Consider the following 72,089-nt stretch of genomic DNA (forward strand, 5'->3'; position numbering starts at 1 on the left):
GCGGTGTCTACTGTCTGTCTGTATGTGTGGTGTCTACTGTCTGTCTGTATGTGTGGTGTCTACTGTCTGTCTGTATGTGCGGTGTCTACTGTCTGTCTGTATGTGTGGTGTCTACTGTCTGTCTGTATGTGTGGTGTCTACTGTCTGTCTGTATGTACGGTGTCTACTGTCTGTCTGTATGTGTGGTGTCTACTGTCTGTCTGTATGTGTGGTGTCTACTGTCTGTCTGTATGTGTGGTGTCTACTGTCTGTCTGTATGTGTGGTGTCTACTGTCTGTCTGTATGTGTGGTGTCTACTGTCTGTCTGTATGTGTGGTGTCTACTGTCTGTCTGTATGTGTGGTGTCTACTGTCTGTCTGTACGTGTGGTGTCTACTGTCTGTCTGTATGTGTGGTGTCTACTGTCTGTCTGTGTGTGTGGTGTCTACTGTCTGTCTGTATGTGTGGTGTCTACTGTCTGTCTGTATGTGCGGTGTCTACTGTCTGTCTGTATGTGTGGTGTCTACTGTCTGTCTGTATGTGTGGTGTCTACTGTCTGTCTGTATGTGTGGTGTCTACTGTCTAACATTCTGTCCAGGGGCTGTACTTGTACATCAAAGCAACATCAAGCTGTCTCACGCTATAGAAACAGAGGCTCCTGCCCTCTGGCTCCTTCTGGTTCGGACCAGGCTAACTGGCTGGGTCATACATTCCACCAGGCTGAGGTTGAGGCTGTGCAGCTGTGGGAGCAGAGCCATCAGTTCTCCCTGTCGCTGTATCCCCTCACCAGCAGTCCTGTCTGGGCAACACGCTGCCCTGCTGTAATGGGTCCCCTCCCTCCACTGTGTAACATGGGTCCTGTCTGTGTTCTGGGTCCCCTCCCTCCCTCCCTCCCTCCCTCCCTCCCTCCCTCCCTCCCTCCCTCCACTGTGTAACATCGGTCCTGTCTGTGTTCAGGGTCCCCTCCCTCCCTCCCTCCCTCCCTCCCTCCACTGTCTAACATCGGTCCTGTCTGTGTTCTGGGTCCCCTCCCTCCCTCCCTCCCTCCCTCCACTGTCTAACATCGGTCCTGTCTGTGTTCTGTCTCGTCTGTCCATCTACCAGGATGTTGCTGAGGCGATGCAGCTGCAGAGCAGGGCCATGCGTTCTCCCCGTCGTTGTATCCCCCACCAGCAGTCCTGTCTGTGTTCAGGGTCCCCTCCTCCCTCTCCCTCCCCTCCCCCCTCCCTCCCTCCCTCCCTCCCTCCTCCCTCCCTCTCCACTGTCTAACATCAGTCCTGTCTGTGTTCTGTCTCGTCTGTCCATCTACCAGGATGTTGCTGAGGCGATGCAGCTGCAGAGCAGGGCCATGCGTTCTCCCCGTCGTTGTATCCCCCACCAGCAGTCCTGTCTGGGTAACACGCTGCCCTGCTGCGACCCCTGCGATACCCGCTACCCCCGAATGTTCGGCTCCATCTGCTACTGCCGTCGGACGGCCTGCGCCGGGGCTCACCGGCGTCCCTAAAACACTCCTAGAAAACCCTCTACGGCCCCCTCCTCTCACGGTGGGGCCCCTTTCTCTGCCAGTCTACAGTCAGTATCTAATCCATATCCGCAAGGCTTGATTTTATGAGCACGCAAACAAAGACTATACATCCCAGGATGCATCAGTGAGACCGGCCAATAGGACACTCCTTACGTTGTATTTTCTTCTTGATGTTAACTCTGGTTGTGTTTTATTTTTTATTTGATTTTTTTCCCGATAGGTTAGATGGATGTTACGTTGGGTGTACATTTATCGTTCAATGAATGTCGAAAGACAAATCAATCTCTAAAAAGGCAATATAATTGTCTAAAAAAAATTGCCTTCGATTTCTTTTTATTTTTTTTTGTTAATTATTTTTAATCAAAAAAAAAACTGGGAACATATTTTATATTTTTAAAAAAGAGACCAGAATGTAAAATACTTACATGACTCAAATCAAAAGTTGACATTTAAAGTTTTGTTTATTGATTTTAAATAGTGAATCAGGTTCCGTATGTTCAATCATGTGCCCAGAGTCTGAACAGTAGTCTAATTGTGAGGCAGAACAGTTTCTGCTACGTGGTTTAAGACTCCAGTATGTGAAACTAGCATAATGAATTATATATATATATATATATATATATATATATATATTTAAATATCTGTAGTTGACAATATATATATTCCATAATAGGGAAACAGCTTTTTATTAAAAACAATTGTATTCAATTGGCAGCCATTATTTTGAAAGTCCAACACTCTCTCTACGTAACTTAAAGAAATCAGTGCAAATAGTAATTTATTGTATCTTATGAATGAAAATGAAATAAATAAAAAAAAGTAATTATTTTGTGTCATAGAAAAGAAAAATGGTCTCTGAACTGACATTTCAAATGACAATGATACATAACATTATATACTAGGGGCTTATCTCCTTTGGCATTCATAAACACACTGTGATGATACATAACGTCATATACTAGGGGTTATCTCCTTTAGGATTCATAAACACACTGTGATGATACATAACGTCATATACCAGGGGTTATCTCCTTTGGCATTCATAAACACACTGTGATGATACATAACGTCATATACTAGGGGGTTATCTCCTTTGGCATTCATAAACACACTGTGATGATACATAACGTCATATACTAGGGGCTTATCTCCTTTGGCATTCATAAACACACTGTGATGATACATAACGTCATATACTAGGGGTTATCTCCTTTGGCATTCATAAACACACTGTGATGATACATAACGTCATATACTAGGGGTTATCTCCTTTAGGATTCATAAACACACTGTGATGATACATAACGTCATATACCAGGGGTTATCTCCTTTGGCATTCATAAACACACTGTGATGATACATAACGTCATATACTAGGGGGTTATCTCCTTTGGCATTCATAAACACACTGTGATGATACATAACGTCATATACCAGGGGTTATCTCCTTTAGGATTCATAAACACACTGTGATGATACATAACGTCATATACTAGGGGTTATCTCCTTTAGGATTCATAAACACACTGTGATGATACATAACATTATATACTAGGGGTTATCTCCTTTAGGATTCATAAACACACTGTGATGATACATAACGTCATATACTAGGGGATATCTCCTTTAGGATTCATAAACACACTGTGATGATACATAACGTCATATACTAGGGGATATCTCCACTAAATGGTAGCCTCTAGGGGATATCTCCACTAAATGGCAGCCTCTAGGTGATATCTCCACTAAATGGCAGCCTCTAGGTGATATCACAACTAAATGGTAGCCTCTAGGTGATATCACCACTAAATGGTAGCCTCTAGGTGATATCACCACTAAATGGCAGCCTCTAGGTGATATCTCCACTAAATGGTAGCCTCTAGGGGATATCACCACTAAATGGCAGCCTCTAGGTGATATCACCACTAAATGGCAGCCTCTAGGTGATATCTCCACTAAATGGCAGCCTCTAGGTAATATCACCACTAAATGGCAGCCTCTAGGTGATATCACCACTAAATGGTAGCCTCTAGGGCAGGGGTGTCAAAGTCAAATGGACGGAGGGCCAAATAAAAAAATCAGCTACAAGACGAGGGCCGGACTGTTCGAATGTTCATTGAAAATTTTTTAAATGACGCATATAGTCTAGTGAACCTAATTGAACCTACTGAAAACCTAACAAATATATTACAATATGATCAGATAAATAAAGCAATATTTTCTTATGGCTCTGTCAGTAATCTTTAATTTTCAACAGACACAAAAGACAAATTTCCTTTATATAAATATCCCCATAACATGAACATTAAATGAAAGAAACCGGTATTCAAGGCACCATCAGTAGACTATATTTTCTATTTTAGCAAAAGTGGGCTAAATTTACTTCAAAGAAAAAACAATAATAGCAATTTTCTATCATCCACTCAACTGAAATATTTTTAAAATATAATTGGATTGAAATACAAAAAAATAAAGTGCAAAAATCTATTAATCAAAAACAACACTTTGTTTAAGGAGAAGTAACATGCAGTGAAAACAAATATTAAATTTTAACTTTTAAACTTGAACTGAGTAAAAACTCTAAATATGTGATTGCACAGTAATGTTCACTTGTTTGAGGTTGAGGGTGATACTTGGTGGTGTCCCATCTTTTCCACAAGTTCATCAATGTTCGGGGTAAGGCTCTGAGCTGAAGAAATCCTCAGAATTGAGTGGAGGTGTTCAGCAGTAAGTCGACTTCTGTGTGATGTTTTGTTCAGGTTCATCAAAGAAAACAGTTGTTCACACAGGTATGTGCTGCCAAACATAGACAACGTTTGAGCAGCCTGGATGCGCAGCTGGGGCATTGTGCCGGGGAGGAAACGGGCGAACTCCGCAGCACCCACTGCCGCATATTTTGCCCTCAGTGCATCATTGCATTGAGGTCAATCAACTCCATTTGGAGGTTTGGTGGTGAGCTTTCCACGTCAACAGCAAATGGGTTACCGAGCAGTTCCAACCTGCTTTTTTGTGCTTCAAAGTCAGCAAATCGGCGTCGAAAGTCAGCGGCAAGCATACCTATTTTATCAGCCAACTGTGTGCTCGGGAACGCACTGGTAGAGAGCTTCTTTTCATGGTCTGGCAGCTGGGAAAGTGGCTCAAATTTTCTTTCCGCATCTGCGTCTCCCACAGAGTCAGTTTGGTTTTAAATGCCTTCACTGTACTGTACATATCAGAGATGACACGATCCCGACCCTGCAGCTGCAAGTTTATTGCATTCAGATGACTAATGTCACACAGAAAAGCCATTTCACACAGAAACATTTCGTCTCGGAGTTGTGTTGTGTCTTTCCCTTTGCTGTCCAAGAACAGACAAATCTCCTCACGATCAAACATCTTTGAAGCACCTTTCCCTGGCTTAGCCATCGCACCTCTGTGTGATAAGGCAAATCACCATGCCCGTTTCTAACTCCGTCAGAAATGCCTTGAACTGGCGGTGATTCAAACCTTTGGCTCTGATAAAGTTAACTGTGCGCGTGATGATGCTCATTACATGCTCCATTTTCAAGGCTTTACCGCACAACGCTTCCTGGTGTATGATACAATGATAAGCTGTCAGCTCACCTGTCGCGTTTTCCTCTTGCATCTTTTCCCGTATCTTCGCCACCAGTCCGCTCCTGTGTCCACACATCGCAGGTGCTCCGTCGGTTGTCAAACCCACGAGTTTTTCCCAAGGCAGCTCCATCTCATTTACACATCTTGACACCTCTTCATACAAATCATGCCCCGTAGTTGTGCCATGCATAGGACGTAAAGCCAAAAACTCCTCTGTCACGCTTAGGTTGGAGTCCACTCCGCGGATGAAAATTGACAACTGGGCAATGTCAGAAATGTCGGTGCTCTCATCCACAGCCAAGGAATATGCAATAAAATCTTTTCCCTTTTTCACAAGCTGCTCTTTTAGATTGATGGACAACTGGTCTACTCTCTCGGCAATGGTGTTTCTGCTCAGACTCACATTTAAAAAGAGTTGCCTTTTTTCTGGGCAAACTTCACACAAACTTTAATCATGCAGTTTTTGATGAAATCCCCTCCGTAAATGGCCGGGCTGATTTAGCGATCTCTTCTGCCAAAATAAAATTGGCCTTGACAGCAGCCTGGCCTTGTGATTTGGCTTTTTGAACAGAGCCTGTCGAGATTTGAGGCCTCGTTTTAATTCCTCTGCCTTTTGTAGCCTTTGTTCCATGTCCATATTCTTGTTTTTGTCCGCGTGTTTCGTTTCATAATGTCGTCTCAGATTATACTCTTTCAGTACCGCCACACTTTCTCCACACAGAAGACACACAGGTTTTCCAGCTACCTTCGTGAACATATACTCCGACTCCCACCTTGTTTGAAACCCCGGTTCTCAGTATCCACCTTCCGTTTTGCCATTTTTGATGGGTATCTGAAAGTTAATTTTACTGTGATGCTGACGACTGCTCTAAATATTGAAATGAAGCAGCCTATGCTCGGTGCGTCACCTTTGCATTGTGGGAAATGTAGTATTGGTGCGTGTAAAAGATCTGCGGGCTGCCGGCTTGCTGCGGGCCGGTTCTAATAATAAATCAAGATCATCCCAGGGGCCGTAAAAAACCTTCTTGCGGGCCGGATGTGGCCCGCGGGCCTTGACTCTGACATATGTGCTCTAGGGGATATCACCACTAAATGGCAGCCTCTAGGTGATATCACCACTAAATGGCAGCCTCTAGGTGATATCACCACTAAATGGTAGCCTCTAGGTAATATCACCACTAAATGGCAGCCTCTAGGTGATATCACCACTAAATGGCAGCCTCTAGGTAATATCACCACTAAATGGCAGCCTCTAGGTGATATCACCACTAAATGGTAGCCTCTAGGGGATATCACCACTAAATGGCAGCCTCTAGGTGATATCACCACTAAATGGCAGCCTCTAGGTGATATCACCACTAAATGGTAGCCTCTAGGTAATATCACCACTAAATGGCAGCCTCTAGGTGATATCACCACTAAATGGCAGCCTCTAGGGGATATCTCCACTAAATGGCAGCCTCTAGGTGATATCACCACTAAATGGCAGCCTCTAGGTGATATCACCACTAAATGGCAGCCTCTAGGTGATATCACCACTAAATGGCAGCCTCTAGGTGATATCACCACTAAATGGTAGCCTCTAGGTAATATCACCACTAAATGGCAGCCTCTAGGTGATATCACCACTAAATGGCAGCCTCTAGGTGATATCTCCACTAAATGGCAGCCTCTAGGTGATATCTCCACTAAATGGCAGCCTCTAGGTGATATCACCACTAAATGGCAGCCTCTAGGTAATATCACCACTAAATGGCAGCCTCTAGGTGATATCTCCACTAAATGGCAGCCTCTAGGTGATATCTCCACTAAATGGCAGCCTCTAGGTGATATCTCCACTAAATGGTAGCCTCTAGGGGATATCTCCACTAAATGGCAGCCTCTAGGTGATATCTCCACTAAATGGCAGCCTCTAGGTGATATCACAACTAAATGGTAGCCTCTAGGTGATATCACCACTAAATGGTAGCCTCTAGGTGATATCACCACTAAATGGCAGCCTCTAGGTGATATCTCCACTAAATGGTAGCCTCTATATATCACCACTAAATGGCAGCCTCTAGGTGATATCACTAAATGGCAGCCTCTAGGTGATATCTCCACTAAATGGCAGCCTCTAGGTAATATCACCACTAAATGGCAGCCTCTAGGTGATATCACCACTAAATGGTAGCCTCTAGGGGATATCACCACTAAATGGCAGCCTCTAGGTGATATCACCACTAAATGGCAGCCTCTAGGTGATATCACCACTAAATGGTAGCCTCTAGGTGATATCACCACTAAATGGCAGCCTCTAGGTGATATCACCACTAAATGGTAGCCTCTAGGTAATATCACCACTAAATGGCAGCCTCTAGGTGATATCACCACTAAATGGCAGCCTCTAGGGATATCTCCACTAAATGGCAGCCTCTAGGTGATATCACCACTAAATGGCAGCCTCTAGGTGATATCACCACTAAATGGCAGCCTCTAGGTGATATCACCACTAAATGGCAGCCTCTAGGTGATATCACCACTAAATGGTAGCCTCTAGGTAATATCACCACTAAATGGCAGTCTCTAGGTGATATCACCACTAAATGGCAGCCTCTAGGTGATATCTCCACTAAATGGCAGCCTCTAGGTGATATCTCCACTAAATGGCAGCCTCTAGGTGATATCACCACTAAATGGCAGCCTCTAGGTAATATCACCACTAAATGGCAGCCTCTAGGTGATATCTCCACTAAATGGCAGCCTCTAGGTAATATCACCACTAAATGGCAGCCTCTAGGTGATATCACCACTAAATGGTAGCCTCTAGGGGATATCACCACTAAATGGCAGCCTCTAGGTGATATCACCACTAAATGGCAGCCTCTAGGTGATATCACCACTAAATGGTAGCCTCTAGGTAATATCACCACTAAATGGCAGCCTCTAGGTGATATCACCACTAAATGAGCCTCTAGGTAATATCACCACTAAATGGCAGCCTCTAGGTGATATCACCACTAAATGGTAGCCTCTAGGGATATCACCACTAAATGGCAGCCTCTAGGTGATATCACCACTAAATGGCAGCCTCTAGGTGATATCACCACTAAATGGTAGCCTCTAGGTAATATCACCACTAAATGGCAGCCTCTAGGTGATATCACCACTAAATGGCAGCCTCTAGGGGATATCTCCACTAAATGGCAGCCTCTAGGTGATATCACCACTAAATGGCAGCCTCTAGGTGATATCACCACTAAATGGCAGCCTCTAGGTGATATCACCACTAAATGGCAGCCTCTAGGTGATATCACCACTAAATGGTAGCCTCTAGGTAATATCACCACTAAATGGCAGTCTCTAGGTGATATCACCACTAAATGGCAGCCTCTAGGTGATATCTCCACTAAATGGCAGCCTCTAGGTGATATCTCCACTAAATGGCAGCCTCTAGGTGATATCACCACTAAATGGCAGCCTCTAGGTAATATCACCACTAAATGGCAGCCTCTAGGTGATATCTCCACTAAATGGCAGCCTCTAGGTGATATCTCCACTAAATGGCAGCCTCTAGGTGATATCACCACTAAATGGCAGCCTCTAGGTAATATCACCACTAAATGGCAGCCTCTAGGTGATATCACCACTAAATGGCAGCCTCTAGGTGATATATCCACTAAATGGCAGCCTCTAGGTGATATCTCCACTAAATGGCAGCCTCTAGGTGATATCTCCACTAAATGGCAGCCTCTAGGTAATATCACCACTAAATGGCAGCCTCTAGGTGATATCACCACTAAATGGTAGCCTCTAGGGGATATCACCACTAAATGGCAGCCTCTAGGTGATATCACCACTAAATGGCAGCCTCTAGGTGATATCACCACTAAATGGCAGCCTCTAGGTGATATCACCACTAAGTGGCAGCCTCTAGGTAATATCACCACTAAATGGCAGCCTCTAGGTGATATCACCACTAAATGGCAGCCTCTAGGTGATATCTCCACTAAATGGCAGCCTCTAGGTGATATCTCCACTAAATGGCAGCCTCTAGGTGATATATCCACTAAATGGCAGCCTCTAGGTGATATCTCCACTAAATGGCAGCCTCTAGGTGATATCACCACTAAATGGCAGCCTCTAGGTGATATCTCCACTAAATGGCAGCCTCTAGGTGATATCTCCACTAAATGGCAGCCTCTAGGTGATATCTCCACTAAATGGCAGCCTCTAGGTGATATCTCCACTAAATGGCAGCCTCTAGGTGATATCTCCACTAAATGGCAGCCTCTAGGTAATATCTATTTTGGCATGCATAAACACACTCACCATTACTGCCCCTTAAAGGTCAACGCTACTGCCCCTTAAAGGTCAACGCTACTGCCCATTAAAGGTCAATGCTACTGCCCTTTAAAGGTCAAGACAACTGCCCCTTAAAGGTCATCACTACTGCCCCTTAAAGGTCATCACTACTGCCCCTTAAAGGTCAACGCTACTGCCCCTTAAAGGTCAATGCTACTGCCCTTTAAAGGTCAAGACAACTGCCCCTTAAAGATCATCACTACTGCCCCTTAAAGGTCAACGCTACTGCCCCTTAAAGGTCAATGCTACTGCCCTTTAAAGGTCAAGTCAACTGCCCCTTAAAGGTCATCACTACTGCCCCTTAAAGGTCAACACTACTGCCCTTTAAAGGTCAATGCTACTGCCCTTTAAAGGTCAAGACAACTGCCCCTTAAAGGTCAACACTACTGCCCTTTAAAGGTCAACGCTACTGCCCCTTAAAGGTCAATGCTACTGCCCCTTAAAGGTCAACGCTACTGCCCCTTAAAGGTCAACCCAACTGCCCTCTAAAGGTCAACACTACCACTCTGGGTATTCTCTACCTCCCTGAGACAACCACTCTGGGTATTCTCTAACACCCTGAGACAGCCACTCTGGGTATTCTCTAACACCCTGAGACAACCCCTCTGGGTATTCTCTAACACCCTGAGACAACCACTCTGGGTATTCTCTAACACCCTGATACAACCGCTCTGGGTATTCTCCAACACCCTGAGACAACCACTCTGGGTATTCTCTAACACCCTGATACAACCGCTCTGGGTATTCTCTAACACCCTGATACAACCACTCTGGGTATTCTCTAACACCCTGAGACAGCCACTCTGGGTATTCTCTAACACCCTGAGACAACCCCTCTGGGTGTTCTCTAACACCCTGAGACAACCCCTCTGGGTATTCTCTAACACCCTGAGACAACCACTCTGGTCAACACCCTGCAGCCACTACTCTAACACCCTGAGACAACCACTCTGGGTGTTCTCTAACACCCTGGACAACCCCTCTGGGTATTCTCTAACACCCTGAGACCCACTCTGGGTATAACACACTGGTCATTCTCTAACAACCTGAGACAACCACTCTGGGTATTCTCTAACACCCTGCCCACTCTGGGTAAACACCCTGAGATAACCACTCTGGGTATTCTCTAACACCCTGAGACAACCACTCTGGGTATTCTCTAACACCCTGAGACAACCACTCTGGGTATTCTCTAACACCCTGAGACAACCACTCTTGGGTATCCTCTAACACCCTGAGACAATGACTCTGGGTATTCTCTAACACCCTGAGACAACCACTCTGGGTATTCTCTACCACCCTGAGACAACCACTCTGGGTATTCTCTAACACCCTGAGACAACCACTCTGGGTATTCTCTAACACCCTGAGACAACCACTCTGGGTATTCTCTAACACCCTGAGACAACCACTCTGGGTATTCTCTAACACCCTGAGATAACCACTCTGGGTATTCTCTAACACCCTGAGACAACCACTCTGGGTATTCTCTAACACCCTGAACACCACTGAGACTCTAACCCCTGAGACAATGACTCTGGGTATTCTCCAACACCCTGAGACAACCACTCTGGGTATTCTCCAACACCCTGAGACAACCACTCTGGGTATTCTCTAACACCCTGAGACAACCACTCTGGGTATTCTCTAACACCCTGAGACAACCACTCTGGGTATTCTCTAACCCCCTGAGACAACCACTCTGGGTATTCTCCAACACACTGAGACAACCACTCTGGGTATTCTCTAACACCCTGAGACAACCACTCTGGGTATTCTCTAACACCCTGAGACAATTCTCTCCAACACCCTGAGACAACCACTCTGGGTATTCTCCAACACCCTGAGACAACCTCTCTGGGTATTCTCTAACACCCTGAGACAACCACTCTGGGTATTCTCTAACACCCTGAGACAACCACTCTCGGTATTCTCTAACACCCTGAGACAACCACTCTGGGTATTCTCTAACACCCTGAGACAATGACTCTGGGTATTCTCTAACACCCTGAGACAACCACTCTGGGTATTCTCTACCACACTGAGACAACCACTCTGGGTATTCTCTAACACCCTGAGACAACCACTCTGGGTATTCTCTAACACCCTGAGACAACCACTCTGGGTATTCTCTAACACCCTGAGACAACCACTCTGGGTATTCTCTAACACCCTGAGACAACCACTCTGGGTATTCTCTAACACCCTGAGATAACCACTCTGGGTATTCTCTAACACCCTGAGACAACCACTCTGGGTATTCTCTAACACCCTGAGACAACCACTCTGGGTATTCTCTAACACCCTGAGACAATGACTCTGGGTATTCTCCAACACCCTGAGACAACCACTCTGGGTATTCTCCAACACCCTGAGACAACCACTCTGGGTATTCTCTAACACCCTGAGACAACCACTCTGGGTATTCTCTAACACCCTGAGACAACCACTCTGGGTATTCTCTAACACCCTGAGACAACCACTCTGGGTATTCTCTAACCCCTGAGACAACCACTGAGACAACACACTGAGACAACCACTGGGTATTCTCTAACACCCTGAGACAACCACTCTGGGTATTCTCTAACACCCTGAGACAATGACTCTGGGTATTCTCCAACACCCTGAGACAACCACTCTGGGTATTCTCCAACACCCTGAGACAACCTCTCTGGGTATTCTCTAACACCCTGAGACAACCACTCTGGGTATTCTCTAACACCCTGAGACAACCACTCTCGGTATTCTCTAACACCCTGAGACAACCACTCTGGGTATTCTCTAACACCCTGAGACAATGACTCTGGGTATTCTCTAACACCCTGAGACAACCACTCTGGGTATTCTCTACCACACTGAGACAACCACTTCTCTAACACCCTGAGACAACCACTCTGGGTATTCTCTAACACCCTGAGACAACCACTCTGGGTATTCTCTAACACCCTGAGACAACCACTCTGGGTATTCTCTAACACCCTGAGATAACCACTCTGGGTATTCTCTAACACCCTGAGACAACCACTCTGGGTATTCTCTAACACCCTGAGACAACCACTCTGGGTATTCTCTAACACCCTGAGACAACCACTCTGGGTATTCTCTAACACCCTGAGACAATGACTCTGGGTATTCTCCAACACCCTGAGACAACCACTCTGGGTATTCTCCAACACCCTGAGACAACCACTCTGGGTTTTCTCTAACACCCTGAGACAACTGCTCTGGGTATTCTCTAACACCCTGAGACAACCACTCTGGGTATTCTCTAACACCCTGAGACAACCACTCTGGGTATTCTCTAACCCCCTGAGACAACCACTCTGGGTATTCTCCAACACCCTGAGACAACCACTCTGGGTATTCTCTAACACCCTGAGACAACCACTCTGGGTATTCTCTAACACCCTGAGACAATGACTCTGGGTATTCTCCAACACCCTGAGACAACCACTCTGGGTATTCTCCAACACCCTGAGACAACCACTCTGGGTATTCTCTAACACCCTGAGACAACCACTCTGGGTATTCTCTAACACCCTGAGACAACCACTCTGGGTATTCTCTAACACCCTGAGACAACCACTCTGGGTATTCTCTAACACCCTGAGACAACCACTCTGGGTATTCTCCAACACCCTGAGACAACCACTCTGGGTATTCTCTAACACCCTGATACAACCGCTCTGGGTACACCTGAGACAACCCCTCTGGGTGTTCTCTAACACCCTGAGACAACCCCTCTGGGTATTCTCTACACCCTGAGACAACCACTCTGGGTATTCTCTAACACCCTGAGACAGCCACTCTGGGTATTCTCTAACACCCTGAGACAACCACTCTGGGTGTTCTCTAACACCCTGAGACAACCCCTCTGGGTATTCTCTAACACCCTGAGACAACCACTCTGGGTATTCTCCAACACACTGAGACAACCACTCTGGGTATTCTCTAACACCCTGAGACAACCACTCTGGGTATTCTCCAACACCCTGAGACAACCACTCTGGGTATTCTCTAACACCCTGAGACAACCACTCTGGGTATTCTCTAACACCCTGAGACAACCACTCTGGGTATTCTCTAACACCCTGAGACAACCACTCTGGGTATTCTCTAACACCCTGAGACAACCACAACCACTCTGGGTATTCTCTAACACCCTGAGACAACCACTCTGGGTATTCTCTAACACCCTGAGATAACCACTCTGGGTATTCTCTAACACCCTGAGACACCCTCTGGGTATTCTCTAACACCCTGAGACAACCACTCTGGGTATTCTCTAACACCCTGAGACAACCACTCTGGGTATTCTCTAACACCCTGAGACAATGACTCTGGGTATTCTCCAACACCCTGAGACAACCACTCTGGGTATTCTCCAACACCCTGAGACAACCACTCTGGGTTTTCTCTAACACCCTGAGACAACTGCTCTGGGTATTCTCTAACACCCTGAGACAACCACTCTGGGTATTCTCTAACACCCTGAGACAACCACTCTGGGTATTCTCTAACCCCCTGAGACAACCACTCTGGGTATTCTCCAACACACTGAGACAACCACTCTGGGTATTCTCTAACACCCTGAGACAACCACTCTGGGTATTCTCTAACACCCTGAGACAATGACTCTGGGTATTCTCCAACACCCTGAGACAACCACTCTGGGTATTCTCCAACACCCTGAGACAACCTCTCTGGGTATTCTCTAACACCCTGAGACAACCACTCTGGGTATTCTCTAACACCCTGAGACAACCACTCTGGGTATTCTCTAACACCCTGAGACAACCACTCTGGGTATTCTCTAACACCCTGATACAACCGCTCTGGGTATTCTCCAACACCCTGAGACAACCACTCTGGGTATTCTCTAACACCCTGATACAACCGCTCTGGGTATTCTCTAACACCCTGAGACAACCCCTCTGGGTGTTCTCTAACACCCTGAGACAACCCCTCTGGGTATTCTCTAACACCCTGAGACAACCACTCTGGGTATTCTCTAACACCCTGAGACAGCCACTCTGGGTATTCTCTAACACCCTGAGACAACCACTCTGGGTGTTCTCTAACACCCTGAGACAACCACTCTGGGTATTCTCTAACACCCTGAGACAACCACTCTGGGTATTCTCCAACACACTGAGACAACCACTCTGGGTATTCTCTAACACCCTGAGACAACCACTCTGGGTATTCTCCAACACCCTGAGACAACCACTCTGGGTATTCTCTAACACCCTGAGACAACCACTCTGGGTATTCTCTAACACCCTGAGACAACCACTCTGGGTATTCTCTAACACCCTGAGACAACCACTCTGGGTATTCTCTAACACCCTGAGACAACCACTCTGGGTATTCTCTAACACCCTGAGACAACCACTCTGGGTATTCTCCAACACACTGAGACAACCACTCTGGGTATTCTCTAACACCCTGAGACAACCACTCTGGGTATTCTCTAACACCCTGAGACAACCACTCTGGGTATTCTCTAACACCCTGAGACAACCACTCTGGGTATTCTCTAACACCCTGAGACAACCACTCTGGGTATTCTCTAACACCCTGAGACAACCACTCTGGGTATTCTCTAACACCCTGAGACAACCACTCTGGGTATTCTCTAACACCCTGAGACAACCACTCTGGGTATTCTCTAACACCCTGAGACAATGACTCTGGGTATTCTCTAACACCCTGAGACAACCACTCTGGGTATTCTCTAACACCCTGAGACAACCACTCTGGGTATTCTCTAACACCCTGAGACAACCACTCTGGGTATTCTCTAACACCCTGAGACAACCACTCTGGGTATTCTCTAACACCCTGAGACAACCACTCTGGGTATTCTCTAACACCCTGAGACAACCACTCTGGGTATTCTCAACACCCTGAGACAACCACTCTGGGTATTCTCTAACACCCTGAGACAACCACTCTGGGTATTCTCTAACACCCCTGAGACAATGACTCTGGGTGAGACAACCACTCTGGGTATTCTCCAACACCCTGAGACAACCACTCTGGGTATTCTCTAACACCCTGAGACAACCACTCTGGGTATTCTCTAACACCCTGAGACAACCACTCTGGGTATTCTCTAACACCCTGAGACAACCACTCTGGGTATTCTCTAACCCCTGAACACCCTGATACAACACACTGAGACTCTGGGTATTCTCTAACACCCTGAGACAACCACTCTGGGTATTCTCTAACACCCTGAGACAATGACTCTGGGTATTCTCTAACACCCTGAGACAACCACTCTGGGTATTCTCCAACACCCTGAGACAACCTCTCTGGGTATTCTCTAACACCCTGAGACAACCACTCTGGGTATTCTCTAACACCCTGAGACAACCACTCTGGAGACAACCACTCTGGGTATTCTCTAACACCCTGAGACAATGACTCTGGGTATTCTCTAACACCCTGAGACAACCACTCTGGGTATTCTCTGAGACAACCACTCTGGGTATTCTCTAACACCCTGAGACAACCACTCTGGGTATTCTCTAACACCCTGAGACAACCACTCTGGGTATTCTCTAACACCCTGAGACAACCACTCTGGGTATTCTCTAACACCCTGAGATAACCACTCTGGGTATTCTCTAACACCCTGAGACAACCACTCTGGGTATTCTCTAACACCTGTTGGGTATTCTCTAACACCCTGAGACAACCACTCTGGGTATTCTCTAACACCCTGAGACAACCACTCTGGGTATTCTCTAACACCCTGAGACAACCACTCTGGGTATTCTCTAACACCCTGAGACAACCACTCTGGGTATTCTCTAACACCCTGAGACAACCACTCTGGGTATTCTCCAACACCCTGAGACAACCACTCTGGGTATTCTCCAACACCCTGAGACAACCACTCTGGGTATTCTCTAACACCCTGAGACAACCGCTCTGGGTATTCTCTAACACCCTGAGACAACCACTCTGGGTATTCTCTAACACCCTGAGACAACCACTCTGGGTATTCTCTAACCCCCTGAGACAACCACTCTGGGTATTCTCCAACACACTGAGACAACCACTCTGGGTATTCTCTAACACCCTGAGACAACCACTCTGGGTATTCTCTAACACCCTGAGACAATGACTCTGGGTATTCTCCAACACCCTGAGACAACCACTCTGGGTATTCTCCAACACCCTGAGACAACCTCTCTGGGTATTCTCTAACACCCTGAGACAACCACTCTGGGTATTCTCTAACACCCTGAGACAACCACTCTGGGTATTCTCTAACACCCTGAGACAACCACTCTGGGTATTCTCTAACACCCTGAGACAACCACTCTGGGTATTCTCCAACACCCTGAGACAACCACTCTGGGTATTCTCTAACACCCTGACTCTGGGTATTCTCTAACAAGACAACCACTCTGGGTGTTCTCTAACACCCTGAGACAACCACTCTGGGTATTCTCTAACACCCTGAGACAACCACTCTGGGTATTCTCTAACACCCTGAGACAACCACTCTGGGTATTCTCTAACACCCTGAGACAACCACTCTGGGTATTCTCTAACACCCTGAGACAACCACTCTGGGTATTCTCTAACACCCTGAGACAACCACTCTGGGTATTCTCCAACACCCTGAGACAACCACTCTGGGTATTCTCTAACACCCTGAGACAACCACTCTGGGTATTCTCTAACACCCTGAGACAACCACTCTGGGTATTCTCTAACACCCTGAGACAACCACTCTGGGTATTCTCTAACACCCTGAGACAACCACTCTGGGTATTCTCCAACACCCTGAGACAACCACTCTGGGTATTCTCTAACACCCTGAGACAACCACTCTGGGTATTCTCTAACACCCTGAGACAACCACTCTGACTCTAACACCCTGAGACAACCACTCTGGGTATTCTCTAACACCCTGAGACAACCACTCTGGGTATTCTCTAACACCCTGGGGTATTCTCTAGACAACCACTCTGGGTATTCTCTGAGACAACCACTCTGGGTATTCTCTAACACCCTGAGACAACCACTCTGGGTATTCTCCAACACACTGAGACAACCACTCTGGGTATTCTCTAACACCCTGAGACAACCACTCTGGGTAATTCTCTAACACCCTGAGACAACCACTCTGGGTAATTCTCTAACACCCTGAGACAACCACTCTGGGTAATTCTCTAACACCCTGAGACAATGACTCTGGGTATTTCCCTAGCGTGTCCCTACTGGATCTCTTCACATGACACCAAAGTCTGATGTGGTGAGTCAACAAGGCAGTCTTTATGCTTTGTGTCTCCCTGGGCTTTTGTAGGCCACCAGCTGACACCCTCACTACGTCACTAATAAACACATAAACCATCTTCTTCTCAATAAGAGCTGGGTTCAAACATGATTTGATATCTGTCAAATACCTTTGAGCGTTTAATCTAGCCTGCCTGGAGTTTTGTAACTATTCTGTTGTTCAGCTCAACTATTCAGCTCAATGATTTTAAAAAGTATTTGAACCCAGGGGGTTTATGGGAAGACAGTGTTAGGCCCTCAGTTTTTTTTAAAAACTAGGCAAGTCAGTTAAGAACAAATTCTTATTTTACAATGACGTCCTACCAAGGCCAGGCCTATGGGACTCCTGATCACAGCTGGTTGTGATACACCCTGGAATGGAACCGGGGTCTGTAGTGACTCCTCTAGCACTGAGATGCAGTACCTTAGACTACTGTGAGACAGCCTGGAATTTAACCAGGGTCTGTAGTGACGCCTCTAGCACTGAGAAGTAGTGACTTAGACCGCTGTGATACAGCCTGGAATTGAACCAGGGTCTGTAGTGACGCCTCTAGCACTGAGATCCAGTGACCCTTGATGCTCTGACTTAGGTAGCCTGGTTTCTCTTTTGAGTTGTGGGTGTTTGTTTTCCGTGTCAGCGCACACGCTACGGTTTCGGTTTAGTTCATTCACGTTGTCGTTTATTGTTTTGTTCAGTGTTCATGATTCTTATTAAATATTATGGACACTTACCACGCTGCGCATTGGTCCTCCTCCGATCCTTCCTACTACTACTCCTCGTCCTTTTGAATGACTTTGATAGTGACTATGAATATACTGCAGTTGAGTTATTTAGGGGTCTTTCAATAATCATTGTCATAATAGTTGTTTACTATTTGGTTATTAGGATCCCCATTAGCTTTGGCAGAAGCTGCTCTTCCTGGGGTCCACAAAAACAAGACAAGTTACATGACAAGTTGTTGAACCGATGGACAGTCAGAGGTCTTGTTTTGTTAAGTCTTCGTTGTTGTTGAACTCATGGACCGTCAGAGGTCTTGTTTTGTTAAGTCTTCGTTGTTGTTGAACTCATGGACCGTCAGAGGTCTTGTTTGGTTAAGTCTTCGTTGTTGTTGAACTCATGGACCGTCAGAGGTCTTGTTTGGTTAAGTCTTCGTTGTTGTTGAACTCATGGACCGTCAGAGGTCTTGTTTTGTTAAGTCTTCGTTGTTGTTGAACTCATGGACCGTCAGAGGTCTTGTTTGGTTAAGTCTTCGTTGTTGTTGAACTCATGGACTGTGAGGTCTTGTTTGGTTAAGTCTTCGTTGTTGTTGAACTCATGGACCGTCAGAGGTCTTGTTTGGTTAAGTCTCCGTTGTTGTTGAACTCATGGACCGTCAGAGGTCTTGTTTTGTTAAGTCTTCATTGGTTGAAATCATGGACTGTCATTATCTGACTGTTGACCAATTATACTGAACTCATGGACCGTCAGTCTTGTTTGCTAAGTCATTGTGTTGAACTGAATTCTTGTTTGCTTAAGTCTCGTTGTTGTTGAACTGATGGACCGTGAGCTTGTTTTGTTAAGTCTTTGATGTTGAACTGATGGACTATCATCTTTTGTCAAAGACTCATGTTGAACTCATGGACTCAGAGGTGTTTGGTTAAGTCTTCGTTGTTGCTCATGGACCGTCATGTTGTTTGTTGTCTTGTTTGTTGCTCATGGACCAATCAGTCTTGTTTGTTATGTTTTGTGCTACATGGACCGTCAGTTGTGTTGCTCCATGTTGTCTCATTGACCGTGCACTGTTTTGTCATATTGTGTTGTACCATGTTGACAGTTTGTTTGGTTAAGCTACCATGTTGTTGTTGAACTCATGGATGTCTTGTTTTGTTAAGTCTTCATTGGTGAGGGAAATCTGTTGTTATCTATGTGTTTGTCAATTTGCTTCCATGTGCCCAATCATTGTGCTTTGAATTAAGTACTCTACCAGCTGTTACCAATGTTGTGCTATCTCTTCATTCAAAGACTCATGTTGTGTGGCTGCTTTGCGCATGTTGTTGTCTCTACCTTCTTGCCCTCTGTGCCCAATCATGTTTGTACCATGTTTTGTGCTACTACCATGTTGTGTTGCTACCATGTTGTCATGTTGTATTGCTACCATGTTGTTGTCATATTGTGCTGCTACCATGTTGATGTCATGTTGTGATGCTACCATGTTATGTTGCTGCCATGTTGTGTTTCTACCATGTTATCATGTTGTGTTGCTACCATGTTGTTGTCATGTTGTATTGCTACCATGTTGATGTCATGTTGTGTTGCTACCATGTTGATGTCATGTTGTGTTGCTACCATGTTGTGTTGCTGCCATGTTGTGTTGCTACCATGTTATCATGTTGTGTTGCTACCATGTTGTTGTCATGTTGTGTTGCTACCATGTTGTTATCATGTTGTGTTGCTACCATGTTGTGTTGTCATGTGTTGCTACCATGTTGTGTTGCTGCCATGTTGTGTTGCTACCATGTTGTCATGTCATGTGTTGCTACCATGCTGTGTTGTCATGTGTTGCTACCATGCTTGTTGTCATGTTGTTGCTACCATGTTGTGCACCTGCCATGTTGTGTTGCTACCATGCTGTGTTGTCATGTGTTGCAGCCAAGTTGTGTTGTCATGTGTTGCTGCCTTGCTATGTCATGTGTTGCTGCATTGTTGTATCATGTTGTGTTGCTGCCATGTTGAGTTGCTACCATGTTGTTATCATGTTGTTCTGCTACCATGTTGTGTCATGTTGTGTTGCTACCATGTTGTGTTGCTGCCATGTTGTGATCATGTGTTGCTACCATGCTGTGTTGTCATGTGTTGCTGCCATGCTGTGTTGTCATGTGTTGCTGCCATGCTATGTTGTCATGTGTTGCTACCATGTTGTGATCATGTGTTGCTGCCATGCTATGTTGTCATGTGTTGCTACCATGTTGTGATCATGTGTTGCTGCCATGCTGTGTTGTCATGTGTTGCTGCCATGCTGTGTTGTCATGTGTTGCTACCATGTTGTGATCATGTGTTGCTACCATGTTGTGATCATGTGTTGCTACCATGCTGTGTTGTCATGTGTTGCTGCCATGCTGTGTTGTCATGTGTTGCTGCCATGCTGTGTTGTCATGTGTTGCTACCATGCTGTGTTGTCATGTGTTGCTGCCATGCTGTGTTGTCATGTGTTGCTGCCATGCTGTGTTGTCATGTGTTGCTGCCATGTTGTGTTCATGTGTTGCTACCATGCTGTGTTGTCATGTGTTGCTGCCATGCTGTGTTGTCATGTGTTGCTACCATGCTGTGTTGTCATGTGTTGCTACCATGCTATGTTGTCATGTGTTGCTACCATGCTGTGATCATGTTGTTCTGCTACCATGTTGTGTCATGTTGTGTTGCTGTCATGTGTTGCTCTTAGGATGTTGTTGTCATGTGTTGCTACCATGCTATGTTGTCATGTGTTGCTACCATGCTATGTTGTCATGTGTTGCTACCATGCTGTGTTGTCATGTGTTGCTACCATGTTGTGTTGCTACCATGTTGTGATCATGTGTTGCTACCATGCTGTGTTGTCATGTGTTGCTACCATGCTGTGTTGTCATGTGTTGCTACCATGCTGTGTTGTCATGTGTTGCTGCCATGCTGTGTTGTCATGTGTTGCTGCCATGCTGTGTCAGTCTGTGTTCCTTCATCAGCTGCCATGTCTTATGTTGTTTTGTTCCTACATTTGTAAATAACAATTTGTTGCTTAACTGCTTGCCTAGATAAATAAAGGTTAAATAAAAAATAAATGTTATTATTATTAATAAATTAATGCTGAGAATCAGTGGTGGAACACTGATCAACAGTCTTAGGAGGTTGAGTCTGTTCCTTCATCAGTCAGTGGCTGCTGCAGTCTTAGGAGGTTGAGTCTGTTCCTTTGTGATCAGTCTGTGGTTCCTTGCAGTCTTAGGAGGTTGAGTCTGTTCCTTCATCAGTCTGTGGGCTGCAGTCTTAGGAGTTGTGTCTGTTTTGTCTGTGGGCTGCAGTCTTAGGAGGTTGAGTCTGTAAATCAATTTGTTCCTTCATCAGTCTGTGGGCTGCAGTCTTAGGAGGTTGAGTCTGTTCCTTCATCAGTCAGTGGGCTGCAGTCTTAGGAGGTTGAGTCTGTTCCTTCATCAGTCTGTGGGCTGCAGTCTTAGGAGGTTGAGTCTGTTCCTTCATCAGTCTGTGGGCTGCAGTCTTAGGAGGTTGAGTCTGTTCCTTCATCAGTCTGTGGGCTGCAGTCTTAGGAGGTTGAGTCTGTTCCTTCATCAGTCTGTGGGCTGCAGTCTTAGGAGGTTGAGTCTGTTCCTTCATCAGTCTGTGGGCTGCAGTCTTAGGAGGTTGAGTCTGTTCCTTCATCAGTCAGTGGGCTGCAGTCTTAGGAGGTTGAGTCTGTTCCTTCATCAGTCTGTGGGCTGCAGTCTTAGGAGGTTGAGTCTGTTCCTTTATCAGTCAGTGGGCTGCAGTCTTAGGAGGTTGAGTCTGTTCCTTCATCAGTCTGTGGGCTGCAGTCTTAGGAGGTTGAGTCTGTTCCTTCATCAGTCTGTGGGCTGCAGTCTTAGGAGGTTGAGTCTGTTCCTTCATCAGTCTGTGGGCTGCAGTCTTAGGAGGTTGAGTCTGTTCCTTCATCAGTCTGTGGGCTGCAGTCTTAGGAGGTTGAGTCTGTTCCTTCATCAGTCTGTGGGCTGCAGTCTTAGGAGGTTGAGTCTGTTCCTTCATCAGTCTGTGGGCTGCAGTCTTAGGAGGTTGAGTCTGTTCCTTCATCAGTCTGTGGGCTGCAGTCTTAGGAGGTTGAGTCTGTTCCTTCATCAGTCTGTGGGCTGCAGTCTTAGGAGGTTGAGTCTGTTCCTTTATCAGTCTGTGGGCTGCAGTCTTAGGAGGTTGAGAGGGAGGATTTGTGTCTGTTCCTTTATCAGTCTGTGGGATCTGAGGCCGGATGAGGTCAGTATTTCACCCTGAAGTGGTTTTGTGAAGAAAAGTAAGTCTAACTCTTAACTATAGGCGACATTTCACAGGCTTCAGAAAATAGTTAAAAGGCATAAAGGCCCAGTTCAGTCAACATTCTGTTATTCCTGTGTTTTATATCATACTGTACAACAGCTGATGAAACTAACACTGTACAAGTGTGACATTTTTGTTTTAATCGATGTTATTTCCTGATAGTTGCTGGTTGAAAATACAATCTACACAGGACTCTCTAATCAGCGGGTTTGTATGGGCGGGAGTTTCGGGCTCTCCATGATGACATCACCTTGGGGTAATAGACCAATAATAAAGAGAGTTCCAAACCTCTCTGCCAATAACAGCTAGTTTACACTTTTCCTCCTCCCCACTCAGTTTACTCCAAGTCAGGCCTAGAAAAATGATTTCTTGAGAAATGTTTTTGTTTGTTTGTTGCTAATAAGCTAATTTTGCAAATTTCTTTTCATCGAAATCTATTACACTAAGTTACTTAAATGTTACCTAGACATGATTTAATAAGTTATGTAAATGTTACCTAGACATGATTTTATAAGTTACTTAAATGTTACGTAGAAATTATTTGATAAGTTACTTAAATGTTACCTAGACATGATTTCTAGTGGTTTCAACTAATGCTGCTAGTCAAGAAAAGGTTTGTCTGAGTTTACAATGATACCTCTGGTGATTGGAAGACCTTGATAGAAAGCTGTAGTGATTATTGGTTACCGTTGTAGCGAATCAGACCCCAGCCAGAGGTCATACACATCATGCCACCGGGGAAGTCATTGTTGGACTCAGCTAGTGATTGGTTACCGTTGTAGCGGATCAGACCCCAGCCAGAGGTCATACACATCATGCCACCGGGGAAGTCATTGTTGGACTCAGCTAGTGATTGGTTACCGTTGTAGCGAATCAGACCCCAGCCAGAGGTCACACACTTCATGCCACCGGGGAAGTCATTGTTGGACTCAGCTAGTGATTGGTTACCGTTGTAGCTGGTCAGACCCCAGCCAGAGGTCACACACTTCATGCCACCGGGGAAGTCATCGTTGGACTCAGCGACACATGGACACATGGGTCCCCCATGCTCACAGAACGGGACGGCCGAGTGTTGAAGAGCGTAGCGTGTAAAAATCACAACATCAGCACACTGACTGTTGGTCAGGAGCTTAATGAAATGGGTTTCCGTGGCCGAGCAGCCGCACACAAGCCTAAGATCACCATACGTAATGCCAAGAGTCGGCTGGAGGGTTGCAAAACTCCGACGCCATTGGACTGTGGAGCAGTGGAAACACTGGGTTTGGCAAATCTGTGTTTGGCGGAAGGCAGGAGAACGCTACCTGCCCCAATGCATAGTACTAACTCCACGTTGTTTTGGTGGAGGAGGAATACTGGTCTGGGGCTGTTTTTCATAATTCACGCTCCTTAGTTCCAAGTGAAGGGGAAATGTTAACGCTACAGCATAGAATGACATTCTAGAATATTCTGTGCTTCCAACTTTGCGGCCACAGTTTGGTGAAGGCCCTTTCACGTGACAATGCCCCCGTGCACAAAATGGTTTGTCGAGAACGGTGTGGAAGAACTTGACCGGCCTGCACAGAGCCCTGACTTCAACCCCATCAAACACATTCGGGATGATTTGGAAAGCCGACTGCAAGCCAGGCCGAATCGGCCGACATCAGTGCCCCGACCTCCCTAATGCTCTTGTGGCTGAATGGAAGCAAGTCCGCCTGCAGCAATGTTCCAACATCTAGTGGAGAGCCTTCCCAGAAGAGTGGAGGCTGTTATAGCAGCAATGTTCCAACATCTAGTGGAAAGCCTTCCCAGAAGAGTGGAGGCTGTTATAGCAGCAATGTTCCAACATCTAGTGGAAAGCCTTCCCAGAAGAGTGGAGGCTGTTATAGCAGCAATGTTCCAACATCTAGTGGAAAACCTTCCCAGAAGAGAGGAGGCTGTTATAGCAGCAATGTTCCAACATCTAGTGGAAAGCCTTCCCAGAAGAGTGGAGGCTGTTATAGCAGCAATGTTCCAACATCTAGTGGAAAGCCTTCCCAGAAGAGTGGAGGCTGTTATAGCAGCAATGTTCCAACATCTAGTGGAAAGCCTTCCCAGAAGAGTGGAGGCTGTTATAGCAGCAATGTTCCAACATCTAGTGGAAAGCCTTCCCAGAAGAGTGGAGGCTGTTATAGCAGCAAAGGGGGGGACAAACTCCATATTAATGCCCATGTTCGATGAGCAGGTGTCCACATACATTTGTTCATGTCGTATATTGTTGCTATCTCGTCACCGAGCGTGTTTGACATGACGATAAGTGATGACGAGTTGGTAAGAGAACAGGAACATTACTGGCACCCAGGATACTAACTTCACTTCAAAATGTTTTTTTTTTGTATTTAATACATTTAGTAGCCTGTCCCCACCTTGTCCACACAATGGATGTCTCAGGGTCGGAGCCAACGGATCTCCCAGGATCACACGGTGAGAAGTTCTGCAACAAACACTTATAGTCACTACAAAAAAAACACCAAAAAAAGGGGCTGGGATGAGACTCCAATTTCATGCTTTCAACCCAGCAGGCAAAAACCACTTCAATTGACGTCATTACAACATCAATATCTTATTGTAAACTTGTTGTAATGATGTCATTTCAAACCGCTTTGCCCACGGGGGGATAGAGAGTGTAAAATAGGTGTTGGCATTGAGAGTGTTGCCATTGCTGTGTTCAATACCAGGCTGACTTCATGCTGCAGTGGGCAGCAGTGGGCGTAACCAGACACCACAGGCTCCTCCCCGTTGACGATGTGGGCGTAACCAGACACCACAGGCTCCTCCCCGTTGACGATGTGGGCGTAACCAGACACCACAGCCTCCTCCCCGTTGACGATGTGGGCGTAACCAGACACCACTGGATCCTCCCCGTTGACGATGTGGGCGTAACCAGACACCACAGGCTCCTCATCGTTGAAGATGTGGGCGTAACCAGACACCACAGGCTCCTCCCCGTTGACGATGTGGGCGTAACCAGACACCACAGGCTCCTCCCAGATGACGATGTGGGCGTAACCAGACACCACAGGCTCCTCCCCGTTGACGATGCGGGCGTAACCAGACACCACCGGCTCCTCCCCGTTGACGATGTGGGCATAACCAGACACCACAGGCTCCTCCCCGTTGACAATGCGGGCGTAACCAGACACTACAGGCTTCTCACCGTTGACGATGTGGGTGTAACCAGACACCACAGGCTCCTCCCCGTTGACGATGTGGGCGTAACCAGACACCACAGGCTCCTCCCCGTTGACGATGTGGGCGTAACCAGACACCACAGGCTCCTCCCCATTGATGATGTGGGCATAACCAGACACCACAGCCTCCTCATCGTTGACGATGCGGGTGTAACCAGACACCACAGGCTCCTCATCGTTGACGATGCGGGCGTAACCAGACACCAGAGGCTCATCATCGTTGACGATGTGGGCGTAATCAGACACCACAGGCTCCTCCCCGTTGACGATGCGGGCGTAACCAGACACCACCGGCTCCTCCCCGTTGACGATGTGGGCGTAACCAGACACCAGAGGCTCCTCATCGTTGACGATGTGGGCGTAACCAGACACCACAGGCTCCTCCCCATTGATGATGTGTGCATAACCAGACACCACAGGCTCCTCCCCGTTGACAATGCGGGCGTAACCAGACACCACAGGCTCCTCCCCGTTGACAATGCGGGCGTAACCAGACACCACAGGCTCCTCCCCGTTGACAATGCGGGCGTAACCAGACAGAGCGGTATGTCTTAAGTCCTTCGTTAGTTGTCTGACAACACTTGGGTACTTGACTATCCTGGTTTAAATATATACAATGACAATCCCCTTCAAAAAAAAGTCTACTGATATAAAAATAATACTTATTGTTTACATTACGTGACTATTTCAATACAGAGGCGTCATACAGTGATGTCATACAGTGATGTCATACAGAGGCGTCATACAGTGATGTCATACAGTGATGTCATACAGAGGCGTCATACAGTGATGTCATACAATGATGTCATACAGAGGCGTCATACAGTGGCGTCATACAGTGATGTCATACAGTGATGTCATACAGTGATGTCATACAGAGGCGTCATACAGTGATGTCATACAGTGATGTCATACAGAGGCGTCATACAGTGATGTCATACAGTGATGTCATACATCTCAACACGGAGACGTAGAGCCTACATATGGAAAGTTTAAGACTAAAAAATAACTCGAGCTTAAATGTCGGCCGCACCAACGAAGGCCAGGGAGAGGATCCACAGGGCGATAGATGTTTTCAGCTTGATGGAGACAGACTCACTGAGGGGCTTTTATACAGGAAGCACAGACTTGCGGTCAGGATGTCTTATCTGGGCTCTGTGGGATCATGTACACGTTGCAGAGGGAGGCTGGCGTGAACTTTCCAATAGAATCGAGACACCCTTTTCCCAGACCTTGAAATGGACAAGCTCTCTGACATACAGTATATGTCAACTTATGGACAAACTGTTGAGACATATCACTGGAATTATTACTGTCGAGACATATCACTGGAGATATTACTGTTGAGACATATCACTGGAGTTATTACTGTTGAGACATATCACTGGAGTTATTAATGTTGAGACATATCACTGGAGTTATTAATGTTGAGACATATCACTGGAGTTATTACTGCTGAGACATATCACTGGAGTTATTAATGTTGAGACATATCACTGGAGTTATTAATGTTGAGACATATCACTGGAGTTATTACTGTTGAGACATATCACTGGAGTTATTACTGTTGAGACATATCACTGAAGTTATCACTGTTGAGACATATCACTGGAGTTATTACTGTTGAGACATTTCACTGGAGTTATTACTGCTGAGACATATCACTGGAGTTATTAATGTTGAGACATATCACTGGAGTTATTACTGTTGAGACATATCACTGGAGTTATTACTGTTGAGACATATCACTGGAGTTATCACTGTTGAGACATATCACTGGAGTTATTACTGTTGAGACATATCACTGGAGTTATTACTGTTGAGACATATCACTGGAGTTTTTACTGTTGAGACATATCACTGGAGTTATTAATGTTGAGACATATCACTGGAGTTATTACTGTTGAAACATATCACTGGAGTTATTACTGTTGAAACATATCACTGGAGTTATTACTGCTGAGACATATCACTGGAGTTTTTACTGTTGAGACATATCACTGGAGTTTTTACTGTTGAGACATATCACTGGAGTTATTAATGTTGAGACATATCACTGGAGTTATTAATGTTGAGACATATCACTGGAGTTATTAATGTTGAGACATATCACTGGAGTTATTACTGTTGAGACATATCACTGGAGTTATTACTGAGTTATTACTGTTGAGACATATCACTGGAGTTATTAATGTTGAGACATATCACTGGAGTTATTAATGTTGAGACATATCACTGGAGTTATTACTGAGTTATTACTGTTGAGACATATCACTGGAGTTATTACTGTTGAGACATATCACTGGAGATATTACTGTTGAGACATATCACTGGTTATTACCGTTGAGACATATCACTGGAGTTATTACTGTTGAGACATATCACTGGACTTATTACTGTTGAGACATATCACTGGAGTTATTACTGTTGAGACATATCTCTGGAGTTATTAATGTTGAGACATATCACTGGACTTATTACTGTTGAGACATATCTCTGGAGTTATTACTGTTGAGACATATCACTGGAGTTATTACTGTTGAGACATATCTCTGGAGTTATTAATGTTGAGACATATCACTGGACTTATTACTGTCGAGACATATCACTGGAGTTATTACTGTTGAGACATATCACTGGAGTTATTACTGTTGAGACATATCACTGGACTTATTACTGTTGAGACATATCACTGGAGTTATTACTGTTGAGACATATCTCTGGAGTTATTAATGTTGAGACATATCACTGGACTTATTACTGTCGAGACATATCACTGGAGTTATTACTGTTGAGACATATCACTGGAGTTATTACTGTTGAGACATATCACTGGAGTTATTAATGTTGAGACATATCACTGGAGTTATTACTGTTGAGACATATCACTGGTTATTACTGTTGAGACATATCACTGGATGTTACTGTTGAGACATATCACTGGAGTTATTACTGTCGAGACATATCACTGGAGTTATTAATGTTGAGACATATCACTACAGTTATTAAAACAGTATTGAGTAGCTTGGATGAATAAGTTGCCCAAAGTAAACGTCCTGCTCCTCAGTCTCAGTTGCTAATATATGTATTATTAGTATTGGATAGAAAACACTCTAAAGTTTCTAAAACTGTTTGAATGTTGTCTGTGAGTATAAAGGAAACTCATATGGGACTATGGGGAACTCATATGGCAGGCAAAATCCTGAGGAGAAATCAAAACAGGAAGTGAGAAATCTGAGCTTTGTATGTATTCACCAGAGTCCCAATGAAATCCCCTTGAGATATTAATGATGTTGCACTGCCTAGGGGTTCCACTAGATGTCAACCATCTATAGAAATTTGAATGAGACATCTACGTTGTTGTGGGAGTGAATGAGAGCAGAATCTATCAGGTGTCTGGCAGTCAGCCATTTTCTGATCACGTTTATTCCTCATGGTATCCACTTGTGTTCCATGGCTCATGAAGACACAAAGGAATACCCCGGTTGGAACTTTATTGAAGCTATACGTTAAAAACATCCTAATGATTGATTCTGTACTTAGTTTGAAATGTTTCTTCGACTTGTAATATTATTTTTTGAAGTTTTTGTCCGATGTAACGCTGACCAGAATGAGCGTTTGGATATGTATACCAAAAGCGCTAACAAAAGAAGGTATTTGGACATAAATAACGGACATCATCGAACAAAACAAACATTTATTGTGGACCTGGGATTCCTGGAGTGCTTTCTGATGAAGATCATCAAAGGTAAGGGAATATTTATAATGTAATTTCTTGTTTATGTTGACGTCATCATTGCGGCTACTGTGACTTTTACTTCTGAGCGCCGTCTCAGATTATTGCATGCGTTTCTTTTTCCGTATTTAAAAAAAAAAAATCTGACACAGAGGTTGCATTAAGGAGAGGTATATCTATAATGTGTATATCTTGTATTATCATCTACATTTATAATGAGTATTTCTGTTGAATGATGTGGCTATGCAAAATCACTGGATGTTTTTGGAACTAGTTGATATCATGGATGGTCAGTCCTTGCATCCGGAGATGTATCTTTGTATTTGAGAGTGGTTACATTTCTCAAGCAGTAGCGGAGAGAACGCTTTGTTATTCTGTTAACTGCTGATCGCTGCATTAACTATCAAAACCCACGTTTCAAGAAACACCAAGGAACAAATATGTTACTAGAAACTACTTTAATTTTTTTTAATGGAGATGAAGTTGAAAACTTAGTTGGAGGCGATGGTCTGGTCGATGTAGGAGCGGAGCTCGGTGACGCGGGCGTACACTCCGGGCATAGTGGTGGTGCAGGTTCCACTGCCCCAGGACACAATACCAACCAGGGTCCAGGCACCAGCCTTCTCACAGACCAGGGGGCCACCAGAGTCACCCTGGAGTAACACAAAAAGGAGCACAGAAAGAGTTTAGAGGCTCTCTCTAGGGATTTATTTTTTATGTTCAGAGTTTGTGCTCGGCTGTTTCCAAAAAGTTAAGAACTAAGGAAACACCAAGATTTTGTTTCAGCCAGTGTAAATACTGTGAAAGTTCATATTGAACTCTGCCATTAGTCAGATGGTGGTAGGTTCAGTGTCATGTTCAGATTGAACTCTGCCATTAGTCAGATGGTGGTAGGTTCAGTGTCATGTTCAGATTGAACTCTGCCTTTAGTCAGATGGTGGTAGGTTCAGTGTCATGGCCTGTAAGTGCGTCAGGGAGGGTTTGTGTAGGCTTGCAAAAATATGGGATTCTTCCAACTAGGAAGTTTGAAAACCCTGGCAATGTTTTGAAAGTTTACCGGAATGTTCCAACCCTATGGTTTGTGTTACTCACCATGCAGGAAGAGGCACCATCGGCTCCAGCGCAGATCATGAGGTCGGTGATCTTGGAGCCCCAGAACTTCTGGCACTGAGCCTTGGTCAGCAGGGGAAGAGCGGCCTGCTGCAGCAGGGCAGGGGTGTCAGCAGCTGGAACCAGAGGACACCAAGGGTCAGGTAACTCTTAGAAACCGGTCAGCCAATCACCATCTTTCTCACATTAGCAACTCAAGACTACACTGAAACCCAACTGAAAAGTAATTTTTTGAAACAGATTGAGCCAACTGAAACGTCATTTTTCAAATAGATTGATCCAACTGAAACGTTATTTTGAAACAGATTGAGCCAACCGAAACGTCATTTTTCAAATACATTGAGCCAACTGAAATGGAAACTTTCAACTATACCAAACATACCGCTAGTCACAAAAAACTAACCAAGGTTTGTCTAACTTTACAATGAGACCTAGAAAAGCTGCAGTGATTATTGATTACCGTTGTAGCGGGTCAGACCCCAGCCGGAGGTCACACACGTCATGCCACCGGGGAAGTCATCGTTGGTCTCAGCAACGCACACGGGGGACACACGGGTTCCCAAGAGGGCGGGCGTGGCCAGCTTGATCAGGGTGATGTCGTTGTTGATGGTGAAGCCGTTGTAATTGGGGTGCTTGAAGACCTAGTCAGGACACGAGGCCACAACGTTTCAGATTTAGATTGAATGTTAATCCTGCTGAGCAGATCATTATCGTTTGAGTTGATGTGTGACTTCAAAAGGTGGAACTTTTACTGATCTTTATCTTTACTTCAAAATAAAAGTCTAGATGTCCAAATTGTAGTAATATAGGAGACAGTGGGGATATATAGGGGACAGTGGGGATATATAGGGGACAGTGGGGATATATAGGGGACAGTGGGGATATATAGGGGACAGTAGAGATATATAGGGGACAGTGGGGATATATAGGGGACAGTGGGGATATATAGGGGACAATGGGGATATATAGGAGACAGTGGGGATATATAGGGGACTATGGGGATATATAGGGGACTGTGGGGATATATAGGGGACAGTAGGGATATATAGGGGACTATGGGGATATATAGGGGACTATGGGGATATATAGGGGACTGTGGGGATATATAGGGGACAGTGGGGATATATAGGGGACAGTGGGGATATATAGGGGACAGTAGGGATATATAGGGGACAGTAGGGATATATAGGGGACAGTGGGGATATATAGGGGACAGTGGGGATTTATAGGAGACAGTAGGGATATATAGGAGACAGTAGGGATTTATAGTAGACAGTGGGGATATATAGGGGACTATGGGGAGGGAATGGGATATATAGGGGACTATGGGGATATATAGGGGACAGTGGGGATATATAGGGGACAGTGGGGATATATAGGGGACAGTGGGGATATATAGGGGACAGTAGGGATATATAGGGGACAGTGGGGATATAAATGGGACAGTGGGTATATATCGGGGACAGTGGGGATATATAGGGGACAGTTGGGATATATAGGGGACAGTGGGGATATATAGGGGACTGTAGAGATATATAGGGGACAGTGGGGATATATAGGGGACAGTGGGGATATATAGGGGACAGTAGGGATATATAGGGGTGGGGATATATAGGGGACAGTGGGGATATATAGGGGACAGTGGGGATATATAGGGGACAGTGGGGATATATAGGGGACAGTGGGGATATATAGGGGACAGTGGGGATATATAGGGGACTGTAGAGATATATAGGGGACAGTGGGGATATATAGGGGACAGTGGGGATATATAGGGGACAGTAGGGATATATAGGGGACAGTGGGGATGGAAAGATGCAACTTTTACTGATCTTTATCTTTACTTCAAAATAAAAGTATTAGATGTTCAAATTGTAGTAATAGTTGTGTGTGTGTGTGGTTGTTTACCTGGCCAACCTTGATGGTCTGGATGTTCTCAGCATTGGATGAGCGATCGTGCTCTCCCAGGATCACACGGTGAGAGGTCCTGAAATAGTTTCACAAAATAAACATCATTTAGCTACTTTAGCAATATGCTAGCCCGGCTTTGAGCTAATTAGCATTAGCATTATCCAGTTTATAACTAGTTTTTAGTTAGTTAGCATTAGCCAGCTTTTAGCAAGTTAGCAATAGCTTTTAGCTAGTTAGTATGAGCAATAGCTAGATTTTAGCTAGTTTTTAGCTAGTTAGCATGTTGCTACACTTATGAAGGTTATGGCTCAGCAGCCAGCACTCACTTCACGCTGCAGTGAGCAGCAGTCACAACCCAGTTCTCGTTGATCAGAGAGCCGCCGCAGAAGTGGAATCCAGTGTAATCCTGGAGGGAAACCTGCCAGGGCCAGGAGCCGGGCACAGCCTCCTCACCGTTGACGATGCGGGCGTAACCAGACACCACAGGCTGGATGGCGGGTTTACCACAGCCTAAAGACAGAGATTATGGGTCAAGGGGTCAAGTTTGGCTGCTCTAACAGAGATTCTAACAGTGACAGTTTCTGAATTACATCTATACAGAATATAAATACATTGCTGCCTATTGTAGTACAACTTGAAATGTTATTGACCAGAGCAGTCAACTACTATCAAATACTTATTTTACCCGATAAATAAATCAAATGAAGTTTTATTTCTACAGCACATTTCAGACATGGGAATGCAACACAATGTGCTTCACAGGATGAAACAAATAAAAACAATTAAAATGAAAACTTAAATATTTACTACACAACAAACATATGAGAATTAAAAAAACTAAAATAATAAAAATAAAAACCCGAACGACTAAAAAGCCAACCTAAGGTATCCTACAAGGAATCCTACAAGGAATCCTACAAGGTATCCTACAAGGAATCCTACAAGGTATCCTACAAGATATCCTACAAGGAATCCTACAAGGTATCCTACAAGATATCCTACAAGGAATCCTACAAGGAACCCTACAAGGTATCCTACAAGGTATCCTACAAGGCAGACACATAAACATGGACATTTTCTCACCGTAGGCTGCGCCGGCGAAGGCAAGGCAGGAGAGGATCAGCAGACAGTTCATGTTTTCAGCGTGATGGAGTGAGGCACACAGCAGGGGTCTTTTATACAGGAACCACGGCTCTGACTCTGCATTCCCCTCCACCCCGTGTGTGTGTGTGTGTGTGTGTGTGTGTGTGTGTGTGTGTGTGTACCTCACCTGTCCCTCTGCAGATAACAGGGGACATTTTCTCACACCGTTACAGAACATTACGGGGTTACGAAAAGGTTGTTTGTTGGAATATTTACCCATCTGACAACATGACTGTCAGATGGGTAAATAACACAACATGACTGCCAGATGGGTAAATAACACAACGTGACTGTCAGATGGGTAAATAACACAACATGACTGTCAGATGGGTAAATAACTAACACAACATGACTGTCAGATGGGTAAATAACACAACATGACTGTCAGATGGGTAACTAACACAACATGACTGTCAGATGGGTAAATAACTAACAACATGACTGTCAGATGGGTAAATAACACAACATGACTGTCAGATGGGTAAATAACTAACAACATGACTGTCAGATGGGTCAATAACACAACATGACTGTCAGATGGGTAAATAACACAACATGACTGTCAGATGGGTAAATAACTAACAACATGACTGTCAGATGGGTAAATAACTAACAACATGACTGTCAGATGGGTAACTAACACAACATGACTGTCAGATGGGTAACTAACACAACATGACTGTCAGATGGGTAACTAACACAACATGACTGTCAGATGGGTAACTAACACAACATGACTGTCAGATGGGTAACTAACAACATGACTGTCAGATGGGTAACTAACACTGTCAGATGGGTAACAACATGACTGTCAGATGGGTAACTAACACAACATGACTGTCAGATGGGTAACTAACAACATGACTGTCAGATGGGTAACTAACACAACATGACTGTCAGATGGGTAACTAACAACATGACTGTCAGATGGGTAACTAACAACATGACTGTCAGATGGGTAACTAACAACATGACTGTCAGATGGGTAACTAACACAACATGACTGTCAGATGGGTAACTAACAACATGACTGTCAGATGGGTAACTAACACAACATGACTGTCAGATGGGTAACTAACACAACATGACTGTCAGATGGGTAACTAACAACATGACTGTCAGATGGGTAACTAACAACATGACTGTCAGATGGGTAACTAACACAACATGACTGTCAGATGGGTAACTAACACAACATGACTGTCAGATGGGTAACTAACACAACATGACTGTCAGATGGGTAACTAACAACATGACTGTCAGATGGGTAACTAACAACATGACTGTCAGATGGGTAACTAACAACATGACTGTCAGATGGGTAACTAACACAACATGACTGTCAGATGGGTAACTAACAACATGACTGTCAGATGGGTAACTAACACAACATGACTGTCAGATGGGTAACTAACACAACATGACTGTCAGATGGGTAACTAACACAACATGACTGTCAGATGGGTAACTAACACAACATGACTGTCAGATGGGTAACTAACACAACATGACTGTCAGATGGGTAACTAACACAACATGACTGTCAGATGGGTAACTAACAAACATGACTGTCAGATGGGTAACTAACACAACATGACTGTCAGATGGGTAACTAACACAACATGACTGTCAGATGGGTAACTAACACAACATGACTGTCAGATGGGTAACTAACACAACATGACTGTCAGATGGGTAACTAACACAACATGACTGTCAGATGGGTAACTAACACAACATGACTGTCAGATGGGTAACTAACACAACATGACTGTCAGATGGGTAACTAACACAACATGACTGTCAGATGGGTAACTAACAACACAACATGACTGTCAGATGGGTAACTAACACAACATGACTGTCAGATGGGTAACTAACACAACATGACTGTCAGATGGGTAACTAACACAACATGACTGTCAGATGGGTAACTAACACAACATGACTGTCAGATGGGTAACTAACACAACATGACTGTCAGATGGGTAACTAACACAACATGACTGTCAGATGGGTAACTAACACAACATGACTGTCAGATGGGTAACTAACACAACATGACTGTCAGATGGGTAACTAACACAACATGACTGTCAGATGGGTAACTAACACAACATGACTGTCAGATGGGTAACTAACACAACATGACTGTCAGATGGGTAACTAACACAACATGACTGTCAGATGGGTAACTAAACAACATGACTGTCAGATGGGTAACTAACACAACATGACTGTCAGATGGGTAACTAACACAACATGACTGTCAGATGGGTAACTAACACAACATGACTGTCAGATGGGTAACTAACACAACATGACTGTCAGATGGGTAACTAACACAACATGACTGTCAGATGGGTAACTAACACAACATGACTGTCAGATGGGTAACTAACACAACATGACTGTCAGATGGGTAACTAACACAACATGACTGTCAGATGGGTAACTAACACAACATGACTGTCAGATGGGTAACTAACACAACATGACTGTCAGATGGGTAACTAACACAACATGACTGTCAGATGGGTAACTAACAACATGACTGTCAGATGGGTAACTAACACAACATGACTGTCAGATGGGTAACTAACACAACATGACTGTCAGATGGGTAACTAACACAACATGACTGTCAGATGGGTAACTAACACAACATGACTGTCAGATGGGTAACTAACACAACATGACTGTCAGATGGGTAACTAACACAACATGACTGTCAGATGGGTAACTAACAACATGACTGTCAGATGGGTAACTAACACAACATGACTCAGATGGGTAACTAACACAACATGACTGTCAGATGGGTAACTAACAACATGACTGTCAGATGGGTAACTAACACAACATGACTGTCAGATGGGTAACTAACACAACATGACTGTCAGATGGGTAACTAACACAACATGACTGTCAGATGGGTAACTAACACAACATGACTGTCAGATGGGTAACTAACAACATGACTGTCAGATGGGTAACTAACACAACATGACTGTCAGATGGGTAACTAACACAACATGACTGTCAGATGGGTAACTAACAACATGACTGTCAGATGGGTAACTAACACAACATGACTGTCAGATGGGTAACTAACACAACATGACTGTCAGATGGGTAACTAACACAACATGACTGTCAGACTGTCAGATGGGTAACTAACACAACATGACTGTCAGATGGGTAACTAACACAACATGACTGTCAGATGGGTAACTAACACAACATGACTGTCAGATGGGTAACTAACAACATGACTGTCAGATGGGTAACTAACACAACATGACTGTCAGATGGGTAACTAACACAACATGACTGTCAGATGGGTAACTAACAACATGACTGTCAGATGGGTAACTAACACAACATGACTGTCAGATGGGTAACTAACACAACATGACTGTCAGATGGGTAACTAACACAACATGACTGTCAGATGGGTAACTAACACAACATGACTGTCAGATGGGTAACTAACACAACATGACTGTCAGATGGGTAACTAACACAACATGACTGTCAGATGGGTAACTAACAAACATGACTGTCAGATGGGTAACTAACACAACATGACTGTCAGATGGGTAACTAACACAACATGACTGTCAGATGGGTAACTAACACAACATGACTGTCAGATGGGTAACTAACACAACATGACTGTCAGATGGGTAACTAACAACATGACTGTCAGATGGGTAACTAACACAACATGACTGTCAGATGGGTAACTAACACAACATGACTGTCAGATGGGTAACTAACACAACATGACTGTCAGATGGGTAACTAACACAACATGACTGTCAGATGGGTAACTAACACAACATGACTGTCAGATGGGTAACTAACACAACATGACTGTCAGATGGGTAACTAACACAACATGACTGTCAGATGGGTAACTAACACAACATGACTGTCAGATGGGTAACTAACACAACATGACTGTCAGATGGGTAACTAACACAACATGACTGTCAGATGGGTAACTAACACAACATGACTGTCAGATGGGTAACTAACACAACATGACTGTCAGATGGGTAACTAACAACATGACTGTCAGATGGGTAACTAACACAACATGACTGTCAGATGGGTAACTAACACAACATGACTGTCAGATGGGTAACTAACACAACATGACTGTCAGATGGGTAACTAACACAACATGACTGTCAGATGGGTAACTAACACAACATGACTGTCAGATGGGTAACTAACACAACATGACTGTCAGATGGGTAACTAACACAACATGACTGTCAGATGGGTAACTAACACAACATGACTGTCAGATGGGTAACTAACACAACATGACTGTCAGATGGGTAACTAACAACATGACTGTCAGATGGGTAACTAACAACATGACTGTCAGATGGGTAACTAACACAACATGACTGTCAGATGGGTAACTAACACAACATGACTGTCAGATGGGTAACTAACACAACATGACTGTCAGATGGGTAACTAACACAACATGACTGTCAGATGGGTAACTAACAACATGACTGTCAGATGGGTAACTAACACAACATGACTGTCAGATGGGTAACTAACACAACATGACTGTCAGATGGGTAACTAACACAACATGACTGTCAGATGGGTAACTAACACAACATGACTGTCAGATGGGTAACTAACACAACATGACTGTCAGATGGGTAACTAACACAACATGACTGTCAGATGGGTAACTAACAACATGACTGTCAGATGGGTAACTAACACAACATGACTGTCAGATGGGTAACTAACAACATGACTGTCAGATGGGTAACTAACAACATGACTGTCAGATGGGTAACTAACAACATGACTGTCAGATGGGTAACTAACAACATGACTGTCAGATGGGTAACTAACACAACATGACTGTCAGATGGGTAACTAACACAACATGACTGTCAGATGGGTAACTAACACAACATGACTGTCAGATGGGTAACTAACACAACATGACTGTCAGATGGGTAACTAACACAACATGACTGTCAGATGGGTAACTAACACAACATGACTGTCAGATGGGTAACTAACACAACATGACTGTCAGATGGGTAACTAACACAACATGACTGTCAGATGGGTAAATAACTAACACAACATGACTGTCAGATGGGTAAATAACTAACACAACATGACTGTCAGATGGGTAACTAACACAACATGACTGTCAGATGGGTAACTAACACAACATGACTGTCAGATGGGTAACTAACAACATGACTGTCAGATGGGTAACTAACACAACATGACTGTCAGATGGGTAACTAACACAACATGACTGTCAGATGGGTAACTAACAACATGACTGTCAGATGGGTAACTAACACAACATGACTGTCAGATGGGTAACTAACACAACATGACTGTCAGATGGGTAACTAACAACATGACTGTCAGATGGGTAACTAACACAACATGACTGTCAGATGGGTAACTAACACAACATGACTGTCAGATGGGTAACTAACACAACATGACTGTCAGATGGGTAAATAACACAACATGACTGTCAGATGGGTAACTAACACAACATGACTGTCAGATGGGTAACTAACAACATGACTGTCAGATGGGTAACTAACACACATGACTGTCAGATGGGTAACTAACACAACATGACTGTCAGATGGGTAACTGAAGATGGGTAACACAACATGACTGTCAGATGGGTAACTAGACTGGATGGGTAACTAACACAACATGACTGTCAGATGGGTAACTAACACAACATGACTGTCAGATGGGTAACTAACAAACATGACTGTCAGATGGGTAACTAACACAACATGACTGTCAGATGGGTAACTAACACAACATGACTGTCAGATGGGTAACTAACACAACATGACTGTCAGATGGGTAACTAACAACATGACTGTCAGATGGGTAACTAACACAACATGTAACTAACACAACATGACTGTCAGATGGGTAACTAACAACATGACTGTCAGATGGGTAACTAACACAACATGACTGTCAGATGGGTAACTAACACAACATGACTGTCAGATGGGTAACTAACACAACATGACTGTCAGATGGGTAACTAACACAACATGACTGTCAGATGGGTAACTAACACAACATGACTGTCAGATGGGTAACTAACACAACATGACTGTCAGATGGGTAACTAACACAACATGACTGTCAGATGGGTAACTAACACAACATGACTGTCAGATGGGTAACTAACAAACATGACTGTCAGATGGGTAACTAACACAACATGACTGTCAGATGGGTAACAACACAACATGACTGTCAGATGGGTAACTAACACAACATGACTGTCAGATGGGTAACTAACACAACATGACTGTCAGATGGGTAACTAACACAACATGACTGTCAGATGGGTAACTAACACAACATGACTGTCAGATGGGTAACTAACACAACATGACTGTCAGATGGGTAACTAACACAACATGACTGTCAGATGGGTAACTAACACAACATGACTGTCAGATGGGTAACTAACACAACATGACTGTCAGATGGGTAACTAACACAACATGACTGTCAGATGGGTAGATGGGTAACTAACAACATGACTAACACAACATGACTGTCAGATGGGTAACTAAACAACATGACTGTCAGATGGGTAACTAACACAACATGACTGTCAGATGGGTAACTAACAACATGACTGTCAGATGGGTAACTAACACAACATGACTGTCAGATGGGTAACTAACACAACATGACTGTCAGATGGGTAACTAACACAACATGACTGTCAGATGGGTAACTAACACAACATGACTGTCAGATGGGTAACTAACACAACATGACTGTCAGATGGGTAACTAACACAACATGACTGTCAGATGGGTAACTAACACAACATGACTGTCAGATGGGTAACTAACACAACATGACTGTCAGATGGGTAACTAACACAACATGACTGTCAGATGGGTAACTAACACAACATGACTGTCAGATGGGTAACTAACACAACATGACTGTCAGATGGGTAACTAACACAACATGACTGTCAGATGGGTAACTAACACAACATGACTGTCAGATGGGTAACTAACACAACATGACTGTCAGATGGGTAACTAACACAACATGACTGTCAGATGGGTAACTAACAACAACATGACTGGGTAACTCAGATGGGTAACTAACACACAACATGACTGTCAGATGGGTAACTAACACAACATGACTGTCAGATGGGTAACTAACACAACATGACTGTCAGATGGGTAACTAACACAACATGACTGTCAGATGGGTAACTAACACAACATGACTGTCAGATGGGTAACTAACACAACATGACTGTCAGATGGGTAACTAACACAACATGACTGTCAGATGGGTAACTAACACAACATGACTGTCAGATGGGTAACTAACACAACATGACTGTCAGATGGGTAACTAACACAACATGACTGTCAGATGGGTAACTAACACAACATGACTGTCAGATGGGTAACTAACACAACATGACTGTCAGATGGGTAACTAACACAACATGACTGTCAGATGGGTAACTAACACAACATGACTGTCAGATGGGTAACTAACACAACATGACTGTCAGATGGGTAACTAACACAACATGACTGTCAGATGGGTAACTAACACAACATGACTGTCAGATGGGTAACTAACAAACATGACTGTCAGATGGGTAACTAACACAACATGACTGTCAGATGGGTAACTAACACAACATGACTGTCAGATGGGTAACTAACACAACATGACTGTCAGATGGGTAACTAACACAACATGACTGTCAGATGGGTAACTAACACAACATGACTGTCAGATGGGTAACTAACACAACATGACTGTCAGATGGGTAACTAACACAACATGACTGTCAGATGGGTAACTAACACAACATGACTGTCAGATGGGTAACTAACACAACATGACTGTCAGATGGGTAACTAACACAACATGACTGTCAGATGGGTAACTAACACAACATGACTGTCAGATGGGTAACTAACACAACATGACTGTCAGATGGGTAACTAACAACATGACTGTCAGATGGGTAACTAACACAACATGACTGTCAGATGGGTAACTAACACAACATGACTGTCAGATGGGTAACTAACACAACATGACTGTCAGATGGGTAACTAACACAACATGACTGTCAGATGGGTAACTAACACAACATGACTGTCAGATGGGTAACTAACACAACATGACTGTCAGACTGTCATGGATGGTACAGTATTTTTGAAAAGTGTTATTGCTGTAAGAAATGCTTTTTTCGTGTCGCAATGAATCCTGGGAGTTGTAGGAAAAGATGGCAGAGGTCTAGGGCAGGTTTCGGGTTGAGTCTGCGAGGCCAGTGACCTCTGACACAGTTAGAGGAACATGTTGCTCTTCTGAACACTTCAGGACACTAAAGGGCCCACATCTACAAAGTGTCTCAGAGCAAGGAAGGGCTAATCTAGGATCTGTCCGTATGGTCTGATTCATTATGATCTAAAAGGGCTAAACTGATCCGAGATCAGCACTATTTACCCTGATGAATATGTGACCCTGAGCACAGCAGTACAACCAGACCTGTCTACATCAATCTGGTCTGGTTGTCTTGCTATGCAGTACAGTTCTGGGCTGAGAACTTTCCATTCCCCTAGTAGTGATAAGCAGCTGGATATATTAACCCCCCACATCCCACCCCACCCCCAAGATAAGTAATCTTTTTGGAGTGAATATTCTACCGGGGCTTGCCCTCTGTTCTGGGCTGAGGTGGACACTATCCTGGGCTCCTTCTGGTTGGACTCTGATGGGGTTTGGGGATAAGTAAGGTCCAGTGTCCTTTAGAATGGTGACAGTGGCGTTCCTCTGGATGGTCTCCTGTCTGGGTTTCATCAGCGCCTCCCTATGGTGGGTCCACCTGCAGTCTGCTCTCCTTTCCTCAAGGGGGTTTTAACTCTTGGTTACAGTAATTAACCTTCATCTACAGCAGGGTTCCCCAAAAGGAAGCCCAGAGATTTTGTTTGCCCCCCCCCCAAGCTTTCTGAACAGAGTTATATTTTATTTTTTATTATTATTATATATTTTTTAACCTTTATTTAACTAGGCAAGTCAGTTAAGAACAAATTCTTATTGTCAATGACGGCCTACCGGGGAACAGTTGGTTATCTGCCTGTTCAGGGGGCAGAACGACAGATTTGTACCTTGTCAGCTCGGGGATTCGAACTTGCAACCTTTAGGTTACTAGTCCAACGCTAGACTACCTGCTGGTTACTAGTCCTACGCTCTAACCACTATTCTACCTGCTGGTTACTAGTCCAACACTCTAACCACTAGGCTCCCTGCTGGTTACTAGTCCAATGCTCTAACCACTAGACTACCTGCTGGTTACTAGTCCAACGCTCTAACCACTATTCTACCTGCTGGTTACTAGTCCAACACTCTAACCACTAGGCTCCCTGCTGGTTACTAGTCCAATGCTCTAACCACTAGGCTACCTGCTGGTCACTAGTCCAATGCTCTAACCACTAGTCTACCTGCTGGTTACTAGTCTACCTGCTGGTTACCAGTCCAACACTCTAACCACTAGGATACCTGCTGGTTACTAGTCCAACACTCTAACCACTAGACTACCTGCTGGTTACTTGTCCAACGCTCTAACCACTAGACTACCTGCTGGTTACTAGTCCAACACTCTAACCACTAGGCCACCTGCTGGTTACTAGTCCAACGCTCTAACCACTAGACTACCTGCTGGTTACTAGTCCAACACTCTAACCACTAGACTACCTGCTGGTTACTAGTCCAACACTCTAACCACTAGATGCTGGTTACTAGTCCCCAACACTCTAACCACTAGGCTACCTGCTGGTTACTGGTCCAACACTCTAACCAGTAGGCTACCCTGCTGGTTACTGGTCCAACACTCTAACCACTAGTCTACCTGCTGGTTACTAGTCCAAAACTCTAAGCAGTAGGCTCCCTGCTGCCCCTATTGATGCAAGGACTGACCATCCATGATATCAAAATTATAGGAAATTTGTGATTTTAATTTTGGAAATCTGTTCCTAAGTATTCCCACGCATAAATAGAAAGATATGCGATCGTATCCCAACGTAACCAAGGTTTGAAATCATTATGTTTATGTCATACTGTATCTGTTTAGGATTCTTGCAGTCAATTTGCAGTCTACAAATGATTGATAACTATGTTTCCGGCCCACGGCTGAAAGTGATTGGGGACTCCTGAGCTACAATCTTCTCCCCCTAACCCTTAAAATGAAGTTTGGTATTCCTCAAGGCTCTGTTCTTGGACCACTAATGTTCTTATTATACATTGTGTGTTACTGCCCCTCGTGATGTTAGACACCCATGGTTGAGGATGTTTCATTAAAGCTCCAATCGGTAATAACCAAGCGTTCACCACACCCCTGTTGCCGGGCAAAATAAAATCTGAGGGATGGAGGGCCCGGTGAAATGTTGAAATTCATAGACAGAGCTATTGATGCAAGGACTGACCAGCCATGATATCAACATTGTAGTTTAACCATGTTTTAAGGCTATACAGTTCAAATTCATAGACAGAGCTATTGATACAAGGACTGACCAGCCATGATATCAACATTGTAGTTTAACCATGTTTTAAGGCTATACAGTGTTTGTTTACATGTACTTTATATAGAATATATGTGTTGGGTTATGATGGGGTATAACAGTTGAACTAAGCTAATGGGGCATTTATTTATTATATATATATATTATTTTTGAAGAATAAATGGGTACATATTGTTAATGTATTAAGACCAAAAATATAAACATTTCCTGTGATATTACATGATGCTGATTGGCCCTTTCAACAGAGCTGACTGTAGAAACATTCCCTGTGATATTACATGATGCTGATTGGTGCCTTTATACAGAGCTGACTGTAGAAACATTACATGATGCTGATTGGCCCTTTATACAGAGCTGACTGTAGAAACATTACATGATGCTGATTGGCCCTTTATACAGAGCTGACTGTAGAAACATTACATGATGCTGATTGGTGCCTTTACACAGAGCTGACTGTAGAAACATTCCCTGTGATATTACATGATGCTGATTGGCCCTTTATACAGAGCTGACTGTAGAAACATTCCCTGTGATATTACATGATGCTGATTGGCCCTTTAAACAGAGCTGACTGTAGAAACATTCCCTGTGATATTACATGATGCTGATTGGCCCTTTATACAGAGCTGACTGTAGAAACATTACATGATGCTGATTGGCCCTTTATACAGAGCTGACTGTAGAAACATTACATGATGCTGATTGGCCCTTTATACAGAGCTGACTGTAGAAACATTACATGATGCTGATTGGTGCCTTTACACAGAGCTGACTGTAGAAACATTCCCTGTGATATTACATGATGCTGATTGGCCCTTTATACAGAGCTGACTGTAGAAAAATTCCCTGTGATATTACATGATGCTGATTGGCCCTTTCAACAGAGCTGACTGTAGAAACATTCCCTGTGATATTACATGATGCTGATTGGTGCCTTTATACAGAGCTGACTGTAGAAACATTACATGATGCTGATTGGCCCTTTATACAGAGCTGACTGTAGAAACATTACATGATGCTGATTGGCCCTTTATACAGAGCTGACTGTAGAAACATTACATGATGCTGATTGGTGCCTTTACACAGAGCTGACTGTAGAAACATTCCCTGTGATATTACATGATGCTGATTGGCCCTTTATACAGAGCTGACTGTAGAAACATTCCCTGTGATATTACATGATGCTGATTGGCCCTTTAAACAGAGCTGACTGTAGAAACATTCCCTGTGATATTACATGATGCTGATTGGCCCTTTATACAGAGCTGACTGTAGAAACATTACATGATGCTGATTGGCCCTTTATACAGAGCTGACTGTAGAAACATTACATGATGCTGATTGGCCCTTTATACAGAGCTGACTGTAGAAACATTACATGATGCTGATTGGTGCCTTTACACAGAGCTGACTGTAGAAACATTCCCTGTGATATTACATGATGCTGATTGGCCCTTTATACAGAGCTGACTGTAGAAACATTCCCTGTGATATTACATGATGCTGATTGGCCCTTTATACAGAGCTGACTGTAGAAACATTACATGATGCTGATTGGCCCTTTACACAGAGCTGACTGTAGAAACATTCCCTGTGATATTACATGATGCTGATTGGCCCTTTACACAGAGCTGACTGTAGAAACATTCCCTGTGATATTACATGATGCTGATTGGCCCTTTAAACAGAGCTGACTGTAGAAACATTCCCTGTGATATTACATAATGCTGATTGGCCCTTTATACAGAGCTGACTGTAGAAACATTCCCTGTTATATTACATGATGCTGATTGGCCCTTTACACAGAGCTGACTGTAGAAACATTACATGATGCTGATTGGCCCTTTATACAGAGCTGACTGTAGAAACATTACATGATGCTGATTGGCCCTTTATACAGAGCTGACTGTAGAAACATTCCCTGTGATATTACATGATGCTGATTGGCCCTTTAAACAGAGCTGACTGTAGAAACATTACATGATGCTGATTGGCCCTTTAAACAGAGCTGACTGTAGAAACATTACATGATGCTGATTGGCCCTTTACACAGAGCTGACTGTAGAAACATTCCCTGTGATATTACATGATGCTGATTGGCCCTTTATACAGAGCTGACTGTAGAAACATTCCCTGTGATATTACATGATGCTGATTGGCCCTTTATACAGAGCTGACTGTAGAAACATTACATGATGCTGATTGGCCCTTTATACAGAGCTGACTGTAGAAACATTACATGATGCTGATTGGCCCTTTATACAGAGCTGACTGTAGAAACATTACATGATGCTGATTGGCCCTTTATACAGAGCTGACTGTAGAAACATTCCCTGTGATATTACATGATGCTGATTGGCCCTTTAAACAGAGCTGACTGTAGAAACATTACATGTTGCTGATTGGCCCTTTACACAGAGCTGACTGTAGAAACATTCCCTGTGATATTACATGATGCTGATTGGCCCTTTATACAGAGCTGACTGTAGAAACATTACATGATGCTGATTGGTGCCTTTACACAGAGCTGACTGTAGAAACATTCCCTGTGATATTACATGATGCTGATTGGCCCTTTATACAGAGCTGACTGTAGAAACATTCCCTGTGATATTACATGATGCTGATTGGCCCTTTATACAGAGCTGACTGTAGAAACATTACATGATGCTGATTGGCCCTTTACACAGAGCTGACTGTAGAAACATTCCCTGTGATATTACATGATGCTGATTGGCCCTTTAAACAGAGCTGACTGTAGAAACATTCCCTGTGATATTACATGATGCTGATTGGCCCTTTATACAGAGCTGACTGTAGAAACATTCCCTGTTATATTACATGATGCTGATTGGCCCTTTACACAGAGCTGACTGTAGAAACATTACATGATGCTGATTGGCCCTTTATACAGAGCTGACTGTAGAAACATTACATGATGCTGATTGGCCCTTTATACAGAGCTGACTGTAGAAACATTCCCTGTGATATTACATGATGCTGATTGGCCCTTTATACAGAGCTGACTGTAGAAACATTACATGATGCTGATTGGCCCTTTATACAGAGCTGACTGTAGAAACATTACATGATGCTGATTGGTGCCTTTACACAGAGCTGACTGTAGAAACATTCCCTGTGATATTACATGATGCTGATTGGCCCTTTATACAGAGCTGACTGTAGAAACATTCCCTGTGATATTACATGATGCTGATTGGCCCTTTAAACAGAGCTGACTGTAGAAACATTCCCTGTGATATTACATGATGCTGATTGGCCCTTTATACAGAGCTGACTGTAGAAACATTACATGATGCTGATTGGCCCTTTATACAGAGCTGACTGTAGAAACATTACATGATGCTGATTGGCCCTTTATACAGAGCTGACTGTAGAAACATTACATGATGCTGATTGGTGCCTTTACACAGAGCTGACTGTAGAAACATTCCCTGTGATATTACATGATGCTGATTGGCCCTTTATACAGAGCTGACTGTAGAAACATTCCCTGTGATATTACATGATGCTGATTGGCCCTTTCAACAGAGCTGACTGTAGAAACATTCCCTGTGATATTACATGATGCTGATTGGTGCCTTTATACAGAGCTGACTGTAGAAACATTACATGATGCTGATTGGCCCTTTATACAGAGCTGACTGTAGAAACATTACATGATGCTGATTGGCCCTTTATACAGAGCTGACTGTAGAAACATTACATGATGCTGATTGGTGCCTTTACACAGAGCTGACTGTAGAAACATTCCCTGTGATATTACATGATGCTGATTGGCCCTTTATACAGAGCTGACTGTAGAAACATTCCCTGTGATATTACATGATGCTGATTGGCCCTTTAAACAGAGCTGACTGTAGAAACATTCCCTGTGATATTACATGATGCTGATTGGCCCTTTATACAGAGCTGACTGTAGAAACATTACATGATGCTGATTGGCCCTTTATACAGAGCTGACTGTAGAAACATTACATGATGCTGATTGGCCCTTTATACAGAGCTGACTGTAGAAACATTACATGATGCTGATTGGTGCCTTTACACAGAGCTGACTGTAGAAACATTCCCTGTGATATTACATGATGCTGATTGGCCCTTTATACAGAGCTGACTGTAGAAACATTCCCTGTGATATTACATGATGCTGATTGGCCCTTTATACAGAGCTGACTGTAGAAACATTACATGATGCTGATTGGCCCTTTACACAGAGCTGACTGTAGAAACATTCCCTGTGATATTACATGATGCTGATTGGCCCTTTACACAGAGCTGACTGTAGAAACATTCCCTGTGATATTACATGATGCTGATTGGCCCTTTAAACAGAGCTGACTGTAGAAACATTCCCTGTGATATTACATAATGCTGATTGGCCCTTTATACAGAGCTGACTGTAGAAACATTCCCTGTTATATTACATGATGCTGATTGGCCCTTTACACAGAGCTGACTGTAGAAACATTACATGATGCTGATTGGCCCTTTATACAGAGCTGACTGTAGAAACATTACATGATGCTGATTGGCCCTTTATACAGAGCTGACTGTAGAAACATTCCCTGTGATATTACATGATGCTGATTGGCCCTTTAAACAGAGCTGACTGTAGAAACATTACATGATGCTGATTGGCCCTTTAAACAGAGCTGACTGTAGAAACATTACATGATGCTGATTGGCCCTTTACACAGAGCTGACTGTAGAAACATTCCCTGTGATATTACATGATGCTGATTGGCCCTTTATACAGAGCTGACTGTAGAAACATTCCCTGTGATATTACATGATGCTGATTGGCCCTTTATACAGAGCTGACTGTAGAAACATTACATGATGCTGATTGGCCCTTTATACAGAGCTGACTGTAGAAACATTACATGATGCTGATTGGCCCTTTATACAGAGCTGACTGTAGAAACATTACATGATGCTGATTGGCCCTTTATACAGAGCTGACTGTAGAAACATTCCCTGTGATATTACATGATGCTGATTGGCCCTTTAAACAGAGCTGACTGTAGAAACATTACATGTTGCTGATTGGCCCTTTACACAGAGCTGACTGTAGAAACATTCCCTGTGATATTACATGATGCTGATTGGCCCTTTATACAGAGCTGACTGTAGAAACATTACATGATGCTGATTGGTGCCTTTACACAGAGCTGACTGTAGAAACATTCCCTGTGATATTACATGATGCTGATTGGCCCTTTATACAGAGCTGACTGTAGAAACATTCCCTGTGATATTACATGATGCTGATTGGCCCTTTATACAGAGCTGACTGTAGAAACATTACATGATGCTGATTGGCCCTTTACACAGAGCTGACTGTAGAAACATTCCCTGTGATATTACATGATGCTGATTGGCCCTTTAAACAGAGCTGACTGTAGAAACATTCCCTGTGATATTACATGATGCTGATTGGCCCTTTATACAGAGCTGACTGTAGAAACATTCCCTGTTATATTACATGATGCTGATTGGCCCTTTACACAGAGCTGACTGTAGAAACATTACATGATGCTGATTGGCCCTTTATACAGAGCTGACTGTAGAAACATTACATGATGCTGATTGGCCCTTTATACAGAGCTGACTGTAGAAACATTCCCTGTGATATTACATGATGCTGATTGGCCCTTTAAACAGAGCTGACTGTAGAAACATTACATGATGCTGATTGGCCCTTTAAACAGAGCTGACTGTAGAAACATTACATGATGCTGATTGGCCCTTTACACAGAGCTGACTGTAGAAACATTCCCTGTGATATTACATGATGCTGATTGGCCCTTTATACAGAGCTGACTGTAGAAACATTCCCTGTGATATTACATGATGCTGATTGGCCCTTTATACAGAGCTGACTGTAGAAACATTACATGATGCTGATTGGCCCTTTATACAGAGCTGACTGTAGAAACATTCCCTGTGATATTACATGATGCTGATTGGCCCTTTAAACAGAGCTGACTGTAGAAACATTACATGTTGCTGATTGGCCCTTTACACAGAGCTGACTGTAGAAACATTCCCTGTGATATTACATGATGCTGATTGGCCCTTTATACAGAGCTGACTGTAGAAACATTACATGATGCTGATTGGCCCTTTAAACAGAGCTGACTGTAGACACATTACATGATGCTGATTGGCCCTTTATACAGAGCTGACTGTAGAAACATTACATGATGCTGATTGGCCCTTTATACAGAGCTGACTGTAGAAACATTACATGATGCTGATTGGCCCTTTATACAGAGCTGACTGTAGAAACATTCCCTGTGATATTACATGATGCTGATTGGCCCTTTACACAGAGCTGACTGTAGAAACATTACATGATGCTGATTGGCCCTTTACACAGAGCTGACTGTAGAAACATTCCCTGTGATATTACATGATGCTGATTGGCCCTTTATACAGAGCTGACTGTAGAAACATTCCCTGTGATATTACATGATGCTGATTGGCCCTTTAAACAGAGCTGACTGTAGAAACATTACATGATGCTGATTGGCCCTTTACACAGAGCTGACTGTAGAAACATTCTGTGTGATATTACATGATGCTGATTGGCCCTTTACACAGAGCTGACTGTAGAAACATTCCCTGTGATATTACATGATGCTGATTGGCCCTTTACACAGAGCTGACTGTAGAAACATTCCCTGTGATATTACATGATGCTGATTGGCCCTTTATACAGAGCTGACTGTAGAAACATTACATGATGCTGATTGGCCCTTTAAACAGAGCTGACTGTAGAAACATTACATGATGCTGATTGGCCCTTTACACAGAGCTGACTGTAGAAACATTCTGTGTGATATTACATGATGCTGATTGGCCCTTTACACAGAGCTGACTGTAGAAACATTTCCTGTGATATTACATGATGCTGATTGGCCCTTTACACAGAGCTGACTGTAGAAACATTCCGTGATGCTGATTGGCCCTTTACACAGAGCTGACTGTAGAAACATTACATGATGCTGATTGGCCCTTTACACAGAGCTGACTGTAGAAACATTCTGTGTGATATTACATGATGCTGATTGGCCCTTTATACAGAGCTGACTGTAGAAACATTCCCTGTGATATTACATGATGCTGATTGGCCCTTTAAACAGAGCTGACTGTAGAAACATTCCCTGTGATATTACATGATGCTGATTGGCCCTTTATACAGAGCTGACTGTAGAAACATTACATGATGCTGATTGGCCCTTTATACAGAGCTGACTGTAGAAACATTACATGATGCTGATTGGCCCTTTATACAGAGCTGACTGTAGAAACATTACATGATGCTGATTGGTGCCTTTACACAGAGCTGACTGTAGAAACATTCCCTGTGATATTACATGATGCTGATTGGCCCTTTATACAGAGCTGACTGTAGAAACATTCCCTGTGATATTACATGATGCTGATTGGCCCTTTATACAGAGCTGACTGTAGAAACATTACATGATGCTGATTGGCCCTTTACACAGAGCTGACTGTAGAAACATTCCCTGTGATATTACATGATGCTGATTGGCCCTTTACACAGAGCTGACTGTAGAAACATTCCCTGTGATATTACATGATGCTGATTGGCCCTTTAAACAGAGCTGACTGTAGAAACATTCCCTGTGATATTACATGATGCTGATTGGCCCTTTATACAGAGCTGACTGTAGAAACATTCCCTGTTATATTACATGATGCTGATTGGCCCTTTACACAGAGCTGACTGTAGAAACATTACATGATGCTGATTGGCCCTTTATACAGAGCTGACTGTAGAAACATTACATGATGCTGATTGGCCCTTTATACAGAGCTGACTGTAGAAACATTCCCTGTGATATTACATGATGCTGATTGGCCCTTTAAACAGAGTTGACTGTAGAAACATTACATGATGCTGATTGGCCCTTTAAACAGAGCTGACTGTAGAAACATTACATGATGCTGATTGGCCCTTTACACAGAGCTGACTGTAGAAACATTCCCTGTGATATTACATGATGCTGATTGGCCCTTTATACAGAGCTGACTGTAGAAACATTCCCTGTGATATTACATGATGCTGATTGGCCCTTTATACAGAGCTGACTGTAGAAACATTACATGATGCTGATTGGCCCTTTATACAGAGCTGACTGTAGAAACATTACATGATGCTGATTGGCCCTTTATACAGAGCTGACTGTAGAAACATTACATGATGCTGATTGGCCCTTTATACAGAGCTGACTGTAGAAACATTCCCTGTGATATTACATGATGCTGATTGGCCCTTTAAACAGAGCTGACTGTAGAAACATTACATGTTGCTGATTGGCCCTTTACACAGAGCTGACTGTAGAAACATTCCCTGTGATATTACATGATGCTGATTGGCCCTTTATACAGAGCTGACTGTAGAAACATTACATGATGCTGATTGGCCCTTTAAACAGAGCTGACTGTAGACACATTACATGATGCTGATTGGCCCTTTATACAGAGCTGACTGTAGAAACATTACATGATGCTGATTGGCCCTTTATACAGAGCTGACTGTAGAAACATTACATGATGCTGATTGGCCCTTTATACAGAGCTGACTGTAGAAACATTCCCTGTGATATTACATGATGCTGATTGGCCCTTTACACAGAGCTGACTGTAGAAACATTACATGATGCTGATTGGCCCTTTACACAGAGCTGACTGTAGAAACATTCCCTGTGATATTACATGATGCTGATTGGCCCTTTATACAGAGCTGACTGTAGAAACATTCCCTGTGATATTACATGATGCTGATTGGCCCTTTAAACAGAGCTGACTGTAGAAACATTACATGATGCTGATTGGCCCTTTACACAGAGCTGACTGTAGAAACATTCTGTGTGATATTACATGATGCTGATTGGCCCTTTACACAGAGCTGACTGTAGAAACATTCCCTGTGATATTACATGATGCTGATTGGCCCTTTACACAGAGCTGACTGTAGAAACATTCCCTGTGATATTACATGATGCTGATTGGCCCTTTATACAGAGCTGACTGTAGAAACATTACATGATGCTGATTGGCCCTTTAAACAGAGCTGACTGTAGAAACATTACATGATGCTGATTGGCCCTTTACACAGAGCTGACTGTAGAAACATTCTGTGTGATATTACATGATGCTGATTGGCCCTTTACACAGAGCTGACTGTAGAAACATTTCCTGTGATATTACATGATGCTGATTGGCCCTTTACACAGAGCTGACTGTAGAAACATTCCGTGATGCTGATTGGCCCTTTACACAGAGCTGACTGTAGAAACATTACATGTTGCTGATTGGCCCTTTATACAGAGCTGACTGTAGAAACATTACATGTTGCTGATTGGCCCTTTACACAGAGCTGACTGTAGAAACATTCAGTGTGATATTGTATGATGAGCTTAGGGGATTCGTTACTACAGGTACGTAAACGTCTCCTCCATATCATCTCCATATCCCCCTTCCCACATTTCCCTACCTCCTTATATTCCTGTGTAATGATGTGACGAAGTGTGTTGTTGTGACCCACGTAAAAATGCATTTTAAAATGAACACTGACTTGACTCCATGTCCTGTTCCCAGGCTGCGTCACCCTGATCAAGCTGGCCACCCCCGCTGGCCTGAACATCAACGTCCCCCCCCCCCCCTCCCCGTCTGCCTGGCTGAGTCAGCTGATGTCTTCACCTCAGCCATGAAGGGTTTGCAGCACTACAACACTGAGTCAGTACTCTAGAAAATACAATAGTACTGATAATAATACACATTAGTATCTAGTATTCTTGTTTTAATTCCATGTGTTTGTCCCTGCTCGTATCACGTTATCAACATGGAGGTTAGGTGTTTACAAGCTGGGTTCTCTCTCAAGTGGATGTTTGGAAAAGTTGGACTCTAACGTGCCATTGTTCTGATCATAGTTATAATGACTCATTGTTCTGATCTTAGTTATAATGACTCATTGTTCTGATCTTAGTTATAATGACTCATTGTTCTGATCATAGTTATAATGACTCATTGTTCTGATCTTAGTTATAATGTCTCATTGTTCTGATCATAGTTATAATGACTCATTGTTCTGATCATAGTTATAATGACTCATTGTTCTGATCTTAGTTATAATGTCTCATTGTTCTGATCATAGTTATAATGACTCATTGTTCTGATCTTAGTTATAATGTCTCATTGTTCTGATCATAGTTATAATGTCTCATCGCCTAGTGATACCCCAGGTGGCAGACCAGGGGGTTTGGTCCTAGTGATACCCCAGGTGGCAGACCAGGGGGTTTGGTCCTAGTGATACCCCAGGTGGCAGACCAGGGGGTTTGGTCCTAGTGATACCCCAGGTGGCAGACCAGGGGGTTTGGTCCTAGTGATACCCCAGGTGGCAGACCAGGGGGTTTGGTCCTAGTGATACCCCAGGTGGCAGACCAGGAGGTTTGGTCCTAGTGATACCCCAGGTGGCAGACCAGGGGGTTTGGTCCTAGTGATACCCCAGGTGGCAGACCAGGGGGTTTGGTCCTAGAGATACCCCAGGTGGCAGACCAGGGGGTTTGGTCCTAGTGATACCCCAGGTGGCAGACCAGGGGGTTTGGTCAAGACGTTTTCAACAGATCAGACAACGACAGGTTTGGATTAGCTCGGTTTCAAGTACGTTTTATTTAAATTATCAACAAAAACAACAGAATATCTCTCTTTGATACCGTCTTCTGGGCTCCGGGGTCTTCTGAGCTCCCTCCGTTATCCCTGGGACTGAGCACAACTATACAAGAGTAACCTCTCTTCCCCTAGTTCTCTCTCTTTATGGGACTCGTCCAGATGGTGAGCAATCATCCCCTTGATTACTCACCTACACAATCAGCCCCTTGATTACTCACAAACCACAATCAGCCCCTTGATTACTCACCAACCACAATCATCCCCTTGATTACTCACGTACACAATCAGCCCCTTGATTACTCACCTCCCACAATCATCCCCTTGATTACTCACCATCCACAATCATCCCCTTGATTACTCACCAACCACAATCATCCCCTTGATTACTCACCAACCACAATCATCCCCTTGATTACTCACCAACCACAATCATCCCCTTGATTACTCACCTCCCACAATCATCCCCTTGATTACTCACCATCCACAATCATCCCCTTGATTACTCACAATCATCCCCTTGATTACTCACCAACCACAATCAGCCCCTTGATTACTCACCTCCCACAATCAGCCCCTCCCCTTGATTACTCACCAATCCAATCAGCCCCTTGACAATCATCCCCTTGATTACTCACCTCCCACAATCATCCCCTTGATTACTCACCAACCACAATCAGCCCCTTGATTACTCACCAATCATTACAATCAGCCCCTTGATTACTCACCTCCCACAATCATCCCCTTGATTACTCACCAACCACAATCCCCTTGATTACTCACCAACCACAATCAGCCCCTTGATTACTCACCAACAATCATCCCCTTGATTATCACCATCAGCCCCTTGATTACTCACCAACCACAATCAGCCCCTTGATTACTCACCAACCACAATCAGCCCCTTGATTACTCACCAACCACAATCAGCCCCTTGATTACCACTCACAATCCCCTGATTACTCACCTCCCACAATCAGCCCCTTGATTACTCACAGCCCCTGATTACTCACAAATCATCCCTTGATTACTCACGTACACAATCATCCCCTTGATTACTCACCTCCCACAATCAGCCCCTTGATTACTCACCAACCACAATCAGCCCCTTGATTACTCACCAACCACAATCAGCCCCTTGATTACTCACCTCCCACAATCAGCCCCTTGATTACTCACCTCCCACAATCAGCCCCTTGATTACTCACCAACCACAATCATCCCCTTGATTACTCACCAACCACAATCAGCCCCTTGATTACTCACCAACCACAATCAGCCCCAGTTCATCCTGTCCGGAGAGCCCGTCGAGACCTGGCACGTCCAGCAGAGGGAGCCATCGCGTCGTGATGAAGACTCCGTCTGTCACCAGGCCTCGACGAGTCTCCCCCTGGTGGCCGACCAGCTGTACGCCACGGCCATGATATATGAAACATCACCTAGTGATACGTCATGACCCGTAAATGACGATGTGTGAAACATCACTTGGTTTGCCGGCTTGGTTTGTTTCTGTGTTAAGAAACAGCATGAATGAAGGAAATGCACATCATCCCTTTTTACCGATATAATCAGATCAATAAGGTGACATGAGGTGTTTTTTCACAACGCAACCCTCCTCCGTCTCGAAGTGAACCCATTTCCTCTACAACGCGCGTTGCCATGGTAACATCTCTATTGTCTTTGAAGTGAATATGGAACTGAGGGGCAACTTGTAGCAAATTTAAAGAGGAGGGAGGGAGGGAGGGAGGTGGGAGGGAAGGAATGAGACAGGAGGGAGGGAGGGAGGTGGGAGGGAGGGGAGACAGAGGAGGGAGGGAGGTGGGAGGGAAGGAAGGAGGGAGGGAGGGAGGGAGGTGGGAGGGAAGGAAGGAAGGAGACAGAGGAGGAGGGCAGGAAGGAGACAGGAGGAGGGACGGAAGGAGACAGGAGCAGGTAAGGAAGGAGACAGAGGAAGGAGGGAGGGAGACAGTAGGAGGGAAGGAGTGAGGGAGGAAGACAGAGGAGGGAGGGAGACAGAGGAGGGAGGGAGGCAGAGGAGGGAGGGAGGGAGACAGGAGGTAGGGAGAGAAGGAGGGAAGGGTTGAGGGAGGGAGACAGAGGAAGGAGGGAGGGAGACAAAGGAGGGAGGGAGGGAGACAGGGAGACAGGGAGGGAGAGGAGGAGGGAAGGGTTGAGGGAGGGAGACAGAAAGCAGACATGACTCATTGTAAAGACTAGATGGTTTCTGGGTATTCACCCATAACAGTCTAAGCCCTGTCTAAGCCAGGGGGGGCACCACTAAGCCATATTAAATTGTTTTAAAAAGGTCAAACTATTAGGAATGTGTTCTTAATGTTTTCTACAATCAATATATATTTCCACACTATGAGGTCGGAATAATACTGTGGAATTATGAAAATTATGACCTTTTAGTGTAAAAGTTTTTTGAAAAGACAGACTGAAATTTAAGCCTGTTTTCCATGTGCGGAGTCTTGGCCTGCCGGGCGACATCACCAGGTGGTATAAGTTTAATATACATCCATTTTTTTAATACATTTTTTATTTATTTAACCTTTATTTAAGTCAGTTAAGATTAAGAACAAATTCATATTTACAATGACGGCCTACCGGGGAACAGTGGGTTAACTGCCTTGTTCAGGGGGCAGAACGACAGATTTATACTTTGTCAGCTACAGGGATTCGATCTAAACTCAGCAACAAAAAAGAAACGTCCCTTTTTCAGGACCCTGTCTTTCAAAGATAATTTACGAATAATACAAATAACTTCACAGATCTTCAAGGTAAAGTGTTTAAACACTGTTTCCCATGCTTGTTCAATGAACCATAAACAATGAATGAACATGCACCTGTGGAACGGTCATTAAGACACTAACAGCTTACAGACGGTAGGCAATTAAGGTCACAGTTGTGAAAACTTAGGACACTAAAGAGGCCTTTCTACTGACTCTGAAAAACACCAATAGAAATATGCCCAGGGTCCCTGCTTATTTGTGTGAATGTGCTTTAGGCATGCTGCAAGGAGGCATGAGGACTGCACATGTGGCCAGGGAAATACATTTAAATGTCCGTACTGTGAGACGCCTAAGACAGCGCTACAGGGAGACAGGACGGACAGCTTATCGTTCTCACAGTGGCACACCTGCACAGGATCGGTACATCCAAACATCACACCTGTGGGACAGGTACGTGATGGCAACAACAACTGCCCGAGTTACACCAGGAACGCACAATCCCTCCATCAGTGCTCAGGCTGTCCGCAATAGGCTGAGAGAGGTTGGACTGAGGGCTTGTAGGCCTGTTGTCCTCACCAGACATCACCGGTAACAACGTCACCTATGGGCACAAACCCACCATTGCTGGACCAGACTGGACTGGCAAAAAGTGCTCTTCACTGACGAGTCACGGTTTTGTCTCACCAGCAGTGATGGTCGGATTCGCGTTTATCATCGAAGGAATGAGCGTTACACCGAGGCCTGTACTCTGGAGCGGGATCGATTTTTGAGGGTGGAAGGTCCGTCATGGTCTGGGGCCGGTGTGTCACAGCATCATCGGACTGAGCTTGTTGCCATTGCAGTCAATCTCTGTGCTGTGCGTAACAGGGAAGACATCCTCCTCCCTCATGTGGTACCCATCCTGCAGGCTCATCCTGACATGACCCTCCAGCATGACAATGACACCAGCCATACGGCTCGTTCTGTGCGTGATTTCATGCAAGACAGGAATGTCAGTGTTCTGCCGTGGCCAGCGAAGAGCCCGGATCTCAATCCCATTGACCTGTTGGATCGGAGGGTGAGGGCTAGGGCCATTTCCACCAGAAATGTCCGGGAATTTGCAGGTGCCTTGGTGGAAGAGTTGGGTAACATCTCACAGCAAGAACTGGCAAATCTGGTGCAGTCCATGAGGAGATGCACTGCAGTACTTAATGCAGCTGGTGGCCACATCAGATACTGACTGTTACTTTAGATTTTTTTTACCCCCTCTTTGTTCAGGGACACATTATTCCATTTCTGTTAGTCACATGTCTGTGAAACTTGTTCAGTTTATGTCTCAGTTGTTGAATCTTGTTATGTTCATACAAATATTTACACATGTTAAAGTTTGATGAAAAATAAACGCAGTAGACAATAAGAGGATGTTTCTTTTTTTTTGCTGAGTTTAGCAACCTTTCAGCTCCTGGCCCAATGCTCTAACCACTAGGCTACCTGCCAACCAATAGCAACGAGAGTTTCAAACCTCTCTGCCAATAACAGATCGTTTTAATTCAGGTTACATATCCCTCCCATTAGGCTCCTCCAATTACAGTAGGTCCCACACTCAGACTCCTCCCAGACAATCTTGGCAAAATTCTTGCTTGAGAAAAAGCATATTGCTATTTATTTTTTCCCCCGTTTTTAATTGAAAAAATAATTACAGTAAGGTTAATTAATTAATTAAACTTCATTGTTACCCAAAACATTATTTGATATTGAGATTTAAAAAAAAATGTCTGCATTGGACCTTTAATAGTTTCCCTGTGGCTGAACAGGATCCTTTCCAGCAGAGGTATAATTGAAAGCCAGAGGGGGAGCAGGGTTAGCCGGGCAGCAGGGGGAGGACTAGGGTAGAGGTGGCGGAAGGCAATTATTTATTTCTCTCTCTCTCTCCATCCCTCCCTCTTCCTCCTCCCTTCCCTTTATCCCTCCATCCCTCCCTCTCCCTCCATCCCTCTCTCTCCCTCCATCCCTCTCTCTCCCTCCATCCCTCTCTCTCCCTCCATCCCTCTCTCTCCCTCCATCCGTCTCTCCCTCCCTCCATGCCTCTCTCTCCCTCCATCCGTCTCTCCATCCCTCTCTCTCCCTCCATCCCTCTCTCTCCCTCCATCCCTCTCTCTCCCTCCATCCCTCTCTCTCCCTCCATCCCTCTCTCTCCCTCCATCCGTCTCTCCCTCCATCCATCCCTCTCTCCATCCCTCCCTCTTCCTCCATCCCTTTCTCTATCCCTCCCTCTTCCTCCATCCCTCTCTCCATCCCTCCCTCTCCCTCCATCCCTCTCTCTCCCTCCATCCCTCTCTCTCCCTCCATCCCTCTCTCTCCCTCCATCCCTCTCTCTCCCTCCATCCGTCTCTCCCTCCATCCCTCTCTCTCCCTCCATCCGTCTCTCCCTCCATCCATCCCTCTCTCCATCCCTCCCTCTTCCTCCATCCCTTTCTCCATCCCTCCCTCTTCCTCCATCCCTCTCTCCATCCCTCCCTCTTCCTCCATCCCTCCCTCTTCCTCCTCCCTTTATCCCTCCTTCCCATGACTTTGGATCCAAAAGTGTTCAATCCCAGTGCTAGATACTTATTATTTTGTTTTAACTCTAACGCCAAAACCTTAACCCTTGAGTTGGAAATTTGACGTTTGGAGAAACGGAACGATACTGAACAGGAGTAGCAACCCAGTGTGTAAAAAAAAACTAATTTTAACGTTTGGAGAAACGTGGATAAATGTCAGAATCTGAAGTCATATTGGTAGAACCGTGACATGGAGAACTCAGTGACTAACCACTCTGCCCTTCACTGTAGAATACTTGTATTTGAGGTACAGTACATCCAAGCATTAACAGAGGACAGTGAGAGAGCAGCTTGGTGAGGGCTGGGGTCACGGTTGGAGATATTACCAATGAGAGTGCTGCTTGGTGAGGGCTGGGGTCACGGTTGGAGAAGTTACCAGGGGACAGTGAGAGAGCAGCTTGGTGAGGGCTGGGGTCACGGTTGGAGATATTACCAATGAGAGTGCTGCTTGGTGAGGGCTGGGGTCACGGTTGGAGAAGTTACCAGAGGACAGTGAGAGAGCAGCTTGGTGAGGGCTGGGGTCATGGTTGGAGATATTACCAATGATAGTGCTGATTGGTGAGGCCTGGGGTCACGGTTAGAGAAGTTACCAGAGGACAGTGAGAGAGCAGCTTGGTGAGGCCTGCGGTCACGGAGCTTGGTGAGGCCTGGGGTCACGGTTTGGAGGGTTACCAGAGGACAGTTAGAGAGCAGCTGGAGATATTACCACTGAGAGAGCAGCTTGGTGAGGCCTGGGGTCACGGTTGGAGAAGTTACCAGAGGACAGTTAGAGAGCAGCTTGGGGAGGCCTGGGGTCACGGTTGGAGAAGTTACCAGAGGACACTGAGAGAGCAGCTTGGTGAGGCCTGGGGTCACGGTTGGAGAAGTTACAAGAGGACAGTTAGAGAGCAGCTTGGGGAGGCCTGGGGTCACGGTTGGAGAAGTTACAAGAGGACAGTTAGAGAGCAGCTTGGGGAGGCCTGGGGTCACGGTTGGAGAAGTTACCAGAGGACACTGAGAGAGCAGCTTGGTGAGGCCTGGGGTCCTGGTTGGAGAAGTTACCAGAGGACACTGAGAGAGCAGCTTGGTGAGGCCTGGGGTCACGGTTGGAGAAGTTACCAGAGGACAGTTAGAGAGCAGCTTGGTGAGGCCTGGGGTCCTGGTTGGAGAAGTCACCAGAGGACAGTTAGAGAGCAGCTTGGTGTGGCCTGGGGTCCTGGTTGGAGAAGTTACCAGAGGACACTGAGAGAGCAGCTTGGTGAGGCCTGGGGTCCTGGTTGGAGAAGTTACCAGAGGACACTGAGAGAGCAGCTTGGTGAGGCCTGGGGTCGTGGTTGGAGAAGTTACCAGAGGACAGTGAGAGAGCAGCTTGGTGAGGCCTGGGGTCCTGGTTGGAGGTTGTTGTTGTAACTGTTATATCAGAGGTCTGTGTTCACGCACTGTTTCTGTTCTATCTTGTATTCACCCTCCATATATAACGTCAATCTAAAGTAACAATATAGAATGTAACTTTTGCATTAATTTCCCATAACCATCATGGACTAACGGTATTAGTCAGTTTGAAGCAGAGCTTTATTCACTGCAATATACATATTGGATTTTCTGGAAAGCTGTTAACCCTGTAGTCGTATTGTCTGCTTCAGTGCCTTCAATGTGAGATGAACATAATTGCATATTGGCTGTTGCCACTGAGGCCATGCATTCAGAACCAGTTCACGTCTTGTTGATACGAAGACCATGCATTCGGAACTAGTGCACGTCTTGTTGCTACGGAGACCTTGCATTCAGAACTAGTGCACGTCTTGTTGCTACGAAGACCATGCATTCGGAACTAGTGCACGTCTTGTTGCTACGGAGACCATGCATTCAGAACCAGTTCACGTCTTGTTGCTACTGTGGCCATACATTCAGAATCAGTTCACTTCTTGTTGCTACTGTGGCCATACGTTCAGAACCAGTTCACTTCTTGTTGCTACTGTGGCCATACGTTCAGAACCAGTTCACTTCTTGTTGCTACTGTGGCCATACGTTCAGAACCAGTTCACTTCTTGTTGCTACTGTGGCCATACGTTCAGAACCAGTTCACTTCTTGTTGCTACTGTGGCCATACGTTCAGAACCAGTTCACTTCTTGTTGCTACTGTGGCCATACATTCGGAACCAGTTCACTTCTTGTTGCTACTGTGGCCATACATTCAGAACCAGTTCACTTCTTGCTCTGTCTTCATCAGGACCGGACTTCATCACTTATCTGTAGAGGATTCATCCCAAATCATTTCTGACATGGATCAGTTGTCCCTTTCAAAATGTTAATTAAACTTTTTTTTGTCATTAGCTATTGTGTGTTGTCTTTCTCGTGGAGGCAGGGCGAGGATTGACTGCAAATTCAAAACTTATTGACTCCTCACGCATTCCTCATTTCTTGTTTCCACCCAAGCTCAGCGTTCAACACACATAGTGCCCTCAAAGTTCATCACTAAGCTAAGGACCCTGGGACTAAACACCTCCCTCTGCAACTGGATTCTGGACTTCCTGACGGGCCGCCCCGCAGGTGGTAAGCATAGGCAACAACATGTCTGCCATGCTGATCCTCAACACTGGGACCCCTCAGGGGTGCGTGCTTAGTCCCCTCCTGTACTCCCTTTTCACCCACGACTGCATGGCCAAACACGACTCCAACACCATCATTAAGTTTGCCGACGACACAACAGCCTGATTACCGATAACGATGAGACAGTGGTGCCAGGACAACAACCTCTGTCACGAATCCCGCCGAAGGTGGTTCCTCTTCCTGTTCGGACTGCGCTCGGCGGTCGTCGTCGCCGGCCTACTTGCTGCCACCGATCCCCTTTTTCTGTTTCAGTTTGTTTTGTCTGATTAGTCTCACCTGTTTCTTGTTTGGGTTTTGATTTGGGCTATTTAAACCAGGTATGCCCGCCTGCTTTTGTGCGGGCTTGTTTTTCTGTTCATGTGTGTGTGTGGATTCTCGTGGACTCTTTTTAAGTGATGCGCCTTAGTGTTTGGCATCACCGTTACTTGTTGTTCTGGAATAAACGACCACGATTGAACTACCCCTGCTCTCTGCGCCTGACTCCTCCACCCACTACTCCTAGAAGCCGTGACAACCTCTCCCTCAATGTGAGCAAGACAAAGGAGCTGATCGTGGACTACAGCGTGCCGAACAGGCCCCCATTAACATCGACGGGGCTGTAGTGGAGCGGGTCAAGAGTTTCAAGTTCCTTGCTGTCCACATCACCAACAAACTATCATGGTCCAAACACACCAATACAGTCGTGAAGAGGGCAGGACAACACGTTTTCCTTCTCAGGAGACTGAAAAGATTTGGCATGGGTCCTCAGGTCCTCAAAAAGTTCTACAGCTGCCCCATCGAGGGCATCCTGACCGGTTGCAAGCCATAAGAGCTGAACTGTTAATCATATGGCAACCTGGACTATTTACACTGACATCCCCCCACCATTTGTTTTTACACTGCTGCTACTCACTGTTTGTTATCTATGCATAGTCACACCTACCTACATGTACAAATTAATTCAACTAACTTGTACCCCCGCACATTGACTCGGTACCGGTACCTCCTGTATATAGCTTCGTTATTGTTATTTAATAGTTTTACTTTTTATATTTATCTTTTTGGTTTATTTGTTAAATATTATCTTAACTCTTTCTTGAACGGCATTGTTGTTTAAGGCCTTGTAAGTCAGCATCGGTGGCAACTAGTAGACCGGTGACGACGACCGCCGAGCGCCACCCGAACAGGAAGAGGAGCCACCTTCAGTGGCAGCTAGTAAACCGGTGACGACGACCGCAGAGCGCCCCCCGAACAGGAAGAGGAGCCACCTTCAGTGGCAGATAGTAGACCGGGGACGACGACCGCCGAGCACCACCCGAACAGGAAGAGGAGCCACCTTCGGTGGCAGCTAGTAGACCGGGGACGACGACCGCCGAGCGCCACCCGAACAGGAAGAGGAGCCACCTTCGCTGGCAGCTAGTAGGCCGGGGACGACGACCGCCGAACGCCACCCGAAAAGGAAGAGGAGCCACCTTCGGTGGCAGATAGTAGACCGGGGACGACGACCGCCGAGTGCCACCCGAACAGGAAGAGGAGCCACCTTCAGTGGCAGCTAGTAGACCGGGGACGACGACCGCCGAGCGCCACCCGAACAGGAAGAGGAGCCACCTTCGCTGGCAGCTAGTAGGCCGGGGACGACGACCGCCGAGCGCCACCCGAACAGGAAGAGGAGCCACCTTCAGTGGCAGCTAGTAGGCCGGGGACGACGACCGCCGAGCGCCACCCGAACAGGAAGAGGAGCCACCTTCAGTGGCAGCTAGTAGACCGGGGACGACGACCGCCGAGCGCCACCCGAACAGGAAGAGGAGCCACCTTCAGTGGCAGCTAGTAGACCGGGGACGACGACCGCCGAGCGCCACCCGAACAGGTGGCAGCTAGTAGACCGGGGACGACGACCGCCGAGCGCCACCCGAACAGGAAGAGGAGCCACCTTCGGTGGCAGCTAGTAGACCGGTGACGACGACCGCCGAGCGCCACCCGAACAGGAAGAGGAGCCACCTTCGGTGGCAGCTAGTAGACCGGTGACGACGACCGCCGAGCGCCACCCGAACAGGAAGAGGAGCCACCTTCGGTGGCAGCTAGTAGACCGGTGACGACGACCACCGAGCGCCACCCGAACAGGAAGAGGAGCCACCTTCGGTGGCAGCTAGTAGACCGGTGACGACGACCGCCGAGCGCCACCCGAACAGGAAGAGGAGCCACCTTCAGTGGCAGCTAGTAGACCGGGGACGACGACCGCCGAGCGCCACCCGAACAGGAAGAGGAGCCACCTTCAGTGGCAGCTAGTAGACCGGGGACGACGACCGCCGAGCGCCACCCGAACAGGAAGAGGAGCCACCTTCAGTGGCAGATAGTAGACCGGGGACGACGACCACCGAGCGCCACCCGAACAGGAAGAGGAGCCACCTTCGGTGGCAGATAGTAGACCGGGGACGACGACCACCGAGCGCCACCCGAACAGGAAGAGGAGCCCCCTTCGGTGGCAGCTAGTAGACCGGGGACGACGACCGCCGAACGCCACCCGAAAAGGAAGAGGAGCCACCTTCGGTGGCAGATAGTAGACCGGGGACGACGACCGCCGAGTGCCACCCGAACAGGAAGAGGAGCCACCTTCAGTGGCAGCTAGTAGACCGGGGACGACGACCGCCGAGCGCCACCCGAACAGGAAGAGGAGCCACCTTCGCTGGCAGCTAGTAGGCCGGGGACGACGACCGCCGAGCGCCACCCGAACAGGAAGAGGAGCCACCTTCAGTGGCAGCTCGTAGGCCGGGGACGACGACCGCCGAGCGCCACCCGAACAGGAAGAGGAGCCACCTTCAGTGGCAGCTAGTAGACCGGGGACGACGACCGCCGAGCGCCACCCGAACAGGAAGAGGAGCCACCTTCAGTGGCAGATAGTAGACCGGGGACGACGACCACCGAGCGCCACCCGAACAGGAAGAGGAGCCACCTTCGGTGGCAGCTAGTAGACCGGGGACGACGACCGCCGAGCGCCACCCGAACAGGAAGAGGAGCCACCTTCGCTGGCAGCTAGTAGGCCGGGGACGACGACCGCCGAACGCCACCCGAAAAGGAAGAGGAGCCACCTTCGGTGGCAGATAGTAGACCGGGGGCGACGACCGCCGAGTGCCACCCGAACAGGAAGAGGAGCCACCTTCAGTGGCAGCTAGTAGACCGGGACGACGACCGCCGAGCGCCACCCGAACAGGAAGAGGAGCCACCTTCGCTGGCAGCTAGTAGGCCGGGGACGACGACCGCCGAGCGCCACCCGAACAGGAAGAGGAGCCACCTTCTGTGGCAGCTAGTAGGCCGGGGGCACGACCGCCGAGCGCCACCCGAACAGGAAGAGGAGCCACCTTCAGTGGCAGCTAGTAGACCGGGGACGACGACCGCCGAGCGCCACCCGAACAGGAAGAGGAGCCACCTTCAGTGGCAGCTAGTAGACCGGGGACGACGACCGCCGAGCGCCACCCGAACAGGTGGCAGCTAGTAGACCGGGGACCGGGGCCACCCGAACGGACCGCCCGGCGCCACCCGAACAGGAAGAGGAGCCACCTTCGGTGGCAGATAGTAGACCGGGGACGACGACCACCGAGCGCCACCCGAACAGGAAGAGGAGCCACCTTCGGTGGCAGCTAGTAGACCGGTGACGACGACCGCCGAGCGCCACCCGAACAGGAAGAGGAGCCACCTTCGGTGGCAGCTAGTAGACCGGTGACGACGACCGCCGAGCGCCACCCGAACAGGAAGAGGAGCCACCTTCAGTGGCAGCTAGTAGACCGGTGACGACGACCGCCGAGCGCCACCCGAACAGGAAGAGGAGCCACCTTCAGTGGCAGCTAGTAGACCGGGGACGACGACCGCCGAGCGCCACCCGAACAGGAAGAGGAGCCACCTTCAGTGGCAGCTAGTAGACCGGGGACGACGACCGCCGAGCGCCACCCGAACAGGAAGAGGAGCCACCTTCAGTGGCAGATAGTAGACCGGGGACGACGACCACCGAGCGCCACCTGAACAGGAAGAGGAGCCACCTTCGGTGGCAGATAGTAGACCGGGGACGACGACCACCGAGCGCCACCCGAACAGTAAGAGGAGCCACCTTCGGTGGCAGATAGTAGACCGGGGACGACGACCACCGAGCGCCACCCGAACAGGAAGAGGAGCCACCTTCAGTAGGAGTCGTGACAGTTATTCGACGCATGTGACTAACTAAAGTTTGATTTGATTTGATCATCCCAAATGAACGAACCATTCAGGGAGGCTATTAACCAGTTGAACTGAGGTCTAAGCATGTCCTTCATGACAATAACTTTTCGTTACACTAGCAAGCTCATGGGCATTGGACATATACGTAATTATAACCATGGCAACCAATACTTACACTAGCAAGCTCATGGGCATTGGACATATGATTATAACCATGGCAACCAAGACTTACACTAGCGAGCTCATGGGCATTGGACATATGATTATAACCATGGCAACCAAGACTTACACTAGCGAGCTCATGGGCATTGGACATATGATTATAACCATGGCAACCAAGACTTACACTAGCGAGCTCATGGGCATTGGACATATGATTATAACCATGGCAACCAAGACTTACACTAGCGAGCTCATGGGCATTGGACATATGATTATAACCATGGCAACCAAGACTTACACTAGCGAGCTCATGGGCATTGGACATATGATTATAACCATGGCAACCAAGACTTACACTAGCGAGCTCATGGGCATTGGACATATGATTATAACCATGGCAACCAAGACTTACACTAGCGAGCTCATGGGCATTGGACATATGATTATAACCATGGCAACCAAGACTTACACTAGCGAGCTCATGGGCATTGGACATATGATTATAACCATGGCAACCAAGACTTACACTAGCAAGCTCATGGGCATTGGACATATAATTATAACCATGGCAACCAAGACGTACACTAGCAAGCTCATGGGCATTGGACATATGATTATAACCATGGCAACCAAGACGTACACTAGCAAGCTCATGGGCATTGGACATGTAATTATAACCATGGCCACCATGACGTACACTAGCAAGCTCATGGGCATTGGGCATATAATTATAACCATGGCAACCAAGACGTACACTAGCAAGCTCATGGGCATTGGACATATGATTATAACCATGGCAACCAAGTCTACAGGATAACATTGATATTTCACTCTGACCTACAGTATGTCTGATTCCCAAATGGCACCCTATAACCCTATATAGTGCACAGCTTTTGGGCCTCTGGTTATACATTGTGCCCTTTGGGAGGTAGTCTATGAGTGGTTCGTTTAGCCTATTAAATGAGTGTTCGATAATGACCGTACCGAGCTACAATATGTCAAGCACTTTTCTGTTTATGATGGGAAACGGTGAAATGTAGGAAATCAATGAAGTCCCAAAGGCTGCGCTGTAACAAGGTATCGGGAGACTGACTAAACAGAAGGCTGGTTCTCGTATGGGTAATTCAGACTTTCCCTGTAAACGATGCATTTTGACAAATGGAAATAAAGGCAGGGTTCAGCCTCAAATAAATGTCTCTCTTGTTTCTCTCGTGGCGCGTTGACGACAGGGTCAGTGATGAGGTGGGCTACCTCTTGTCTCCTGTCTTGCTATGATATAATACGTTGGACAAAGGGAGGGAGACGGGTGTTATGAAAGGCTTGGGAAGGATTGCCGAGTCACGCAAACAAAATGGTTTTTGGCTCGGCCCGTTAGGTAGCAAATGACAGTCCTCGTGCTCATAACAGGGAGTGTATTCGGTCTGACCTCTGTGTCCCTACAGACACTTTGGTGTTTGAATAAGAGTTAGAACTTTTTTTTAATGTCACCCCAAAAGCACATTGACAGGACGGCAGGCTGTGTCCCAAATGGGACCCCATTCCCTTTTATAGTGTACTACTATTGACCAGGGCGGATAAGGCTCTGTTTAAAAGTAGTGCACTACATAGTGAATAGGGTGCCATAGGGCTCTGTTTAAAAGTAGTGCACTACATAGTGAATAGGGTGCAATAGGGCTCTGTTTAAAAGTAGTGCACTACATAGTTTATAGGGTGCCGTAGGTACAGTACATCATTATATTGTAGACCTAACCAGTCAGTCTGATCTGCCAGTACATTATATTGTAGACCTAACCAGTCTGTCTGATCTGCCAGTACATCATTATATTGTAGACCTAACCAGTCTGTCTGATCTGCCAGTACATCATTATATTGTAGACCTAACCAGTCAGTCTGTCTGATCTGCCAGTACATCATTATATTGTAGACCTAACCAGTCAGTCTGTCTGACCTGCCAGTACATCATTATATTGTAGACCTAACCAGTCAGTCTGATCTGCCAGTACATCATTATATTGTAGACCTAACCAGTCTGTCTGATCTGCCAGTACATCATTATATTGTAGACCTAACCAGTCAGTCTGTCTGACCTGCCAGTACATCATTATATTGTAGACCTAACCAGTCAGTCTGTCTGACCTGCCAGTACATCATTATATTGTAGACCTAACCAGTCTGTCTGATCTGCCAGTACATCATTATATTGTAGACCTAACCAGTCAGTCTGATCTGCCAGTACATTATATTGTAGACCTAACCAGTCAGTCTGATCTGCCAGTACATTATATTGTAGACCTAACCAGTCAGTCTGATCTGCCAGTACATCATTATATTGTAGACCTAACCAGTCAGTCTGATCTGCCAGTACATCATTATATTGTAGACCTAACCAGTCAGTCTGTCTGACCTGCCAGTACATCATTATATTGTAGACCTAACCAGTCAGTCTGTCTGACCTGCCAGTACATCATTATATTGTAGACCTAACCAGTCTGTCTGACCTGCCAGTACATCATTATATTGTAGACCTAACCAGTCAGTCTGACCTGCCAGTACATCATTATATTGTAGACCTAACCAGTCAGTCTGATCTGCCAGTACATTATATTGTAGTCCTAACCAGAGTTGTGGGAGGAACATGGTACTGGTGATATTACATTCTCAGTTCAACTCCTCTGTTAGCCTAGAATCATAAAAAATATGCTAGATTAATATTACAAATTAGATTTGAATTTAGAGATGCATTTATCGGGTGACAGAGCATATTTTAGTTTCCTAATGTCGTTGTGGCAATAACTCTAGTTCCAACTTTCAGGGACTATTTTAAAACCAATATTTAGACTTTATCTGTGTAGATCACGATGCTGACGGAAGAGAGTGTGAAGTTAGAACAGGTGATTAAACTAAAGTAATGGCTAACCAGGTCTGACTACATTCAAACCCCATTTAGGAAGTTAGAACAGGTGATTAACCTGAAGGAAATGGCTCCAGGTCGACTACATTCAAACCCCATTTATTGAAGTTAGAACAGGTGATTAAACTAAAGGAAATGGCTCCAGGTCGACTACATTCAAACCCCTTTAGGAAGTTAGAACAGGTGATTAACCTGAAGGAATTGGCTCCAGGTCGACTACATTCAAACCCCAGGTGATTCACCTGAAGGAAATGGCTCCAGGTCGACTACATTCAAACCCCTTTGGGAAGTTAGAACAGGTGATTAACCTGAAGGAAATGGCTCCAGGTCAACTACATTCAAACCCCTTTGGGAAGTTAGAACAGGTGATTAACCTGAAGGAAATGGCTCCAGGTCGACTACATTCAAACCCCTTTGGGAAGTTAGAACAGGTGATTCACCTGAAGGAAATGGCTCCAGGTCGACTACATTCAAACCCCTTTGGGAAGTTAGAACAGGTGATTCACCTGAAGGAAATGGCTCCAGGTCGACTACCTTCACACCCCTTTGGGAAGTTAGAACAGGTGATTCACCTGAAGGAAATGGCTCCAGGTCGACTACATTCAAACCCCTTTGGGAAGTTAGAACAGGTGATTCACCTGAAGGAAATGGCTCCAGGTCGACTACATTCAAACCCCTTTGGGAAGTTAGAACAGGTGATTCACCTGAAGGAAATGGCTCCAGGTCGACTACATTCAAACCCCTTTAGGAAGTTAGAACAGGTGATTAACCTGAAGGAAATGGCTCCAGGTCGACTACATTCAAACCCCTTTAGGAATTTAGAACAGGTGATTAACCTGAAGGAAATGGCTCCAGGTCGACTACATTCAAACCACTTTGGGAAGTTAGAACAGGTGATTAACCTGAAGGAAATGGCTCCAGGTCGACTACATTCAAACTCCTTTGGGAAGTTAGAACAGGTGATTCACCTGAAGGAAATGGCTCCAGGTCGACTACATTCAAACCCATTTAGGAAGTTAGAACAGGTGATTCATCTGAAGGAAATGGCTCCAGGTCGACTACATTCAAACCACTTTGGGAAGTTAGAACAGGTGATTCACCTGAAGGAAATGGCTCCAGGTCGACTACATTCAAACCCATTTAGGAAGTTAGAACAGGTGATTCACCTGAAGGAAATGGCTCCAGGTCGACTACATTCAAACCCCTTTAGGAAGTTAGAACAGGTGATTAACCTGAAGGAAATGGCTCCAGGTCGACTACATTCAAACTCCTTTGGGAAGTTAGAACAGGTGATTCACCTGAAGGAAATGGCTCCAGGTCGACTACCTTCACACCCCTTTGGGAAGTTAGAACAGGTGATTCACCTGAAGGAAATGGCTCCAGGTCGACTACATTCAGACCCCTTTAGGAAGTTAGAACAGGTGATTCACCTGAAGGAAATGGCTCCAGGTCGACTACATTCAAACCCCTTTGGGAAGTTAGAACAGGTGATTAACCTGAAGGAAATGGCTCCAGGTCGACTACATCCAAACCCCTTTGGGAAGTTAGAACAGGTGATTCACCTGAAGGAAATGGCTCCAGGTCGACTACATTCAAACCCCTTTGGGAAGTTAGAACAGGTGATTCACCTGAAGGAAATGGCTCCAGGTCGACTACATTCAAACCCCTTTGGGAAGTTAGAACAGGTGATTCACCTGAAGGAAA

At 45.3% G+C, this 72,089-nt stretch overlaps 1 protein-coding gene across 1 annotated transcript; it reads right to left on the reverse strand.

Moving 5' to 3' along the window:
• Positions 1-30,148: 30,148 nt before the first annotated feature.
• ctrb.1 (chymotrypsinogen B, tandem duplicate 1) lies at positions 30,149-33,917 on the reverse strand. The gene is made up of 6 exons (XM_065012507.1): positions 33,812-33,917; positions 33,055-33,238; positions 32,726-32,804; positions 31,278-31,458; positions 30,800-30,933; positions 30,149-30,360 (listed from the first exon to the last, which is right to left on the reverse strand). The coding sequence occupies exons 1-6, from the start codon at positions 33,861-33,863 to the stop codon at positions 30,199-30,201; spliced, it is 792 nt and encodes a 263-aa protein (XP_064868579.1). The 5' UTR covers positions 33,864-33,917; the 3' UTR covers positions 30,149-30,198.
• Positions 33,918-72,089: the final 38,172 nt, after the last annotated feature.

The sequence above is a fragment of the Oncorhynchus nerka genome, linkage group LG27 (assembly GCF_034236695.1).
Source record: "Oncorhynchus nerka isolate Pitt River linkage group LG27, Oner_Uvic_2.0, whole genome shotgun sequence".
NCBI lineage: Eukaryota > Metazoa > Chordata > Actinopteri > Salmoniformes > Salmonidae > Oncorhynchus > Oncorhynchus nerka.

Coding starts and splice junctions, on each gene's coding strand:
- ctrb.1 (XM_065012507.1), bottom strand. CDS start 33,863: ATGAACTGTCTGCTGATCCTCTCCTGCCTTGCCTTCGCCGGCGCAGCC. Junction 33,239..33,811: donor CTTCGCCGGCGCAGCCTACG/GTGAGAAAATGT, acceptor CTCTGTCTTTAG/GCTGTGGTAAACCCGCCATC. Junction 32,805..33,054: donor GCTGCTCACTGCAGCGTGAA/GTGAGTGCTGGC, acceptor AAACTATTTCAG/GACCTCTCACCGTGTGATCC.